The 72,089-nt window shown below is 43.2% G+C and overlaps 1 long non-coding RNA gene across 1 annotated transcript; it reads right to left on the bottom strand.

Moving 5' to 3' along the window:
• Positions 1-41,619: 41,619 nt before the first annotated feature.
• Positions 41,620-44,103, bottom strand: LOC130989103 (uncharacterized). Its single transcript, XR_009090471.1, has 3 exons — positions 43,785-44,103; positions 42,336-42,396; positions 41,620-41,733 (listed from the first exon to the last, which is right to left on the bottom strand). It is a non-coding gene; the product is annotated as an uncharacterized LOC130989103 (long non-coding RNA).
• Positions 44,104-72,089: the final 27,986 nt, after the last annotated feature.

Below are 72,089 nucleotides of genomic sequence, written 5' to 3'. Positions count from 1 at the left end.
GTTCACCGTGTCTTCATAGACTCGGGCAGCGCGGTGAATATCTTGTATTGGGAGTGCCTTCAAAACATGGGAATCGACGTTCATATTGAGCCAACGAATGCCCCTTTGTTCAGGTTCGGGGGAGAAATGGTTATGCCATTAGGTTTCGTAGAGTTGCTGTTAAATCTCGGCACTACAGCCGCTAACAGCAAAACTAGGATGGTACGGTTCTTGGTGGTGGATATGCCAAAACCATCTTACAACGTAATACTCGGTCGGCCTGCCTTGATGGCGTTCAGGGCGGTCATCTCCATGTTCCATCTGAAGATGAAATTCCCCATCGACGGGGGAAGAGTGGGAGAAGTCTATGGTGACCAAACGGCATCAAAAGCGTGCCATGTACAAATGCTTACACATTCCTCGGGGCAAAAAAGGGAAAGAACGACAGAGGGATCAGACATGCGGAAGAAGGGGAAGGTGGGCGAAGTGCATGCCCCGACAGAGGAGCGTCAGGAATTGGCGGACTTATTGAAAGACAGGGACAGTACAGAAAAAACCGCGCTGGTATCCACCAGTGATGTCTGCAACATGATCGAATTATTTCCAGGGAAGGAGGGTTTCCAGACCAAAATCGGGTCTTCTATGAGTGATCAAGTCAGAGAAGAGCTTGTCAGCTGCCTGCGGAGAAATGCGGATGTGTTCGCATTTAGTACCGCCGATCTCAAGGGAATAAAAAACAGAGGGTGGCAGAGCACTGCCTTAATGTGGACCTAGAGTTAAGCCAGTGAAACAGCGAACAAGGAATTTTTGGGCCGAGAAGGACGTTGCAATCAGAGAGCAGGTCCAAGGGCTGTTGGAAGCGGGGCACATAGAGGAAGTACAATACCCGGAATGGATCTCGAATGTTGTGATGGTACCAAAGAAAACAAATACTTGGAGGATGTGTGTCGACTTCAGAGATTTGAACGCTGCTTGCCCAAAGGACCACTATCCTCTGCCGAGGATTGATTAGCTGGTGGATTCCACTTTGGGATGTGATTTATTATCCATGATGGATGCATATCAGGGGTATCACCAGGTCAAAATGAATAAGGGAGACATTGCCAAAACAGCTTTCGTCGTCTGTTGTGGGGTTTATGGCTGGCGGAGTATGCCATTTGGCTAGAAAAATGCGTGGGCCACGTATCAGCGAATGATGAAAAAAATCTTCAAAGAACAGCTTGCTAAGAATATCTCAGTGTATGTGGATGACATGCTCGTTCGGAGTATCAGGGCAGAGGACTATGTCTCTGACCTGGAGGAGATCTTCACTGTTGTTAGAAAACATCGGCTCATGCTAAATCCAACGAAATGCACCTTTGGGGTCACAATAGGGAAATTCTTGGGCTACAAAGTTACTCCCGCAGGGATTGAAGTCAACGCGGAAAAGGTCAAGGCCATTATGGAAATGACACCACCCAGAGGGATCAAGGAAGTGCAGACTCTGAACGGGCGCATCACTGCTCTGAGCAGGTTTATCTCACGGTCGGCAGAGCGCAGCATGCCGTTTTTCAAAATCTTAAGGAAGGGAACTAAATTTTTATGGACAGCGGAATGCCGAGCGGCATTTGATGATCTCAAAGTGTATCTAGCGAAGCTCCCGACTCTGACCAAGCCGGTCCCGGGAGAAACATTATATCTGTACATAGCAGTGGGGGAGGACGCAATCAGCTCTGTGCTTATCAGAGAGGAGGGAAGTCACCAGAAACCCATCTATTTTGTCAGCCGAATCATCCAGGATCCTGAGTTGAATTACACAGAAATCGAGAAGGCTGCTCTGGCGGTCATGGTCACGGCAAGAAAATTGAGACCCTATTTTTTTATCACATCGGGTAGTGGTACGCACTGCTCTACCTTTTAGACAAGTGTTGGGGCGACCGGATTTGTCGGGAAGAATGGTCAAGTGGGCCGTGGAGTTGGGAGAATATGATGTGGAATACGAGCCAAGAACAACAATTAAAGCACAAACGCTGGCAGATTTCATCCAAGAAACAACTCGCCATCCCGCGCCAGAGTTTTGGGTTGCCTTTGTGGACGGGTCAGTGACAAAAGAGGGATGCGGAATTGGGGTGTACATCACCTCACCAGGTTACGGGACATATCAATTTGCTATTAAATTCACCTGCCGGCTGTCCAACAATGAGGCTGAGTATGAGGCTGTGGTCAGAGGGGCGCATATTCTGTCGGAACTCAAGGCCGAATGTGTCATCATCAAGACGGATTCTCAGTTAGTAGCTCAACAATTGTCAGGGGCCTATAATGTCAAGGATCAACGGATGAAGGCGTACCATTACAAAATCAGCGAGATGAAAGAAAAGTTCATGGAATTCAAAATCGAACAGATTTCTTGGGACGAGAACACAAAAGCGGACTTACTGGCGCGCATGGCTAGCGCAGTGGAACAAACCTGGAATGACGAGATCATTTTACTCTGTGATACCAGAGAGATGGGGACTTCGCAGGTTTTTTCAGTGGAAATCAGGGACGATTGGCGGGCTCCGATTATACACTTTCTCAAGACAGGGGAGCGGCTGAGCAAGGAATCTAATCAGAGGGCTCGATACGATAACTATTGCTTGATCAACGACCAGCTATACAAACGATCTTTCACTCCACCCTTGTTAAAATGTTTATCTCCAGAGGAGGCTAACTTTGCTTTGAAAGAAATTCATGCAGGTTGTTGTGGTGGTCACACGGGATTCCGAGATCTCGTACGCAAAATCATTCGGGCAGGGTTCTACTGGCCTAATATCAACAATGACGCCAGGGAGTTCGTACGAAAATGTGAAGCTTGCCAAAGACATGCCGGGAGAATCAACGTCCCGGGGGAAACAATGGGCATAATGTACGCTGCATGCCCCTTCGACAAGTGGGGCATAGATATTGTTGGGAAGCTGCCCACCGCACCAGGGGGCAAATGTTTCCTTATAGTGGCAGTAGATTATTTCTCTAAGTGGCTCGAGGCCGAGGCTGTGGGGAAGATTGATGAGGTGACAGTAGAACGATTTATTTGGCGGAATATATGCTGCAGATTTGGCGTTCCCAGGATCATCATGTCGGACAACGGAACCCAGTTTACTGGGCAGCGAATTGCGGATTTCTGTGACCGGATGGACATCACCCAACGATTCGTCTCGGTGGCTCATCCACAAGCGAACGGACAAGTGGAGTTGGCTAACAGGACAATATGCGACGGGATTAAGAAGAGGTTGAATCAAAGTAGAGGCAAGTGGGTCGAGGAGTTGGACACTGTACTTTGGGCTTACCGCACTAGCCCAAAGACAGCCACTGGCGAAGCACCATTCACTCTGGTGTATGGATCTAACGCGGTGATACCAGCGGAGGCAAGGTTGGAGTCATATTGGATTACAACCTACAACACTGAGCACAATGCCGAACTCCGCCGAGCAGAGCTGGATTTGGTGGAAGCACAGAGGGATGAGGCCCGGGTCAGAGCGGCAAAGTACAAAAGTATCATCAAGGCAAGATATGACAAGAGGGTCAGAGCGAGGAAATTATCCAAGGGCGACCTGGTCCTTAGGCGAGCTGATGCATTAAAGGCAGTGGGCAAGTTCGAAGCCAATTGGGAAGGCCCGTTCATCATCACAGAGGTCTTGGGAGGCGGAGCGTACACATTGTCGGATCCAGACGGCAGAGCTCTCCCCAGGCCATGGAATATTAATACTCTCAAAAAGTTCTATGTATAATTGCTACTCAGCAGGAATGATGAAATTGTAGACCGAATACTCTTTTTCCCCACAGGGGTTTTAACGAGGTTCGGGGCCATGATATCAATAAAATTGGATACGTGGTTCTAGGGAATTCCCTGGTGTTGTCTAGTTCATTTTTTATTATCGTTTTGTCAAATTGCATATTATACTTAACATGTTCATGCAGAGGCATTGCACATGTCATCAGAGGGGTGAGTAGGGTGTATACCCGTAGTCCCCAATTTACAAATTCAAAATTGCTTCTCAGCAAGTCAAGGGAAAAGCAGAGGAATCATTGCTATCGTAAGCCGCGAAAGTTGGTTGCACCCCCAGGGTCTTCCATGCTCCGCGCAGAGAAATGGAACGCGGAATTTCTTCTTAGCAAGCCAAAGGAAAAACAAACAGCCAGGGACAACGTTTGAACAAGGGAAAGAGCAGAGGGATCATGCTCCCACCAGAGCAGAGGGATCATGCTGCCACCAGAGCAGAGGGGTCATGCTCCCACCAGAACAGAGGGATCATGCTGCCACCAGAGCAGAGGGATCATGCTCCCATCAGAGCAGAGGGATCATGCTGCTGGCCACGCAGAGGGTTACTATTTAATCGTAAGCCGCGAAAGTTGGTTGTGCCACTCGGGCCCTCCATGTTCCGCGCAGAGATTACACTTAATCGTAAGCCACGAAAGTTGGTTGCACCCCTCGGGTCCTCCATGCTCCGTGCAGAGGTTGCATTTAACCGTAAGCCACGAAAGTTGGTTGCACCCCCCGGGTCTTCCATGCTCCGTGCAGGGTGTTCTCTTAATCGTAAGCCGTGAAAGTTGGTTGCGCCACCCGGGCCCTCCATGCTCCGCGCAGAGATTGCACTTAATCGTAAGTCACGAAAGTTGGTTGCACCCCCCGGGTCCTCCATGCTCTGTGCAGAGGTTGCATTTAACCGTAAGCCACGAAAGTTGGTTGCACCCCCCGGGTCTTCCATGCTCCGTGCAGGGTGTTCTCTTAATCGTAAGCCGCGAAAGTTGGTTGCGCCATCCGGGCCCTCCATGCTCCGCGCAGAGGTTGCACTTAATCGTAAGCCACGAAAGTTGGTTGCACCCCCCGGGTCCTCCATGCTCCGTGCAGAGGTTACACTTAACCGTAAGCCACGAAAGTTGGTTGCACCCCCCGGGTCTTCCATGCTCCGTGCAAGGTGTTCTTTTAATCGTAAGCCGCGAAAGTTGGTTGCACCCCCCAGGTCCTCCATGCTCCGCGCAGAGGGTTACTATTTAATCGTAAGCCGCGAAAGTTGGTTGCATCCCCCGGTCCTCCATGCTCCGCGCAGAGGTTTACTATTTAATCGTAAGCCGCGAAAGTTGGTTGCACCACCCGGGTCTTCCATGCTCCGCGCAGAGTGCTCAAGCTTGGATGGGAAGCAGCAAAGGAATGCTTGGATGGAAAGCAGCAAAGGAATGCTTGGATGGGAAGCAGCAGCAAAATCCTCGCCAGATGAGCCAGCAAAATCCTCGCCAGATGAGCCAGCAAAATCCTTGCCAGATGAGGCAGCAAAATCCTCGCCAGAGAAGTCAGCAAAATCCTTGCCAGAGGAGTCAGCAAAATCCTCGCCAGAGGAGTCGGCGAAATCCTCGCCAGAGGAGTCGGCGAAATCCTCGCCAGAGGAGTCGGCAAAATCCTCGCCAGAGGAGTCGGCAAAATCTTCGCCAAAGGAGTTAGCCCAAAATCCTCGCCAAAGGAGTCAGCGAAATCTTCGCCAGAGGAGTCAACAAAATCCTCGCCCGAGGGGTCAGTAAAATCCTTGCCAGAGGAGCCAGCGGAATCCTCGAAACAGGAGTCATAAAAAATCCCAGAGAGGAAGATCAGAGAAACGCTTGGAACAAGCACAGCGGGCTAAACCAAGGACGTTCATAGCAGAGGAGTCACTCATTCTTCAACAAAAACAGAAATCATACCCTACTTTACAAAAATATACACCACAGTTGGAGATCTGGGAATGCAAGCTCAACATCAACAAACAACAAAAATAACACAAAGCACGAAGGAAAGCAGAAGCAGCACAAAAATCCAAAGACGAGTCAAACGGAAAAAAAAAAATTCATTCAAAAATGCCAAGGAGACAAAGCTGTACATCAAACGCTAAAGATAAGTATTAAGTTTTTACAGACTAAAGAGGTACAAAAATATTCGTTAAGACAGAAGGGAGATCAAGGCCATCAAGAGGGCGGAATGGAAGAGTCTTTAGCGGGAGTAGAGGAGACCGGAGCAGAGGTGCCAATTGCAGGGACCGGGCCAGAGGAGGCTCCCTCTGTGAACACCGACAGCGTGCTAGTATCCTTCACCCTAGGAAGACGGGCCTCCACATCCAACAGCTTCACAGCTTCTTTCATATATAATGTTTCATCTCTGTACAGGGTAAAAAGCTTATCCACCGCGGCGGAGGAGGAAGCAGAATCCTCGAAGGCTGAAGGTTTGATACCAGAGGGAAGGGGAGGCTCCATGCTGTGCCGAGAAAATTCCCAAGTATTACTAGCCGCTGGATCTCGCAGCCGGTTCACGAAACCCACCAGGGAATCACAGAAGGCGGGCCTGTACACCGGAGCAGCGGGCAGAGAGTCAGAGCCGACCCCAAGACAAAAAAGGGAACAACCTTCTCCAAAACTGGATACCACCATTCCGGCTTCTGCGGGGAATTCTCAGTAATCCCCATCAGCTGGTTCACGTCCTCATCCTTGATGTTCTCCATCAAGGCCTGCATGTTCAGGGCAGCAATTTGTTCCGAGGCCACCCCCGCCATCTCCAACGCCTTTGTGGCAGATTGTTTTATCACATAGGCGAAGAGAGACCCGAAGCCCTCCAAATAGTCTGGAGTTTGCTTGAAGGCCGCCAAGGTGCCCTCCAACATCATCCCCAGAAAGTGCTGGCCTTGTGGAGATAAGAAGTACTCCAGGCGCTGGTCCCGGGCCCCCAGGACGTAACCACGGTTCCGAACCTCCACGCAGTTCTTCCTCCAGCCACGCCTGGCTTCCTTGTAGTCATCTTCATATCTCACCTTGAATCGGGCAAGGCTCTCGTGACTTTCTTTCGTCACCCTCGTCAGTTCAGAAGCCAAGGAGGCTTTCTCCACCTCTGCTTGTGCCAGCTTGGCCTTCAGCTCGGCAACCTCCGCCTCGGCTTTGCTGAGACGCTCCACCACGCCGGCAACATAGTCATCTACGCGGGCGAATCCTCTGACTAGTTGCACCATTCCAGAGCGAACTAGTCAGACCAGAGGGGGGAGTAGCAAAAATTCCAAAGAAAAAGTTTGCAGGGCTTACCTTTGCTTTCTTACAATATTAAGAACTTTTATGTCTTCATGATTTGCAGGGATCAAGGAAAACAGCACAGCGCTGGTTTTAACATTACTTCGCTGGTTGAACACGAAGAATACCCGGTTCAACCAGACTAGAGGGGGGAGTAGTTGATGAGGAGTAATATATGTAGAGCAGAGGAATGCTTTCACCAATGGAATCACGGGAAGCAGCGAGGTAGCTTTCACCAGAAGAATCATCCTCGACCAGAGGAATCGTACCCTTCAGAGGAATCATCCTTGCCAGAGGAAGCATACCCGCCAAAGGAACCGTCCTCGCCAGAGGAATCACGCTCGCTAGAGGAGCTACCTTTGCCAGAGGAACTACCTTCGCCAGAGGAGCCACTTTCGTCAGAGAAGCCATTCTCGCCAGAGAAGCCACTTTCGCCAGAGGAACCACTTTCGCCAGAAAAGCCGCCTTTGCCAGAGGAATCACCAGAAGCGTGGGGAAATCTCCCACGTAAAGACGAATTTACCATCATACCCTCGACCACGCAAGGCGCATGCGTGGGCATTGATTTTACTATTTTGCCCTCCCATGTAATCTATAAATAAGCCCTGAGCTCGTGCATTGTAACTTACGTTATCTCTCATTCTCAATACAGCATTAGTTTTTCTCTTGAGTTCCTGCACTCCGACTGTTTTCTTTGTCTCCTCCGTTCAATCATACTAGGTATAGTCTACGTTTACTGCTCTTTAGTCTAGGTGTTGGTTCCTTGTTTCACCATATTTCATAAAGGTTAATCCAATCATATGATCTATCTATAATCCGGGTATCATCATATGATCTACTTATATAATGAGATAAAGGGACATCCATATGCAATTGTAAACAATTCAGATAGGATAAAAGATAGTGGCATTGGTACCATTGTATAAAGGGAAAGAAGTTATTTCTTTACCCAACAGTTTCCCTCTGATTATGAGCATTTCTCAAATAGTACCAATGCGTGTGAGAGAGTCTTTATAGAAATTCAAGAAATTAACTTGGGTTTCTCGTCGAGGCTATTGTCGATTCTGATCATGCAACTATCTCACCCATTGCACACTTTTCTAGCCACGAGGCATTGGCTTTCATCATCGGTGTCGGAAGAATTTGTGTAAGCATTTCTTAGTTAAGTTATCCGATAAGATTTTATCGTCAACTACCATTGGCTTTTGATCAGCATACTTCTTATCCCGCTTAGCTTTTATTGCTTCCTTATCTTTTCTATGTAGCTTAAGGTATTCTAGCTTATAGTACTATATTTTCCCACATTAAAAGCCTTATTCCTTCTTCTTCAATCATTCTGATCAGTTAGGCTTCTCATTCAGTCCTTAATTTTTCTTTCTTTGTAACCTCGATTGTTGTTGCGGTTTACTTTGTAAAACTTTTTGTACTTGTTTTAATCAGACATCCGTCTTATTGAAATGCCTGGCCATGAGGTTAAATTGTTCATGCAACTCCTCTTTGGAGAGATCATCTTTCTTCGTTCTTGATTTCTTCCCTAATCTCAACTTGGAATTTTCAGCCTTTAGAGTAGTTCTCCTTCCTGAGGTGGTGGGAGCTTCATCGTCTAAGAGATCAATAGTTGATAACCTATCCTTAATGTGCTTGGTGTTGTGCTCATCGGCTTTGTCGACTTGAAGTCGACTCTCTTTTGGTGTCCTACGATATACACCTTCCATTCAACTGTTGGGAGTGCCCAAAGGACTTTGAGATTGTCACACCCCAATTCTTAAATGAATAAATACAATCGAGGTGCAACCAAATCATAGAAATAACACAAGGGAAATCCTTGTTGAAACCCGAATAATAAGATAACAAGTCGGGCTAGGCTCTTTTGGATCACAAGTTTTGTTTCATGCTTCTGATAACCAGTATCCATTAGCATAAGACTAGGAGTTAAGTGTTTAAGCTCGAGTAAAGATGTCATTCTAAATCTAACATGAAAGTCTTAAGTTGAGAAAACAAAAGACAAATGAGAGTTATTGCTACAGCGGAAGTCTTAATAGAATATTGAACCATAGCCTCAACTCAGTCCCGCCAGCACTGACCAGCCAACCTGAAAATATTTGAAAGTATTTTTGAGCTAAGTACTAATATACTCAGTGAGCAAGCATTTTCATAAACATTTTATATTTTCGTAAAGACAGTTTATCCAATTATACTTGACATAACTTAGAAGGTTTTAAATTGAAAGAACTTGTAAGCATGTTAAAATAATGTCTTTCATTTGTGCGCACATGTCACACTCCATTTCCGTTACTCGTTGTGATCCCGGACCTTTTAGCCACCGACGGATTCATTACTCCTGCTTACTTGAACTGAGGGCGTAACCCAACCAAGTTCCCATTTGGGACTCAATGCTCCGGAACACATCCCATCGAGCACTCTTATAACCCTCATACATGATTAGTGCCCGATGGAGATCAACCCACCAAGTCAGCTAATAGGTGTACACAATTCTCAAATAACGTGTTAGGTCAAGAGAGAACATCGATCGATTAACTTATACGAGCCTTAAACAGAGCAGAGTGGGCAAAATATTTTATTGGATAAAGAGTTTGCATTTCATTGAAACATTTAGAGCTTAATAACTCAATCATACATTTGTACATTTGGAAAATAAGCCCATCTAATTAGGCAAAGCCTGAAGATCATACACATATAAACCTGTCTTGGAAAAGCAGCGCTAATTCCCCTGGTCACAAAGCCTACAAGAAATTCTATTCTTAATAGGTCTCGTGAAGCTAACTTAATATTTTAGGGAAAATGCTTAATATTCTGATGATTCATCACGCCGGGTTTTCAAAATTTAATGAATAAATAATTGAAAACTAAAATTCTTGAGTTAAGAACACCAACAATATTCTTAATCGATTTTCTTTAGTAATTGGAATTATAAATAAAACCAATTAAATCGTAAATACTTTTATTGCATGATGCAAATGTAATTTCATGTCATACTTAGCATATGATATAAAATACATGCATCATAAAACTGTAAATTGTCATGCCATCATAAACAGTACAGCAAGGGAGTTTTTGTGAAATAGGCCCAAGCTTACTAAATTCGTTTGTGATTCTTAAAGTTCGTCTGATCAGACTAAGTTCTCTTGTATTCTATCATATCTGGAACTGTGTGTCAGAGAGGTGGCCACCTCTCACGAACACTTGACCGGCCAACCTGCTAGATGACTCACGGTCATTGGTGTACACTAGTCAAGGCAGGATAGTTATCAACTGCTCAAGACCCGAATTCGATTACATCATTGGCAAAGCCAAAGCAGATAGATATCATACTAAAACTGAAACATTTTATGGCAAGACAATACTTGAAATAACTTTAATTCAAAGATTTTGTAACGAAATAACTTGTTCAAAGGTAGCATTAAACTCGTTTGATAGACATATAAAACTGAAATTAACAGTTAAATCATCTCATGCATTTATCTGTATAAGAGGCCTACGACACGCAGGGGATCTCCATATACGTATAGTGAAAGTAATGCCTACCTGATCCTCGGTATGGAAGAGAGGTGATCTTAAGCGGTGGTACCGTCCTGTGAACCAATTCCTACAAGACGAGTTCTTAACTCTTAGCACATATCATGGATAACAAAAACCGTTGTCTACTTGGGATCTCTAGGTCAACCTATTCCCGGACTTACAACGCAAAATCGAACTAGGGATTATGCATTTTACATACGTTAGCTTATCTTGATGCCTTATCTAGGTTAACTCACTCATTTTCATGAAAACTTTGCACAAAACATATCCCAAACTCGTCATGCACATATACATAATATTTCATGAAACATCCTTTAAAACCAACTTTCAAACTTAGAAAATAATTCAACAATTTGAGCTCTTAAGGGGCTGTTTTGCAACAGACACCAATTCTGCCTCGGATCTCTAAATGAGGCTCCAAAGGACATTCTGGAAATTAGACATTTCAAGGATCATTCTCCAATTTGAATCGAATGAATCAGAGTTCAAACGAGCAAGATATGCCCACTCAAAGATGGGTACTTAACAAGCAAAAATCTGGAAATTTCAGATTTCCAAATTAGAACCAAGTCAATGGGCCTTCTTTACAAAATTCATATCTCCCATTACAAAAGGACACTGGAAACTCCAAGGGTCAATCTGAAAACTAGGGAGAGAGTGTGACACTCTCCAGTTGAATTTACCCCAAGAAGATTCATGGTTTAGGAGATATTAACATCCAAAGTTCAGTGCACAAAAAGAGTTCAAGTTCGGCAGATTCAAAGTTTAATTCAGAAAAACCACTTTAGGCTTTACCAAAAATTCTACAAATGAACAAATAAGTTCCCAACATGTCAGTAGATATTCAATATAAAAATGGGCTTGAGAATCAAAGATTTAGGTTGGCCTTTGCCACCTCAAAGTCGTTGGTTTGTAAAACCTACTGGAGGATACATAGAATAAGAACTAGACTTCAAAGAATTATACCGGGCATTTCCCTCATCCCAAAATAGTTAGGCCAGTTTCAAACGAAAGATAAGGGAGTCTAGAGTATCATATTAATGTTTCAAAGGGTTTTACCAATTGAAACGTGACTTATGGCCTCCCAAAGATTATTTACCAGAAATGCATTCCAGACGGGCAGTGATGTTTAACAATTCATAAATAAATCACAAGAGCTCTAAAAATTCTGAAAATATACCATAGTGTAGAAAACATATCAAATATGATACATAATTAATTTGGGAATTTTTGGGCACCGTTTGGACGGATGAAATCGCCTTGCAAAATACTGCTGGAGCAGTGTGCTTGTGGCAGATTCGCAGCTTTACCTCATGCACGATTTTTCACCCAATAAACTCTACCAAAATAAACATCCAAGAAACAATATATCACACATATGTGTAAAAATCCGTGGTCTTAAAGTATTTTCAGTTGAGAAGACAAAAGAAAACTCACCCTCGAAGCACAACCTTCACTCTAACTTTACGCCCTAGTTTTCCCATGCTCTCCCTTGCTTTGATACTCCTCTTGGGGCTTCAAGGGCTTCTATGGAGTGTGATAATGGTGGGAGAAGAGTCTTGGGAGTGGGGGAGATGTGGAGGGACGAAAATGGAGAGGGGATAAGAGAGTGAGAGCACTTTCTTGCCTTAGCACTTTCTTGGAGTGAAAATGAATGGAATGGGAGAAGTTTGCAGCCACTCTTGCTTTTGGGGAGACTATGCATGAAAATTTAGGGTAGGATAGGGTGGGGGTGGCTGCCACCAATGGAAGGTAACTTGTGGCATGCAATTTGGTAGTTCCAATGCCAAGTCATGATGGTTCTTGTCCCCTTTTTAAATTTTCCTTCTTTTCTTTACTTGTAGCGTTGGCAAGCGTTGGGATTGGGTGGCGTGAGTGGTGAAGTGATCTAAGAGAAGATCTAAATAAAATCCTTCAGTGTCGGTCACTCTCAGTATTAAAATACTGGTTTCGTGCTTGCTAACATCGATAAATGCTAAATTAAATCCGTAGATTCAATCCGTTCGTCATTCTAATACTTAAATTAAATCCGTAGATTTAATTAGCTTCAAAGTCGGAAATAATTCACGACTTAAGTAACAATGTGAAATAAACTCCATCTTGATAAATAACCCAACTTAGCTAAGTTGGTTATAACTCGGAAAAATAATAATTCATCGACTCAAGGATTCTCATCGCGGTCTTAAACACGCGAAGATAAATAAATGCATAAACATAGATACGAAATTCATAAACATAGATGAAAACATAAAACACTTCAATCACTGGCAGATAGAAAATTTAACACACAATATTGTAATTAAAATACTGATAAAAGAGCGGGTCACTACATCCTACCCCTCTTAACAAAAATTTCGTCCCGAAATTTGCATATCTCTACTAAAAAAAAGCTTAGGGTTTTTCTTCATAGTTCAAGTCTGGGCTAGGGATCATTTCTTCTTAGTGGATCACATGCTTTGGATCATGAACGTACTTCCTGAGTGGTGATACGTGGAAAAACGTTGTGGACATTTCCAAAACATGGCGGTAACGCCAACTTATCGGCCACTGAACCTATCTTCTCTAGAATCTCATACGATCCTATAAATCGGAATCTAAGCTTTTCCTTTGACCTCAAACGTAGTTTTCCCTTGGTGGGAGATACCTTTAGGAAGACCGTGTCTTCTATTTCAAAACGTAACTCGGTTTGGCGTGAAACGGCGTAAGATCTCTGTCTATCCTGTGCCTTCTTTATTCGTCCTTTGATCTAGCGGACTATCTCAACAATCTCATCGACCATGTCTGGTCCTAAAACTTTTCTCTCACCCACTTCATCCTAGTAAAGTGGCGATCTACACTTCCGTCCATAAAGCGCCTCGTAAGGTGCCATATTAATGGTCGCCTGATGACTATTATTGTAGGTAAACTCGATCAATGGCAGCATTGATTCCCAACTTTTTCTGCAAGCTGATCCAAAATCTAGAAGTAAATTTTGAATCTCTACCCGAAGTAATGGATATTAGTATTCCATGTAGTCGTACAATCTCACGGATGTACAATTGGGCTAGCTTCTCCGATCCATGGGTAATTGGAATCAGTATATATAAAAAGTGCACGCTTCGTGAGACGGTCTACTATTACCCAAATAGCTGTGTTACCCCTATTCGTCTTGGGTAAACTTGTCACGAAATCCATCGCTATGTGCTCCCACTTCCATTCTGGGTGTGTCATGAGCTTCACTCATGATCTCGTTTCTGAGTTCCTCGTTATGGGGAACACACAATCTTCCTTCAAAAGAACGGCGTTATCCGTTGCCTCTTGGTAGCCTCCTGGCGTGCCTGTTTGGATCTTAAGACGAACCCTTTGCAAGCTTTCGTCCGCTCTCTGGGCGCTGATGATCCTTTCTCTGAGGTTTGGGGCGGCTACCAGAGTTGCAATAATTGCTCTTGTCGTTGCCGGTGGTTGAACCACTTCTTTCTTCAATCTGTCAAAATCCCTTACAAGTGTGTCCTTTTGAGCGAGAAGAAGTTCTAACTCGGATTGAGTTTTACGACTTAAAGCATCAGCTACTACGTTAGCTTTCCCTGGGTGGTAATTGATACCGCAATCGTAATCCTTCACGAGTTCGAGCCGTCTCCTCTGTCTCATGTTCAAGTCCTTCAGCTTGAAAAAGTACTTAAGGCTTTTGTGGTTTGTGAACAAATCCATATAGGTGGTGTCTTTACTATAACTAATTCTAGATCATGAGTTGGATAGTGCAACTCATGTGGCTTAAGCTATCGTGATGCATAGCTATCACTCTTTCTTCTTGCATCAAGATGCAACCCAGTCCCCTCTTGGACGCGTACGTATAATTCACATGTTCTTTGTCAGCTATTGGAATGGCTAACACTAGTGTATTGCTAACTTCTCCTTGAGCTCTTGAAAACTTCTCGCATTCTTTTATCCAAGAAAATTAGATTTATTTCCTAAGTCATTGTGTCATTGGCCTTGCTATCTTGGAAAATCATCCTATGAATCTACAATAGTAACCTGGTAATCCCAAGAATTTCTTATCTCATTAGGATTTGTAGGTGGTCTCCACTCATGTACAACTTGTACCCTTTTTGGGGTCCACTTTGATCTCTTCTGATAACATGATATGCCCTAAAAATATGACTTCGTCGAGCCAAAAAAAATTCGCACCTGTTGAACTTAGCATAAAGAGTCTCTGTTCTCAACGTTTCTAAGACTATCCTCAGGTGTTCCTCATGGTCTTTCTCGTTCTTCGAGTAGGTCGAGTCATCATCTATGAAAACTAAGACAAATGGGTGCATTGATCAATCCGAAAGGCACCACTACGAACTCATAACGGCCAATCTGGTTGTGAAGGCTTTCTTAGGTACATCTTCCCTTTTCTTCTTGTCGTTCGCTGGGTGGAGACGACAAGCTTTCTCCTTCCCATGTTAATCCACGGGGACTTATTAGCTTCTTTCTTTCCAGCTTTCCGTGGCTTTCTAACGTGACGGGGTCGTACATGTTGTTGTTGCTGTCTCTGGTGCTGCTAGCGTGGTTACTACTGTTTGGTTGGGGCAAGGCATGGGTCGCTTGCATATACGGAGCTTGAACAAGCAAGTTCAGCATAGGCCCGTCTCTTGTTCCTTATTTAAACAACGGTTTGCAAAATGCCCTTCTGGCTACTGTGTAGCAACCTTCACTTTCACTCTTCCATTATTGCAGCATCTTCTAGGGTTCTTGTTATACTTTGGGCAGGGCAGGATCCTTTGTTGGTTATCTCCTATCTGTTTAGGAGTACCCTGGTTTTTCTTAGCTCTGTTGTTGGAAAGATTGCCATTGCCATAGCTTCCTTTTCGCTTGACAATTGCTACTGTTGTCCCATCTGTTTTCTTTACGACCATCTTAAGGTAGTCTATACTTTGACTGTGCGTGGTTTTTCCTTTACCAATGGATAGTAGTGACTAAATATGAGAGTTTCACTCATTTCTTACTCCTGCGTAAAATCTGTTTGGCTTGTTAGGGAAATTCAATATCTCATGACATAATTCGTTTCCAAACCTCTTTATGCGTTTCTCAATGGTGTCCACCCTCGTGGAACATACTTTGACATTCGATGGAAAACTTCGTCATGCACAGTAACTGTTTCGGCTCTCCGCTCGAGACTCCAGAAGCAGCTTTGTTTCTACCGATCCAAGGTCAAAAGATAGTTTGACGCTTAGTGTATCCTTCTAATTGTGAAAGTATCACTTCCTAGTGGTTGATAACTAGTGACAAACTGAGTCATCCTAGTCGTCACTATGCTCTTCGGGATAAGGCAAGATCTTATGGTGCGAGTCTATCTATTGGGATACCTCTCTTCTTCAAGATTGCAAATCTCGACTGGCAACCACTAAGATCTTAGTTATGTGGAGGTGTTGGCATAGGCATTGTTACTGGTCTTGCTCTCGGCGTCGTTGCCTCCCTGTCCATCGTTCCGCTATGCGATTCCGTGTAAGGTAGTCCCCAATGGCTTGCCAAAGCCATCCGGATCTCGTGCCTTTAACCGGCACAAAATTTTTCAGCCATCTTTTATTCCGTCTCTACTTGCTCTGGCGCATATCTCGACATATCACAGAACATCCTATCGTACTGAGTAATGGTCATTAATCCCTACTTTAGACTAAAAATCCAATTTCCTTCTTCTTGTGATACTTATCATATGTCTCTATTTTAGAATGATCCCGCGTAAAATTTCTAATTGTTCAACTGTCATCGTTTTTCTCTGTGCTTTCCTTCCTGGTCTGTACAATGCAAATGAAATTGAAAATGCACTCAATAGCTCTTACCCAAGTCTCAGCTTTTGCTGGATCTCCTGTCCTACTGAAGGCAGGTGGGTTTTGTTGTGAAATAATTCCTCTATTCTACCTTCTGGTTGTATAGATGGTGGGGCTATATTTTGTTCTGGCCCTGGTATTGGGCCTCTTTAATCATCTCGGGGAATTCTTCTCCCTCTTCTCGGATGCCCTCGTCTTGGTGGCATTCCGATGAGTTGACACTTCAACAAAAACACAACAAACAACTAACATATTGAACTAAACAAATTAACCCGGAAAAATGGTGAATTCTTATTCTAAAAGCATCATAATTTCATCACCTTATCACAACTCATCTCAAAACACACATAGCATCAATATCAAGCCCACAATCACCAAAAATATCCCCCCAAACTTAGGCATTTATCCACACCCAACACAAGCAAATTCTCAAGCAAAAAAACGTCAATTAAGCATAAATTCACCGATTAAATTGCAAATAAATAAAAGACCCATCGTCCTAGACATGTATAGAAGCAATTAAAAGCATAAATTCAACAATGTAGCATGTTTAGCCCTATTTTGTGATGATTTTACGGGTCTTTTTGTTGTGCATTCGAGCATGCTTCGTGTCTTTTTGATCTATCCTTCACTTGCTCGATGTTATTTGGGTGTATTACTGATTGTGTGCAGGAATCGGGAGCAGCCGCGCGTTTTAGCATCGTTTGGAGCAGTTTCGGAGGCAGAGCTCACGGCGGCCGCCGTCCACGGCGCCGCCGTCTCACGGCGGCCGCCGTCATGAAGCCGGCCGCTGCCCCACGGCGCGGGCCGTGCAATATTTGGAGGAAATCTGCGAAAGGCCCTCATGGTGCCGCCGTCTCACGGCGGCCGCCGTCCCTGGGCAGATCCGACAGTTACGAAAATTGCTATAAAATCCGATTTTGAGGGTTTCATTGACAGCTGATTTTTCTCCCAGCCTCCACCTGCGATTTTATGCTTTTGCCCTTAGTTTAGGTAGATAGAAACATTTTAGATACTTGTGGATTCCGCTGGATCGTTGTTTTCATTGAATCGATTGTAAGTTCTTCATTTTGATTAGTTAATCTTTACAAGCTTTCTTGTTATTGCATTGCCTAGATAATCGAGCACTTAGATAATGTTATTTGATTTATGCTTTTGATGTTTTCATCACCTAGATAATTGTTTCTTTACGCGTCTAGATAAATATACGTTTTTAGGTTATTTATCGCTTCTAGATTAATTAGCTTAGAACCTAGTTATTATGCTTGATCTATTGCTTCATATTTATTTCTCGCCTAGATAATTTTACCGCTTTCTTTCTATTACGCGCTAGTTAATCGGAGAGAGTGTCAGACCCAGCTTCTGATTAGAGTGTTTAGGTTTTATTTCTGTTTCTTGTGAGCAACACGATTAGAGCCCTACTAAGTCTTCCTTGTGAGACGACTTGAGTCACCTTACCGCCCTAGGACGACCTCGTATAAATTCGAGTCCATCCACTAGGTGTTTTTGGATGAGTCAAATTTTGGCGCCGTTGCCGGGGAAGGCTTTAGGCATTTGATTGTGTTGCATTGTTTTCCGTGTTTACTTTTGTTTATTTCTTTTGACTCGGTTTTTTCTCCCTCCGGTGCGTTTGATTTGTTTGTTCGTGTTGTGTATGCAAGGACGTAGAAGCTTGAAGAGAAAGCTTGCACCTTACTACGGCAACATTCACCGACCCCGTGAGATCCTTTCAAGCCTGGAGGAGGAGTCCGAGTCCAGTTCGAGAAACCTTGTAGAATCACAGTTTCGAGAGGAAGACTGTGAAGAGAGAATCACTTCCAACCCCATTCTGGAAGACCTTGAGGATTCACGCTCAGTTGACTTAGAAGATCCGTTAGAGAACGGCGAAGGGCGTGAGCAAGAAAAAGAAGAAGTTCATCCCAATACTCACCAAGAAGCCATGGCGGAGCGGAACGTACAGTATATGGGGGATTTTTCCAAGCCTGTTATCGGGAACACTAGCACGTCGGCGATAGTGCTTCCCACGGCAGTCCGGAATTATAATCTGAAGCCGAACGACTCAAGCCTGCTGCCGCTCTTTTATGGGATGCCGAGTGAGGATGCTCTACAATTCATCCGGGACTTCTACACGCAAGTACAGACCTTGCCACTGTTGCAGCTCACCGAGGATCAGTTGAGACTCAAGTGCTTACCCTATGCACTCAAAGACCGGGCGAGGACGTGGTTGCTGTCCCTGCCGCCAAACTCCATAACCACGTGGAGCGAGGCATGTGAGAAGTTCATGCTCAAATTTTACCTTAATCACAAGACACAGGAGATTAGGACTCAAATAATGAACTTCATGCAAGAAGCCGACGAGCCTCTCCACGAAGCTTGGGAGAGATTCCAAGAGCTCCTCCCCCAGTGCCCGCAGCACCAGTTAGCACCCGTCATGTTGATGCAGTTCTTCTATGACGGATTGATTCAGACGGCACAGTTTATGGTGGACAGTACAGCAGGGGGCAACATTGCCCGGAAGACAGCTGATGAGCTCAAGGAGATCTTCGAAACACTTGCCGCGAGTTCTCAACAGAAATCAGTTAGAGGAAGGAGGGTTGAAGCCAATGCAGTAGCTCCAAACAATGAGCTTCAGAAGCAGGTAGCGGACCTGATGAGGCAAGTACAACACCTCACGATGAACCAGGTTGAGGCTCCACCCGTTTGCACACCATCAGCAGAAGGTTGTGGCATATGTGGCGAATTTGGCCATAGAATTAACGCGTGCCATCGAATGGGCGAATTCCCACCTGAAGGACAAGCAGAAGTCTATGCTGCTCAGGGCTATCCGGGGAGGCCTCAATTTGAACAGAGGCCCAGCTTTAATCAAGGGCAACAAGGCTCCAACTCGGGTTGGAGAAATGAGCAGAATTCAGGATGGAGGAACCAAGCTTCTGGCCAAGGGTCGGGATCAAACCAAGGCAATCAGTTCCCCCGACCTTCACAGCAAATGGGGTATCAGAACCAGCAGCAGTCCTACCCATCTCAACAACAGCCCTCATTCCCTCAGCAGCAGCATTACCCTCAACCATATCAGCAACAGCAACCACCGCAGCAACTCTACCCACCTCAGCAGCACCAACCTCCAGGCCCCTTATTTGAAGATCAGATGCAAGCTTTTATGCAAGCTAGCAAACAGGCGATGGAGGCTCAGAGTGCTACCATCAAGCGCCTCGAGACTACAGTTGGGCAACTAACAGGAGCCTTGAATCAGTTGCAGCAAGAACAGCCAACTGGGAAGTTCCCAAACCAGGACCAACAGCCGCATCAAGCTCATGCCGTGGCGGTAATCAAGGAGAATGCCCCAATAACCACGGGGAAATGGAGAAGCAAAGCCGTGCAAGCAATCAAGGCTACCGAATGCCCCAGTGAGCCACGGCCACCTGTCACTGTTGCACCAAAACAACCACCACCCAAGCAAGGAGATCCAGGTAGTTTTATTTTTGATATTAGCTTAGGTGGGGTTGAAAAGGCTTTAGGAATGCTTGATTTGGGCGCGGCAGTCAATTTGATGCCGCTTGATATTTTTGAGGAATTGGGAAATAAAGAGCTGAAATGCACGAACATTAAGATAGAGCTAGCTGACGGCTCCATTAGCAGCCCACGAGGCCTTGTTGAGGATGTTGAGGTGTTTGTGAGGGGGATTAGAGTCTTGGCTAATTTTGTTGTCCTGGATGTGGGAAAAGGGATTAGAGGCGAGAATGGGTATCTCGTGCTACTTGGCCGACCCTTTATGGCTACCACCCATACTCGCATTGATGTGGGTACGGGAACTGTAAGTATGGTAGGGGCAAGTAAAGCGGTAACATTCTCTGTTTTTGATAAAAAACCTACTACCCCCACTCCCTTAATTCAAATCTGCTCTTATGTCGAGACATTTGATGCTTTGGATGAGGATTGTATTGTGCAGGAATTCCTTAATAAGTTACAGGAGGAGGACGAGATTGAGGAGGAATTCCTTGCGAACTTGCAGGATGAGGCTGACATTGAGCAGGAATCTCTGGATAAATTGCACGAGGAAGATGATATAGAGCAAGGCTTCCTGTCTGCCTTGCTACTGGAAGAGAAGCTTGATGAGGTTGTGTCACTCAATTTCGTTGGATGTGCGGATAGAGGGCCATCCCAGGATATGAGCATGGAGGACTCATTTGGAGGACCCGCAGCTGCAATTCAAGAAGATGTGTTTACAAGGGCGCTAAGGCAGCTGGAGCTCCAATCGGATTTTGGTTAAGGGGTTCTCTTAGTCGGGCTGGCGACTTAAAATCTAGCGCTGCATGGGAGGCAACCCATGTTTGCTTGCTTTTTCTTGTTTCGTTTTTCTTTCATTTTGTTTGTGTTGTGTTTTGTTGCTTCTGTTGTTTGGTGCAGGTGGTTGCGTTGGAGACTGCTTGTTCTATGGATGAGAGAGAGGCAGACATCGTGGGACACCACAGACTCACCACTGGATCGGTATTTAGGGAAGTTTCCTCTTTCACCCCTCTTTTGTTTGCACTGAGGACAGTGCCAGATTTTAAGTGTGGGGGGGGGTGTTTGTTGGTAGTTGTAAATCCTGTGGTGTCTTCTTGTTGTGTTCTTGGGCTTTATTGTGTTGGGGCGAATGGTCCCCTTCTCTTGTTTTCTTGCCTGTTTTTAAGTACATCGCATGATTGATGGTAGTTCACTGGCGATTCTGGTTTGTGTCTGAGTGGTTTGTTGTCCTTGTTTTCTTGATTGATTTGTTCCCAATGAAGTGTAATTAGTTTAAGGTTTTGGTGCAACACCCTGATTAGCAACTCTTGACGTGATTTGTCCGGTAGATGCTAAGGGGAGTGTTTTCAGTGCAATTTCCTAATATTTGTCTCTGTTTTGAATCGTTTGGTTGGTTGTTGAGTTTCTGATAGTCTGGGTCTCTGCTCCTCTAATGTTTTCATTATGAGCATGGGAAACCACACGAGAATATTTTGGATCACCTCCAAAAGTGCAATCTCGTGAATTGTGGCCCATCTATTAAGAGCGAAAATAACTTGACCCCAAAAAAAAATGAGAAGTGTATTGTGAAAAAGTGAAAGAATATGAAAAGGAATGAGATATGATTGTAAAGGAAATTGCATTAGGAAATTCACCCTTAGCGGAGAATTGGGTCTGATCGGATTGAGTTGTATCACCTTGTTGTTGCACTTTAAACCTTAGCTTTGAACACTTGATTGGGGGGGCATTGATATCTTGAAGGACTTGGATTGGTTTGTGTTTGCTTGGTGATAAGAATCGCTTGTGGATTTCCTTTCGATGTTGTGATTGTTGCTTGAGGACAAGCAAGGATTTAAGTGTGGGGGGGTTGTTTAGCCCTATTTTGTGATGATTTTACGGGTCTTTTTATTGTGCATTCGAGCATGCTTCGTGTCTTTTTGATCTATCCTTCACTTGCTCGATGTTATTTGGCTGTATTACTGATTGTGTGCAGGAATCGGGAGCAGCCGCGCGTTTTGGCATCGTTTGGAGCAGTTTCGGAGGCAGAGCTCACGGCCGCCGCCGTCCACGGCGTCGCCGTCTCACGGCGGCCGCCGTCATGAAGCCGGCCGCTGCCCCACGGCGCGGGCCGTGCAATATTTGGAGGAAATCTACGAAAGGCCCTCACGGCGCCGCCATCTCACGGCGGCCGCCGTCCACGGCGCCGCCGTCTCACGGCGGCCGCCGTCCACGGCGCCGCCGTCTCACGGCGGCCGCCGTCCCTGGCCCACGCCGTGGACATGCTCGAAACAATGCCAAAATGCTCGGCAACTCACGAATCCTGCACGCGACAATAGTACATCCAAAAAGATCATCGAGCACATGAAATATAGAGCAAAAAGGTACGAAACGAGCTCGAATGCACCGCAGGAAAACTCACAAAATCATCACAAAATAGGGCTAAACAAAAAGATACCTTGTTGGGGTGCCTCCCAACTAGCGCTTAGTTTAACGTCGTGAGCTCGACGTCTTCATGATCGTGTCATGTCTCGGAGATGGTGTCAACGAACACTTCAACTTTTGGTTTCAAGGACAAATACGCCTTGATTCTTTCATTCTCAACCACAAAGGTTCTTCCATCCTTCTTTTTCAATTCAATTTCTCCTTTGTCGAAAACCTTGTTGATTTTGAAAGGACCCGACCATTTTGATCTTGGCTTTTCCGAAGGTAGCAAGTGACGAAAGGTGAGGAGAAGGACTTCATCATCGGGTGCAAACTCCCGTTTTTGTATCATCTCGTCATTAGCACTTGTTGTTCTCTCCTTGTAGAGGCTTGACTCCTCACGTGCGTGATACTCATCTAACTCATTGAGTTGGAGTACACGGTCTTGCCCCGTTGGATGTATCTCATTCTCACCAAAGAATGCATATTTCAAGTGTGTGGGGAGAAGCTTCAACTCCAAGCCTTGGGCTTCCTCCTCTTTCTTTTCTTCCTTCAATTTTTCTTTCATGTTGATGCAAGGTTCAATCACTTGCATCAATTTGCATTCCTCCACTCTCATGCCTTCATCTTCATTTTTGTGCTTGGGAGCTTTGTGGATTGAGAAAGTGACGCTTTCATCATTGACTCTTAATGTAAGCTCGCCCTTTGCAACATCAATTAGGGACCTCCCCGTCGCCAAGAATGGACGTCCAAGGATCAAAGGTACATCCTTGTCTTCAACCATATCTAAGACCACAAAATCCACCGGAAAAATGAATTTGTCAACCCTCACCAAAACATCCTCCACTATCCCTTTTGGATATGAAACGGAACGGTCCGCCATTTGCAAAGCAATCGTGGTTGGCTTAATGGTTCCTATTTCAAGCTTGTTGAAGACTGAGAGGGGCATCAAATTTATGCTTGCTCCCAAATCACACAAGGCCTTTCTAAAACGACCATTACCAATATCACACGGAATAGTAAAGCTCCCGTGAGCCTGACTCCAAAACATGCTCGAAACAATGCCAAAATGCTCGGCAACTCACGAATCCTGCACGTGACAATAGTACATCCAAAATGATCATCGAGCACATGAAATATAGAGCAAAAAGGTACGAAACGAGCTCGAATGCACAACAGGAAAACTCACAAAATCATCACAAAATAGGGCTAAACAACCCCCCCACACTTAAATCCTTGCTTGTCCTCAAGCAACAATCACAACATCGACAGAAAATCCATAAGCGATTCTTCTCACCAAGCAAACACTAACCAATCCAAGTCCTTCAAGATATCAATGTCCCCAATCAGATGTTCAAAGTTAAGGTTTAAAAATGCAACAAGAAGGTGATACAACTCAATCCGATCAGACCCGATTCTCCGCTAGGGGTGAATTTCCTAATGCAATTTCCTTTACAATCATATCTCATTCCTTTTTCACATTCGTTCATTTTTCACATTTCACTTCTCTTTTTTTTTGGGTCAAGTTATTTTCGCTCTTAATAGATGGGCCATAATTCACGAGATTGAACTTTTGGAGGTGATCCAAAATATTCTCGTGTGGTTTCCCATGCTCATAATGAAACCATTAGAGGAGCAGAGACCCAGAACTATCAGAACTCAACAACCAACCAAACAATTCAGCACAGAGAAAGATATTAGGAAATTACACTGAAAACACTCCCCCTAGCATCTACCGGACAAATCACGTCAAGAGTTGCTCAACAGGGTGTTGCACCAAAACCTTAAGCTAATTACACCATGTTGGGAACAAATCAATCATGACAGACAAGGACAACAAACAACACAAACACAATCCAGAATCGCCAATGAATCACTATCAACATGCGATGCACTTAAAAACAAGCAAGAAGACAAGATAAGGGGACCATTCGCCCCAACACAAGAAAGCCCAAGAACACAACAGGAAAACACCCACAGGATTTACAAATACCAACAAACACCCCCCCCCCACACGCTTAAAATCTGGCACTGTCCTCAGTGCAAACAAAAAGAGGGGTGAAAGAGGAAACTTCCCTAAATACCGATCCCGTGGTGAGTCTGTAGTGTCCCACCATATCTGCCTCTCTCTCATCCATAACAAGCAGTCTCCAACGTAACAACCTGCACCAAACAACAGAAACAACAAAACACAACAAAACAAAACGAAAGAACAACGAAACAAGAAAAAGCAAGAAAACATGGGTTGCCTCCCATGCAGCGCTAGTTTTTAAGTCGCCAGCCCGACTAAGAGAACCCTTTAACCAAAATCCGATTAAAGCTCCAGCTGCCTTAACGCCCTTGTAAACACATCTTCTTGAATTGCAGCTGCGGGTCCTCCAAATGAGTCCTCCATGCTCATATCCTGGGATGGCCCTCTATCCACACATCCAACGAAATTGAGTGACTCAATCTTATCAAGCTTCTCTTCCAAAAGCAAAGCACACAGAAGGCCTTGCTCTTTATCATCTTCCTCTTGCAGCTTGTCAAGGAATTCCTGCTCAATGTCTGCCTCATCCTGCAAGTCAGCAAGGAATTCCTCCATGGTCTCGTCCTCCTCCTGCAGCTTATTCAGGAATTCCTGCACAATATAGTTCTCATCCAGAGCATCAAATGTTTCCACATAAGAGCAGATTTGAATTGAGGGAGTGGGGGTAGTAGGTTTTCTATCAAAAACTGAGAATGTGACCGCTCTACCTGCCCCTACCATACTTACAGTTCCCGTACCCACATCGATGCGAGTATGGGTGGTAGCCATAAAGGGTCGGCCAAGTAGCACGAGATGCCCATTCTCGCCCCTAATCCCTTTTCCCACATCAAGGACAACAAAATCAACCAAGACACTAATCCCCCTCACGACCACCTCAACATCCTCAACAAGGCCTCGTGGGCTGCTAATGGAGCCGTCAGCTAGCTCTATCTTAATGTTCGTGCATTTCAGCTCTTTATTTCCCAACCTCTCAAAAATATCAAGCGGCATCAAATTGACTGCCGCGCCCAAATCAAGCATTCCCAAAACCTTTTCAACCCCACCTAAGCTAATATCACAAATAAAACTACCTGGATCTCTTTGCTTGGGTGGTGGCTGTTCTGGTGCAACAGTGACTGGTGGCAGCGGCTCACTGGGGTATTTAGTAGCCTTGATTGCTTGCACGGCTTTGCTTCTCCATTTCCCCGTGGTTATTGGGGCAGTTTCTTTGATTACCGCCACGGCATGCGCTTGATGCGGCTGTTTGTCCTGGTTTAGGAACTTCCCAGTTGGCTGTTCTTGCTGCAGCTGATTCAGGGCTCCTGTAAGTTGCCCAACTGTAGTCTCGAGACGCTTGATGGTAGCACTCTGAGACTCCATGTTCTGTTTGGTCATCTCCATGAAAGACTGCATGGTGTCCTTGAGAGACGGCTTCTGCGGTTGAGCTTGCTTCTGAAACTGTTGGGGAGCATTCTGGTATTGCTGCTGCTGCTGCTGCTGAAAATTCCCTTGTTGCATAGGAAACTGTTGATACTGCTGATACTGCGGGGGCTGCTATTGCTGATAAGCTTGAGTGTAGTTCTGCTGCTGAGCTCTCCAACCCGAGTTGGAATTTTGTTGCCCTTGATTAAACACGGGCCTCTGTTCAAATTGAGGCCTCCCCGGATAGCTCTGAGCAGCATAGACCTCTGCTTCTCCTTCAGGTGTGCATTCCCCCATGCGATGGCACGCGTTGGTTCCATGACCAAAATCGCTACATATGCCACATCCTTCTGCTGGTGGCGCATGAACTGGTGGAGCCTTCACCTGGTTCATCGTGAGGTGTTGTACTTGCCTCATCAGGTCCGCTACTTGCTTCTGAAGCTCATTGTTGGGAGCTACTGCATTGGCTTCAACCCTCCTTTCTCTAACTGATTTCTGTTGAGAACTCGCGGCAAGTGTTTCGAAAATCCCTTTGAGCTCATCAGCTGTCTTCCGGGCAATGTTGCCCCCTGCTGTACTGTCCACCATAAACTGTGCCGTCTGGATCAATCCGTCATAGAAGAACTGCATCAACATGACGGGTGCTAGCTGGTGCTGCGGGCACTGGCGGAGGAGCTCTTGGAATCTCTCCCAAGCCTCGTGGAGAGGCTCGTCAGCTCCTTGCATGAAGTTCATTATTTGGCTCCTAATCTCTTGAGTCTTGTGATTAGGGTAGTACTTGAGCATGAACTTCTCACACGCCTCTCCCCATGTAGTGATGGAGTTCGGCGGCAGGGACAACAACCACGTTCTCGCCCGGTCCTTGAGTGCGTAGGGTAAGCACTTGAGTCTCAACTGATCCTCGGTGAGTTCCAGCAGTGGGAAGGTCTGCACTTGGGTGCAGAAATCACGGATGAACTGCAAGGCGTCCTTACTGGGCATCCCATAAAAGAGCGGCAACAGGTTTGAATCATTGGGCTTCAGATTATAATTTCGGACCGCCGTGGGAAGCACTACCGCAGAAGTGCTAGTGGTCCCAATAACTGGCCTGGAAAAATCTCCCATGTACTGGACATTCTGCTCCGCCATTGCTTCTTGGTCAGGATTAGGCCGAGCTTCTTCTTCTTCTTCTTCAGAATGCACTGAAGGCGTCTCCTCCACGGCTTCCAGGATGGGATCAGAAGCAATTCTCTCTTCACAGTTTTCCTCTTGAAACTGTGATTCCACAGGGTTCCTCGAACTGGACTCGGACTCCTCCTCCAGGCTTGAAAGGACCTCACGAGGTCGGTGAATGTTGTCAAAGTAAGGCACTAGCTTTCTCTTCAAGCTACAGCGACCTTGCATACACAACACTAACAAACCAAATCAAACGCACCGGAGGGAGAAAATAACCGAGTCAAAAGAATTAAACAAAAGAAAACACGGAAAACAATGCAACACAATCAAATGCCTAAAGCCTTCCCCGGCAACGGCGCCAAAATTTGACTCATCCAAAAACACCTAACGGATGGACTCGAATTTATACGAGGTCGTCCTAGGGTGGTAAGGTGACTCAAGTCGTCTCTCAAGGAAGACTTAGCAGGGCTTCAATTGTGCTACTCACAAGTACAGAAATAAAACCTAAACACTCTAATCGGGTAGATTGGGTCTGACACTCTCTCTTTAATTCTAGGAGTAATTAAATAAAGCTTGTAAATTATCTGATGCAGAATCAACAGGAAGCATATAAATCTATCTAGGCGAAAGATGGGAAGCGGATTAAGAACGCAGGAAAGCCAAAAACCTAGGGTTTTAACTAGCAATCTAGAAAGCAATAGTAAATCAACAACCATAAACACTAATTATCTAGGCGATGAAAACATCAAAAGCATAAATCAAATATCATTATATAAGTGCTCGATTATCTAGGCAATGCAATAACAAGAAAGCTTGTAAAGATTAACTAATCAAAATGAAGAACTTACAATCGATTCAATGAAAACAACGATCTAGCGGAATCCACAAGTATCTAGAATGTTTCTATCTAACTAAACTAAGGGAAAAAGCATAAAATTGCAGGTGGAGGCTGCTGGGGTCGAAAGATGCCTTCAAAACCCTAAAAATCGGCTTTTAAAGGTGAAAACGTAACTGCCGGATTTGGCCAGGGACGGCGGCCGCCGTGAGACGGCGGCGCCGTGGACGGCGGCCGCCGTGGGTGGTCTTCGCAGTTTCTTCCAAGGTTGCACGGCCCGCGCCGTGGGGCCACGGCCGCCGTCTGGCGGCGGCCGCCGTGAGCCTGACTCCAAAACATGCTCGAAACAATGCCAAAATGCTCGGCAACTCACGAATCCTGCACGCGACAATAGTACATCCAAAAAGATCATCGAGCACATGAAATATAGAGCAAAAAGGTACGAAACGAGCTCGAATGCACAGCAGGAAAACTCACAAAACCATAACAAAATAGGGCTAAACAAAAAGATACCTTGTTGGGGTGCCTCCCAACTAGCGCTTAGTTTAACGTCGTGAGCTCGACGTCTTCATGATCGTGTCATGTCTCGGAGATGGTGTCAACGAACACTTCAACTTTTGGTTTCAAGGACAAATACGCCTTGATTCTTTCATTCTCAACCACAAAGGTTCTTCCATCCTTCTTTTTCAATTCAATTTCTCCTTTGTCGAAAACCTTGTTGATTTTGAAAGGACCCGACCATTTTGATCTTGGCTTTTCCGAAGGTAGCAAGTGACGAAAGGTGAGGAGAAGGACTTCATCATCGGGTGCAAACTCCCGTTTTTGTATCATCTCGTCATTAGCACTTGTTGTTCTCTTCTTGTAGAGGCTTGACTCCTCACGTGCGTGATACTCATCTAACTCATTGAGTTGGAGTACACGGTCTTTCCCCGTTGGATGTATCTCATTCTCACCAAAGAATGCATATTTCAAGTGTGTGGGGAGAAGCTTCAACTCCAAGCCTTGGGCTTCCTCCTCTTTCTTTTCTTCCTTCAATTTTTCTTTCATGTTGATGCAAGGTTCAATCACTTGCATCAATTTGCATTCCTCCACTCTCATGCCTTCATCTTCATTTTTGTGCTTGGGAGCTTTGTGGATTGAGAAAGTGACGCTTTCATCATTGACTCTTAATGTAAGCTCGCCCTTTGCAACATCAATTAGGGACCTCCCCGTCGCCAAGAATGGACGTCCAAGGATCAAAGGTACATCCTTGTCTTCAACCATATCTAAGACCACAAAATCCACCGGAAAAATGAATTTGTCAACCCTCACCAAAACATCCTCCACTATCCCTTTTGGATATGAAACGGAACGGTCCGCCATTTGCAAAGCAATCGTGGTTGGCTTAATGGTTCCTATTTCAAGCTTGTTGAAGATTGAGAGGGGCATCAAATTTATGCTTGCTCCCAAATCACACAAGGCCTTTCTAAAACGACCATTACCAATATCACACGGAATAGTAAAGCTCCCGGGATCCTTGATCTTGAGGGGTAGCTTCTTTTGAAAAACGGCACAACATTCTTCGGTGAGGTTGATCGTCTCAAATTCTTCCCATTTCTTCTTCTTGGATATGACCTCCTTGAGAAATTTTGCATATTTGGGCATTTGTTGCAATGCTTCAACAAGTGGGATATTGATGTGTACCTTCCGAAAGATCTCAAGGAATTTAGAGAACTCACTCTCCACATTTTTCTTTTGAAGTCTTTGAGGAAATGGAATTGGTGGGCAATAAGGTGGTGGTGCCTTGTACACATCTTTCTTCTCCTCCTTGTCGCCTTGCATTTTTGATGAAATGTTCTCATCATTGTTCTTGACTTCCGGAGGTATCTTGGACTCTTCAAGTATCTTCCCACTTCTTATAGTGATAGCCTTGCAATGTTCTTTTGGATTCACAACGGTGTTACTCGGAAATTGCCCCTTTTGATGTTGGTTGCTTAAGGATTCGGCAATTTGTCCCACTTTCATCTCAAGCATTTTCAATTGGGTTGCTTGAGCCTCTAACCTTTCATCGGTTCTCGTCATGTGGGCTTGAGTGGCCGTCATGAATTTCATTAAGATCTCTTCAAGGTTGAGCTTTTTCTCTTCCTTGATCATGCCATCACTCACCGCAAATCCGGGCGGTGGTTGCAAGAAGTTATTGGGATTACCATAGGAAAGATTCGGGTGGCGATTTGCTTGAAACCCTTGATTGTATTGCCCTTGTCCTTGATAGCCACCTTGTTGTTGGGGCCGGAAGTTCCCATAGCCTCGGTTGTTGTTGTTGTTGATGTAGTTCACATCCTCAAAGCTAGTTTGTTCTTCAACCACGGGCTCTACTCTTGATATTGACATAGCATCAATTTTGCTATTTATGGCGGTCATTTGAGCCGTTAAAAGGGCTATGGGATCCGAGCTTGTTGTAGCCGCCACTTTCTTCAAGATGATCCTCTCCGTCGGGAATTGATGGAAATTAGCGGCCAAGTTCTCTATGATGTGGGTGGCCTCCTCGTGGCTTTTCTCCAACAATGCTCCATTGGCCGATGCATTCATGTCTCTTTGCATCTCACCACTACACCCGGTGTAGAATACACAAATGATTGTGTTTTGATCTAAGCCATGGTTAGGGCACTTCCGTAGCATGTCTTTGAATCTTTCCCAAGCTTCATAGAATGATTCTCCATCAAATTGGTGAAATTAGACTATGTCCTTCTTCATCTTCATGGTTTTACCCGGAGGACAGAACTTGTTGAGAAACTTTTGAGCCATCTTCTCCCATGTAGTGATAGAACCACCCTCTAAAGATTGATACCATGTCTTGGCTACGCCCCTTAGTGAGAAGGGGAAGAATCGAAGTCGAACGGCATCCTCCGAGACTCCATTTATCTTGATGGTGCCGCATATCTCCAAGAAGTTTCCAAGATGTCCATTCGGGTCATCTTGAGAAAGACCGGCGAATTGGTTTTGTTGCACCATATTTATGAGGGCGGGCTTGAGCTCAAAATTATTGGCATTGATCCTTGGAGCATGCACTCCTCCTTGTTGGAACACGGGTTGGAACATATTACTAATGGGTGGTGGTGGAGGCGCATTCCTTTGAGCTTCTTGCTCATTGATTCGCCCTTGCATAGCCTCTAGTTGCCTTTGGAGTTGGAGGATCAATTGTTGATTTTTCGCCATGTTTCCCTCCATTTCTTTCTCTCTTCTTGCTCTTGCTTTGTTGTGTCGGCAAAAAGCTTCAACCTCAAGGTCTATAGGTGTAAGAGATGCACCCTTAGACCTTGTGTTCATACACTACCTATCACCCAACAAGAACAAATAGTCAAGGCACAATCTTAAAATTGAAAACAAAAATAAAGCAAATAAAATGTCTAAAGTAGTTAAGCACAATGAATCAAAATATCACAAGCAATCAAACTAAACTAATCCCCGGCAACGGCGCCAAAAACTTGTTCGCTAATATTTTCACCACGCCGCAAGTATACGGGTAGTTGTAATATATGGAAGCAAGGTCGCATCCCACAAGGATTAGTAGTTCAATCTAGTAATTATCCTAAGTCATTATGCTATAGCTATTTAGACTAAACGATAGAGTGATTGGGTTGATTATCTACTAATTACTTAACAAGTGCAAAGACAAATAAAACCAAATAAGCAAGTGGATTAATAAGATGATTAAGACGATTTAGGGACTAGGCATCGATGGTTAAGCAAAGGACTTCAATTATAGCTCAATACTAATCTTGACGATCCTAATTATCTAGAGTGATCTCCCAACTAGTTCTAGCCCCCTCCCGGACGACTAGAACGGTAGATTACGGGTCATAGTTGCCGTCCCCAGTCAACTTCTAACCTATAACTCCCAAAAGCACACAAAGATCGACATACTCTCACCCAACTCTCAACCTCCCGGTTATCGAATTGATATGTTTCAAACACCTTATCTATTGCAAATATCCTCTCCCGATTCAAATTGCAAATTAGAAATGTATAGAATGCGGCCAACAATCCACACAAGAGATAAATCAAGGGTTTGAAAAGATAATGTGCAAAGGAACAAACAAGATTTATATTGAGCACAAATAATCAATCCATTACAATAATCATCTAGCCTAATCCCCAAATCAAAGAGAAACTAGCCTATCATGTTCAACAATAACATACCCAATAACAAAGGAAGCATAAATGAAAGAGAGAGAAAGAACGAACAAATCCTATTCAATAGCTTGCTTCAATCCTCTCTCCTCTTCAATGCCTTCTTCAAATGGGTGGTTGAATGTAGTTATGGAGCTAGGGTTGTGAATGGAAGATTGGGAGTGAAGGGTTGGTGTGTAATGAATGTTGGAGAAGATGAGTAATGAAGAATGAGAGAAAAAGGGGGAAAAATGGGGTTTTAGAGTCAAAATTCGCATCTGGGCCCACCAAAGGGCGGATCCCCGCCTTATCCCCGCGGTCGCGGCACAAACCGCGGTTGGGAACGTGGCTGGAAAGGGAGGAGGCCGCGGTCGGGGACCGCGACCGCGGCTCGGACCGCGGGCGACGTTCAAAAGCGTTCTGTACTCGGGGCGCAGGAGGCCGCGGTCGGACCCGCGGCCGCGGTCGAGACCGCGGTTCAGGCTTCTTCAGCCACGGCCGGCTGCCGCGGCCGTGGGGTCCTGCGCAGCTGGCTTCCTCCGCTCCGTTCTCCCTCGTCCGAGCTCTGATTCCGGCGCCGTTCGCGCTCACGGATTCCTCTCGAGACGTACTTCGCACTTATGCTCCCACAATTCTCCAATTAACTCTTGATTTGCCCTGAAAACACTTCAAAAGCTACACCAAGCATCAAAACTGAACAAAACTCAAAATTGGGATACAAACACATATTAGCAATCAAAATATGAAGGGAAATGACAACAAATCATGTGGAATTGAGGTACGAAAACCATGTTTGTCAATCATCTCATGCATTTATCTGTATAAGAGGCCTACGACACGCAGGGGATCTCCATATACGTATAGTGAAAGTAATGCCTACCTGATCCTCGGTATGGAAGAGAGGTGATCTTAAGCGATGGTACCGTCCTGTGAACCAATTCCTACAAGACGAGTTCTTAACTCTTAGCACATATCATGGATAACAAAAACCGTTGTCTACTTGGGATCTCTAGGTCAACCAATTCCCGGACTTACAACGCAAAATCGAACTAGGGATTATGCATTTTACATACGTTAGCTTATCTTGATGCCTTATCTAGGTTAACTCACTCATTTTCATGAAAACTTTGCACAAAACATATCCCAAACTCGTCATGCACATATACATAATATTTCATGAAACATCCTTTAAAACCAACTTTCAAACTTAGAAAATAATTCAACAATTTGAGCTCTTAAGGGGCTGTTTTGCAACAGACACCAATTCTGCCTCGGATCTCTAAATGAGGCTCCAAAGGACATTCTGGAAATTAGACATTTCAAGGATCATTCTCCAATTTGAATCGAATGAATCAGAGTTCAAACGAGCAAGATATGCCCACTCAAAGATGGGTACTTAACAAGCAAAAATTTGGAAATTTCAGATTTCCAAATTAGAACCAAGTCAATGGGTCTTCTTTAAAAAATTCATATCTCCCATTACAAAAGGCCACTGAAAACTCCAAGGGTCAATCTGAAAACTAGGGAGAGAGTGTGACACTCTCCAGTTGAATTTACCCCAAGAAGATTCATGGTTTAGGAGATATTAACATCCAAAGTTCAGTGCACAAAAAGAGTTCAAGTTCGGCAGATTCAAAGTTTAATTCAGAAAAACCACTTTAGGCTTTACCAAAAATTCTACAAATGAACAAATAAGTTCCCAACATGTCAGTGGATATTCAATATAAAAATGGGCTTGAGAATCAAAGATTTAGGTTGGCCTTTGCCACCTCAAATTCGTAGGTTTGTAAAACCTACTGGAGGATACACAGAATAAGAACTAGACTTAAAAGCATTATACCGGGCATTTCCCTCATCCAAAAATAGTGAGGCCAGTTTCAAACGAAAGATAAGGGAGTCTAGAGTATCATATTAATGTTTCAAAGGGTTTTACCAATTGAAACGTGACTTATGGCCTCCCAAAGATTGTTTACCAGAAATGCATTCCAGACGGGCAGTGATGTTTAACAATTCATAAATAAATCATAAGAGCTCTAAAAATTCTGCAAATATACCATAGTGTAGAAAACATATAAAATATGATACATAATTAATTTGGGAATTTTTGGGCACCGTTTGGACAGCTGAAATCGCCTTGCAAAATACTGCCGGAGCAGTGTGCTTATGGCAGATTCGCAACTTTACCTCATGCACGATTTTTCACCCAATAAACTCTACCAAAATAAACATCCAAGACCATAAAACATATCCTCACACAATATATCACACATATGTGTAAAAATCCGTGGTCTTAAAGTATTTTCAGTTGAGAAGACAAAAGAAAACTCACCCTCGAAGCACAACCTTCACTCTAACTTTACGCCCTAGTTTTCCCATGCTCTCCCTTGCTTTGATACTCCTCTTGGGGCTTCAAGGGCTTCTATGGAGTGTGATAATGGTGGGAGAAGAGTCTTGGGAGTGGGGGAGATGTGGAGGGACGAAAATGGAGAGGGGAGAAGAGAGTGAGAGCACTTTCTTGCCTTAGCACTTTCTTGGAGTGAAAATGAATGGAATGGGAGAAGTTTGCAGCCACTCTTGCTTTTGGGGCTATGCACGAAAATTTGGGGTAGGATAGGGTGGGGGTGGCTGCCACCAATGGAAGGTAACTTGTGGCATGCAATTTGGTAGTTCCAATGCCAAGTCATGATGGTTCTTATCCCCTTTTTAAATTTTCCTTCTTTTCTTTACTTGTAGCGTTGGCAAGCGTTGGGATTGGGTGGCGTGAGTGGTGAAGTGATCTAAGAGAAGATCTAAATAAAATCCTTCAGTGTCGATCACTCTCAGTATTAAAATACTGGTTTCGTGCTTGCTAACATCGATAAATGCTAAATTAAATCCGTAGATTCAATCCGTTCGTCATTCTAATACTTAAATTAAATCCGTAGATTTAATTAGCTTCAAAGTCGGAAATAATTCACGACTTAAGTAACAATGTGAAATAAACTCCATCTTGATAAATAACCCAACTTAGCTAAGTTGGTTATAACTCGGAAAAATAATAATTCATCGACTCAAGGATTCTCATCGCGGTCTTAAACACGCGAAGATAAATAAATGCATACTTGCTAGTGTAGTGACTCTGTCTCCAAAATACGAAATTCATAAACATAGATGAAAACATAAAACGCTTCAATCACTGGCAGATAGAAAATTTAACACACAATATTGTAATTAAAATACTGATAAAAGAGCGGGTCACTACATCCTACCCCTCTTAACAAAAATTTCGTCCCGAAATTTGCATATCTCTACTAAAAAAAAGCTTAGGGTTTTTCTTCATAGTTCAAGTCTGGGCTAGGGATCATTTCTTCTTAGTGGATCACATGCTTTGGATCATGAACGTACTTCCTGAGTGGTGATACGTGGAAAAACGTTGTAGACGTTTCCAAAACTTGGCGGTAACGCCAACTTATCGGCCACTGGACCTATCTTCTCTAGAATCTCATACGATCCTATAAATCAGAATCTAAGCTTTCCCTTTGACCTCAAACGTAGTTTTCCCTTGGTGGGAGATACCTTTAGGAAGACCTTGTCTTCTATTTCAAAACGTAACTCGGTTTGGCGTGAAACGGCGTAAGATCTCTGTCTATCCTGTGCCTTCTTTATTCGTCCTTTGATCTAGCGGACTATCTCAACCATCTCATCGACCATGTTCGGTCCTAAAACTTTTCTCTCACCCACTTCATCCTAGTAAAGTGGTGATCTACACTTCCGTCCATAAAGCGCCTCGTAAGGTGCCATATTAATGGTCGCCTGATGACTATTATTGTAGGTAAACTCGATCAATGGCAGCATTGATTCCCAACTTTTTCTGCAAGCTGATCCAAAATCTAGAAGTAAATTTTGAATCTCTACCCGAAGTAATGGATATTGGTATTCCATGTAGTCGTACAATCTCACGGATGTACAATTTGGCTAGCTTCTCCGATCCATGGGTAATTGGAATCGGTATATATAAAAAGTGCGCACTTCGTGAGACGGTCTACTATTACCCAAATAGCTGTGTTACCCCTATTCGTCTTGGGTAAACTTGTCACGAAATCCATCGCTATGTGCTCCCACTTCCATTCTGGGTGTGTCATGAGCTTCACTCATGATCTCGTTTCTGAGTTCCTCGTTATGGGGAACACACAATCTTCCTTCAAAAGAACGGCGTTATACGTTGCCTCTTGGTAGCCTCCTGGCGTGCCTGTTTGGATCTTAAGACGAACCCTTTCCAAGCTTTCGTCCGCTCTCTGGGCGCTGATGATCCTTTCTCTAAGGTCTGGGGCGGCTACCAGAGTTGCAATAATTGCTCTTGTCGTTGCCGGTGGTTGAACCACTTCTTTCTTCAATCTGTCAAAATCCCTTACAAGTGTGTCCTTTTGAGCGAGAAGAAGTTCTAATTCGGATTGAGTTTTACGACTTAAAGCATCAGCTACTACGTTAGCTTTCCCTGGGTGGTAATTGATACCGCAATCGTAATCCTTCACGACTTCGAGCTGTCTCCTCTATCTCATGTTCAACTCCTTCAGCTTGAAAAAGTACTTAAGGCTTTTGTGGTTTGTGAACATCTCGCACCTAAATCCATATAGGTGGTGTCTTCGCAAGGCATGGGTCGCTTGCATATACGGAGCTTGGACAAGCAAGTTCAGCATAGGCCCGTCTCTTGTTCCTTATTTAAACAACGGTTTGCAAAATGCCCTTCTGGCTACTGTGTAGCAACCTTCACTTTCACTCTTCCATTATTGCAGCATCTTCTAGGGTTCTTGTTATACTTTGGGCAGGGCAGGATCCTTTGTTGGTTATCTCCTATCTGTTTAGGAGTACCCTGGTTTTTCTTAGCTCTGTTGTTGGGAAGATTGCCATTGTCATAGCTTTCTTTTCGCTTGACAATTGCTACTGTTGTCCCATCTGTTTTCTTTACGACCATCTTAAGGTAGTCTATACTTTGACTGTGCGTGGTTTTTCCTTTACCAATGGATAGTAGTGACTAAATATGAGAGTTTCACTGATTTCTTACTCCTTTGTAAAATCTGTTTGGCTTGTTAGGGAAATTCAATATCTCATGACATAATTCGTTTCCAAACCTCTTTATGCGTTTCTCAATGGTGTCCACCCTCGTGGAACATACTTTGACATTCGATGGAAAACTTCGTCATGCACAGTAACTGTTTCGGCTCTCCGCTCGAGACTCCAGAAGCAGCTTTGTTTCTACCGATCCAAGGTCAAAAGATAGTTTGACGCTTAGTGTATCCTTCTAATTGTGAAAGTATCACTTCCTAGTGGTTGATAACTAGTGACAAACTGAGTCATCCTAGTCGTCACTATGCTCTTCGGGATAAGGCAAGATCTTATGGTGCGAGTCTATCTATTGGGATACCTCTCTTCTTCAAGATTGCAAATCTCGACTGGCAACCACTAAGATCTTAGTTATGTGGAGGTGTTGGCATAGGCATTGCTACTGGTCTTGGTCTCGGCGTTGTTGCCTCCCTGTCCATCGTTCTGCTATGCGATTCCGTGTAAGGTAGTCCCCAATGGCTTGCCAAAGCCATCCGGATCTCGTGCCTTTAACCGGCACAAAAATTTTCAGCCATCTTTTATTCCGTCTCTACTTGCTCTGGCGCATATCTCGACATATCACAGAACATCCTATCGTACTGAGTAATGGTCATTAATCCCTACTTTAGACTAAAAATCCAATTTCCTTCTTCTTGTGATAGCCATGGGGTATATACTTATCATATGTCTCTATTTTAGAATGATCCCGCGTAAAATTTCTAATTATTCAACTGTCATCGTTTTTCTCTGTGCTTTCCTTCCTGGTCTGTACAATGCAAATGAAATTGAAAATGCACTCAATAGCTCTTACCCAAGTCTCAGCTTTTGCTGGATCTCCTGTCCTACTGAAGGCAGGTGGGTTTTGTTGTGAAATAATTCCTCTATTCTACCTTCTGGTTGTATGGATGGTGGGGCTATATTTTGTTCTGGCCCTGGTATTGGGCCTCTTTAATCATCTCGGGGAATTCTTCTCCCTCATCTCGGATGCCCTCGTCTTGGTGGCATTCCGATGAGTTGACATATAGTCGTTACTACATTATGAAAAACGTTCAGACGCATATCATCAAATCTGCAACCTGTTTCTTGGTTCTCAAAACTCGCTCCTACTCTTTCTCATGCTAACATATGAGTAAAACGTGGCGGAAGTGGCTTGCCGCAAAAGATCGGTAAGGTCACTAAATAGTTATGAAAAATTGCCTTGATGAGGACTTTTATATCAACATTCGAATCTGGATCTATTGGTCTATCCAGGTACTACACGTGATGGATGGGCGGTCTAGCAAAAATCATCACAAAAGAACTTAGTCACGTTACGTCCATTGGACCAGTGTTTTAGTACCAGTCAAAACAACTAAGACAACATAGGGGCATACATAAGCATCGGATCAATCATCGTTTCCGAAATACACAAATAACGTCCTACTAAAAACATACGAGGTGGTCTAAATGTATCACGTGCTTGACCCTTGGGTCGAGGCATTCGTGTCGGACTGATTTAATCTAGTGAATACTTGCTTGTCTTTGGGTCACAGAAAATCTACCAACAGTTAGTAGATCGCAATGATTCAAATCACAAATGGCAATTGGGCAAAGTGTTCCAATAATTTGCCAAACAATTGAAATGAATAACCATAGGGTAGAAATGAATTGACTAAAAGGTTGAAACGAAATGACCTAATAGTCTGAACCCGTTTGGCTTTTCAGATGAAGGTTTTACATATATAGGTGTAGAGACCCATATATGACGACTACTGAGATTTTGGTCATGTGGACGGGCCAGGTCCAACACAATTACTTCTCAGTCACATGGAAATACTTTCCGAACTTGGTAGGTCTTGATCATTAACATCTAAAACTTATCCTTGAGAATGTTTGGAAGATTCTCAAGCTTGAAGTCTGGTTTCTAAATCAACATCCTTCTTTAAAATCTTCTATAGCAAAGTAAGACTTCTCAACTGTAATCGAGCTTACTTAACAAACTTCCTCTAAATGATCTTAATGTGGGACTTCTAATACTTAGCATTTATTCACATAGCGCTTGTATGTAATCGTATAATTTGAAGTATACTCGTGCCCTTGCGAGGGACCTTTCGAATCATCAATCTCCCACAAAAATGGATTTTGCTTCTCTAAGCATCTTATAGGATATGGGTCACCTCACATAGTACTAAGGCATGTAATGATCTTGGTCAACACTTTCATTCTTCTTACTAAACTGAACGTCTAATCCAACATGTTCTAACAAGGGCGATGTCTCTGATAGGCTAAAGTATGTATACTTTTCCTGAATATACCCTTAGAGTCTCATTAGGGTCTCAATCCCTTAATGTATGCGTCAAACCGCTATTGATGTCCCTAGCTCTATTTACCTCTGAATCATTTTCGGGAACTTCTCTCATCTTATGCACTTGCGCCGATTTTCTAGTCGATGATAAAGGTTGGTAACTTCTAGTTACCCATGTTACATCTCATCTTTCCGATTCGTAGTAGGTGATCGTAATTAATAGGGGTTCTAAATTATGCTCACGTGTAATGTAATAGGTAACTTTAATCAGAAAGGTTTCGAGTATCTAAAACAATAAGCTAATAGTTCTAATCGCAATATTAAAGAATCATGCACAAAGCGTTATAACCCCTTGTGAGCCTAGCTCTGAAATTCGAACATAAATCATGAAGGTTCTCTTCATGTCGTAACCGGTGATAACTGAGGGGTTTGAAATGAGTATTAGCTCATCACACCACTGCTAGCTAATTGCATAAGTCACTCTCATCGCTATGAGCAATGTCTCAACTAAGTTCTGGTCGGGTAAGGCAATAGTTGGTTCGGTATTCTGTCACGTGTGAACAGCCCGAATAATGAACTATGCCCGTGTCACTTACTCGTGTGTGACACTCTTCCTTTCATCTTATTGCATACCTTCTCATTGGATTCTCGTGTCTCTTCAAGTGACATTTGATTTTCTTCCTCGTTCTTGGCTCTTCACTATGGCTATAGTGAAAGATAACTGAGTTTCTAGTTTCTACTGTTCTTCTCGTAACAGTGATCATGCATTCTTAACGCATCTAAGTTCATTGATATATCAAATCAATTAATAAAGCATAAACCTTGAAAAGTAAGCATCAGCACATTCGTATGAAACGTGAACTTTCAACGTTCGTAAATTATTACCTCTTTCTTTCTTGTTGAGCGTGACGATGCGATGAAGTGCTGAGCTTTTGTCGACTGACTCTTCCAAACTAATATAAAATTTAGGACTAACTGGGTAACTCTTGGATTCAGAGCAAACGAACTGCTCTGATACCACTCTGTCACGACCACTACTCGACTCAATTAAGGATAACTAAGCCGGGAAACCGCGACGAAGGGACACAGTTATCGACGGCGATAGAAAGGGAGTTTCTGTCACGACCGGACTTAATTAAGGATAAATAAGCCAGGAAAATGTAACTAAGGACACAGTTATCGACGGCGAAAAAAAGGGGGTGAACAAATAATAGAGGATCGAACTAAAATTTGTTTAAAGAAGGGAAAATTTATAATACACCTGATGTTTAGTCACAATACTTGAACAGACTTGTAGGTTCAGATAAAACTGGCTTAACTGAAAGAACATACTCCCTCCGTCCCATAATAAGTGGCCACATTTCCTTTTTCGTCTGTCCCACTATAAGTGGCTACTTTCTAAAAATGGAAATAATTTAACTTAATTAAGATCATTAATTAAGTTACTAATTAAACCCTAAATTATATTTAAAATCAACATATACACCTATCGTCTATCACACTATAAGCAGCCGCCCCTCTCTTCTTCTCCGGCGGGATGCCACCCCCATCGCCGCCGCCGCCGCCGCCTCTCGCCTCTCCGGCCGTCGCCGCCTCTCTCCCTCTCTCTCTCTCGTTACAGATCTCGCGAAGCTCGCCGCCTCTCTCTTCTTCTCCAGTCGTGCGCCGATTTGGGGGATTCGAAGCTCGCCGCCTCTCTCTTCTTCTCCGGTCGTGCGCCGATTTGGGGGATTCGAAGCTCGCCGCCTCTCTCTTCTTCTCCGGTCGTGCGCCGATTTGGGGGATTCGAAGCTCGCCGCCTCTCTCTTCTTCTCCGGTCGTGCGCCGATTTGGGGGATTCGAAGCTCGCCGCCTCTCTCTTCTTCTCCGGTCGTGCGCTGATTTGGGGGATTCGAAGCTCGCTGCCTCTCTCTTCTTCTCCGGTCGTGTGCCGATTTGAGGTCGTCGTCCTCCCTCTCTCCCTCTATTCTCTTTCAGATCTGGTTTTTGATTTCTGGTGGTGGTGGTTGTTGTTGGCAGAGGAGAGGGGATTTCTGGTTGTTTCTGGTTGTTGCTGGTGGTGGTGGTGGTGATTTGGTGGTTGTTGCTGGTGGTGGTGGTGGTGATTTCTGGTTGTTGTCGCCAGAGGAGGGGGCGCGGCCGCGGCTTGGCGCGGCGAGGAGAGGCGAGAGATAAGGGAGAGGGAGAGAGGTCGACGGTGAAAGGAGAGAGGGGAGGCAGAGCTGCCGGCCTCCGGCGACGGCTCGGCCGTCCAGTGGCGGCGGCAGGAAGAACTAGGGAGGGAGAGAGTGAAAAGAGGAAGAAATTATTTTAATTAACTCAATAATTTTGATGGGCCCCATTCAATTAAAACATAACACTCCATTTCTTAATCTCCGTGCCGAAAAGAATGTGGCCACTTATTATGGGACGGAGGGAGTAAAACCTAAGAGTACGTAGCGGAATAACATAATCTGATTACATGTATGGAGACATGTATCCAAGAGTTCATTCATTTAACCTATGACAAAAGCTCCGCTCTTCACTTCATCTCCATCAGCCACTGCTCAACCTGCACATTTAGAAATATATGCAGGGCTGAGTACGAGAGTACTCAGTGGGCACGTATGCCTAAATATAAAATACATGCATCATAAAACTGTAAATTGTCATGCCATCATAAACAGTACAGCAAGGGAGTTTTTGTGAAATAGGCCCAAGCTTACTAAATTCGTTTGTGATTCTTAAAGTTCGTCTGATCAGACTAAGTTCTCTTGTATTCTATCATATCTGGAACTGTGTGTCGGAGAGGTAGCCACCTCTCACGAACACTTGACCGGCCAACCTGCTAGATGACTCACGGTCATTGGTGTACACTAGTCAAGGCAGGATAGCTATCAACTGCTCAAGACCCGAATTCGATTACATCATTGGCAAAGCCAAAGCAGATAGATATCATACTAAAACTGAAACATTTTATGGCAAGACAATACTTGAAATAACTTTAATTCAAAGATTTTGTAACGAAATAACTTGTTCAAAGGTAGCATTAAACTCGTTTGATAGACATATAAAACTGAAATTAACAGTTAAATCATCTCATGCATTTATCTGTATAAGAGGCCTACGACACGCAGGGGATCTCCATATACGTATAGTGAAAGTAATGCCTACCTGATCCTCGGTATGGAAGAGAGGTGATCTTAAGCGGTGGTACCGTCCTGTGAACCAATTCCTACAAGACGAGTTCTTAACTCTTAGCACATATCATGGATAACAAAAACTGTTGTCTACTTGGGATCTCTAGGTCAACCTATTCCCGGACTTACAACGCAAAATCGAACTAGGGATTATGCATTTTACATACGTTAGCTTATCTTGATGCCTTATCTAGGTTAACTCACTCATTTTCATGAAAACTTTGCACAAAACATATCCCAAACTCGTCATGCACATATACATAATATTTCATGAAACATCCTTTAAAACCAACTTTCAAACTTAGAAAATAATTCAACAATTTGAGCTCTTAAGGGGCTGTTTTGCAACAGACACCAATTCTGCCTCGGATCTCTAAATGAGGCTCCAAAGGACATTCTGGAAACTAGACATTTCAAGGATCATTCTCCAATTTGAATCGAATGAATCAGAGTTCAAACGAGCAAGATATGCCCACTCAAAGATGGGTACTTAACAAGCAAAAATCTGGAAATTTCAAATTTCCAAATTAGAACCAAGTCAATGGGCCTTCTTTAACAAATTCATATCTCCCATTACAAAAGGCCACTGAAAACTCCAAGGGTCAATCTGAAAACTAGGGAGAGAGTGTGACACTCTCCAGTTGAATTTACCCCAAGAAGATTCATGGTTTAGGAGATATTAACATCCAAAGTTCAGTGCACAAAAAGAGTTCAAGTTCGGCAGATTCAAAGTTTAATTCAGAAAAACCACTTTAGGCTTTACCAAAAATTCTACAAATGAACAAATAAGTTCCCAACATGTCAGTGGATATTCAATATAAAAATGGGCTTGAGAATCAAAGATTTAGGTTAGCCTTTGCCACCTCAAAGTCGTAGGTTTGTAAAACCTACTGGAGGATACACAGAATAAGAACTAGACTTCAAAGAATTATACCGGGCATTTCCCTCATCCAAAAATAGTGAGGCCAGTTTCAAACGAAAGATAAGGGAGTCTAGAGTATCATATTAATGTTTCAAAGGGTTTTACCAATTGAAACGTGACTTATGGCCTCCCAAAAATTGTTTACCAGAAATGCATTCCAGACGGGCAGTGATGTTTAACAATTCATAAATAAATCATAAGAGCTCTAAAAATTCTGAAAATATACCATAGTGTAGAAAACATATAAAATATGATACATAATTAATTTGGGAATGTTTTAGCACCGTTTGGACGGCTGAAATCGCCTTGCAAAATACTGCCGGAGCAGTGTGCTTATGGCAGATTCGCAGCTTTACCTCATGCACGATTTTTCACCCAATAAACTCTACCAAAATAAACATCCAAGACCATAAAACATATCCTCACACAATATATCACACATATGTGTAAAAATCCGTGGTCTTAAAGTATTTTCAGTTGAGAAGACAAAAGAAAACTCACCCTCGAAGCACAACCTTCACTCTAACTTTACGCCCTAGTTTTCCCATGCTCTCCCTTGCTTTGATACTCCTCTTGGGGCTTCAAGGGCTTCTATGGAGTGTGATAATGGTGGAAGAAGAGTCTTGGGAGTGGGGGAGATGTGGAGGGACGAAAATGGAGAGGGGAGAAGAGAGTGAGAGCACTTTCTTGCCTTAGCACTTTCTTGGAGTGAAAATGAATGGAATGGGAGAAGTTTGCAGCCACTCTTGCTTTTGGGGAGGCTATGCACGAAAATTTGGGGTAGGATAGGGTGGGGGTGGCTGCCACCAATGGAAGGTAACTTGTGGCATGCAATTTGGTAGTTCCAATGCCAAGTCATGATGGTTCTTGTCCCCTTTTTAAATTTTCCTTCTTTTCTTTACTTGTAGCATTGGCAAGCGTTGGGATTGGGTGGCGTGAGTGGTGAAGTGATCTAAGAGAAGATCTAAATAAAATCCTTCAGTGTCGGTCACTCTCAGTATTAAAATACTGGTTTCGTGCTTGCTAACATCGATAAATGCTAAATTAAATCCGTAGATTCAATCCGTTCGTCATTCTAATACTTGAATTAAATCCGTAGATTTAATTAGCTTCAAAGTCGGAAATAATTCACGACTTAAGTAACAATGTGAAATGAACTCCATCTTGATAAATAACCCAACTTAGCTAAGTTGGTTATAACTCGGAAAAATAATAATTCATCGATTCAAGGATTCTCATCACGGTCTTAAACACGCGAAGATAAATAAATGCATACTTGCTAGTGTAGTGACTCTGTCTCCAAAATACGAAATTCATAAACATAGATGAAAACATAAAACGCTTCAATCACTGGCAGATAGAAAATTTAACACACAATACTGTAATTAAAATACTGATAAAAGAGCGGGTCACTACATTAGGCCAGTCCAGGGACCAGATACAAGGAATAAAGATGGGCCTCAAATAAATTAATTATCTATGGTCAGCCCAGACCATAATTAATTTATAAATATTAGTTCATTCCACTAGAGAACCAATATTGACTTACCCCTTTATTGCCGGTGATGAGTCGGAGCTTGTATTTAGACTTATTAAATCCTCGTATTTAAAATATCCGACATCCATTAATTAATTAGAGCTCTGACAGCCTAAATTAATTAATCTCTTAGTAATCCTTAAGCAGTACCACTCAAACCTTATTATTGCGCCTGAACTTAATCAACCTGCAGGGTTTAGCGCAATAAACATTATTGACCTCCTTAAGGGGATGTCATTATCCTATACGGATACGAGTACCAATACAGATAATCAGATATCATATATTAACCGCTATCACCCAAGATACAGAGTACACAAGTTACTATATAACTCTTGCTCATAGTAAGTCAAAGTGATAGACGAATCAATATATATATATCTGACATCTTATTAGTATTAAGATCTTATAAGTCACCGAGATCTCTAATTCTTCACTTAAGTCAGATAGAAGAATATATCTCACTGTGGTCCTATCAATACGTATTACGTACCAGTATAGATAAGCAGTCAAGACAAACTACTTTCATCTATACCGCAACATAAACCAATAACTTGTCCTAGAGTTATTTCGGTTGTGATCATATTATATCTCTTAAGGTTAATCCAATTATATGGTCTTCTGTGATCTACAACACACCATATAATCTACTTATATAGAGATAAAGAACATACATATGCAATCATGAATCCAATCAGATAGGAGATTAAATAGTGAAAACAGGAATCATTTTATACAAGCATAAAACGTTCTTGCTTTCAGTATACAAATCCAACACTTATCGCTTTTCTGATGAGAACTGAGTTTGATGCACTAATGAGTTATGTATTATTTTGATGACGAAATTGTTTGAGATGATGAATTCTGATGTGAGGAAGTTGATGTGGAAGATGAGGAGAGACGTTGAGGATAGTATAGCCGATGTCCTACCGTACCAGACGAGGATGAGATGCCGAGTTCTATTGAGACGGCGATGCAGCGATGGTTCAGGGAGTATATCTCGGACGAGGATGATGCCTTGGGCGAACCCAGCCTTTACGGCATTTGGTTACGGATGAAGGCACCGAGACATGGGTTTTTGTTCCTGGAGTCAAGTGAGGATGCACCTACTGATGATGTTGGAGTAGGATATCAGGTGATGACGACGATGATGACGAGATGGGAGATTGTTAGATGACGACCGAGACTACCTAGAGATGTATATGTGTATCTATGTAGTGATGCATGGCCGATGTACATAGCTAGAAGCATGGTATAGAACATATAGGTGCTTAGTACCTATGATGCTTGTATAGTTAGAGCATCATTTTAGAGTTAGAGCTTTGGTACATAAGACCTTATTTTTGTAAAAGACCTCGAGAGAGAGAAGCAATTTTCCTTATATATACTTTTACAGAGAGGTTGATGATTAGTGAGTTTCACTTTCTTTAACAGAGCTTTGAGAACGATGATGATGTAGATGCTTGATGATAGATGAGAAATAGAGACTGACGAGAATTTCGAATAAGGATAAACGAGAACTAGAGTGGACGAGAATTTTGAGAATTTTGAGATCACTTATGAGATATAGAAGCGAAGTAGAGAATTAGTATTTTGTTTTGACGGACGACTAGTTTCGAAATCGATAGTAATATATATTGTTTTTCCTTTGAAGTATACCTCCGAGAAGTAGAGGGAACGGAAGGAATATAAACCAAGAAGAAGATGAAGAAGAGAAGCAGAGAGAGATAGTTGAGATAATGCGATAAGAGTTAGAGACCTCCTCGCGTTTTATAGACACGACCCTAATAGGGCGATTGCATTATGGAGACCTCATGGGATGCATAGATACTTTTGACCAATCGTACTTCGTAATAGAGGTACTTCCACCGGGACCGCGCGTATTATCGCTAGAGTAGTCATGAAGGTAGACTTATTGAGTCCCTATGCCGATTGGTCGTATTTTAATTTTTTTTTTTTTTGCATCCATTTGAACTCCTACATGAGATGAACTATATGCTATTGAGAAATTTTTCTAAGATCCACTGTGTTCGAGCTTAAGCCGTTTGTGTGGGAAATCCTTACCCCTTGCTTTAACAATGGACAATTTATTCATTTTCCACTTAGTGGATTGCTTCTACTTCCAGTATTGATTTGCCCCCATCATATTATATCTCAGTTTTTATCTAAGTTTCTGTTCTAGCTTTTGATCTTCCTTTGATTGTAACTTCTTCATTATCCTTGAGATAGCAGTGGCTATTATGGAATCATTCCATTACATGAGCTCGTCTTGTTCAAGATCAGACATTTTTATTCATTACATCCTAGTCCCTACCACATCCGACAAGAGTTAGGAATGTCTAGGTAGCTAGGATGGTATGACAAGAAGAGTATTTGGAAGAAAACACGAGTTATGGGAGCAGTCGTAGAATATATTATTACGGGACGAGCACAACAGTCCGATTTTGGATTTTCTTATATTAGCCAAGTATGCAGAAAGCTAACCTTTTCGAGGATGAGAAGAAGTGATGCTAAGCCAGAATAGGCAATAGCAGATTCAAGGAGATCGAGATGACAGATTTGAACAAATGACGTTTTCCACGATAGCAGACTGAGATGACAACTAGTATGGAAGTAGAAACGTCATAGTATTGCGGGATGTTTTATTTCCGTTATGCCCCGCTTATGGTACAAATTCTCGAAAGAGAAAATTTTCTTATATGTTTATACGACGATGACCAGAGAGTCCCTATGCTTGAGTAAAAGCTTTGATCTGATGTTACGATGATAGACATGAAATATGTCTTTGACGTTGAGTCATGAGAATTGAGGAAATAATATGATGATTGAGTAAGAGTTTTATGATTTGTGAGTTATGAGGATTTGTTCTAAGGTTGATACATGTTCCCTTAGACTTTTAATGAGAAAGAGAAACCGATGGAAGAAAGAAATAGAGTTGATGATATGAGATAAGGCAATAAAACCGTAAGCTGAATATGAACGTCAGTTTCGCGACTTGGTTCGGTATGCCACATATCGAGAAGAGATGAACGAGAAGATGTCAGGATTGTTTAGAGCAGGTTTGAGATAAGAGGTACGAGACGATTTAACGAGTCAGAGTGCGGATGTGTGTACTGAAGCATTAAAAAGAGCACTTGATATAGATTTGGCTATGTAGCCAGAGAACGCGAGTTAAGCTTCAGCACCCCGAACGGGTTAAGAGCACTCGAACGTGCAATCTATCTTTTTCTGGACGAGGGCAAGAAGGGAAGAGAAAATGAGATGACCGAAGTCAAGGCCCTAAAAAGTCGTGGCAGAATCAGAATGTGGCACCGCCATATAAGAGCAGAGACAAACGGCCTGATGTTGGCCCAACTGCCCTAGCAGCAGTAAACTTTCAAGAATCACGAGGGATGTCGCCTTGTCGAAGAGCAATAAATTACATTTGAGATGATGTAAGATGAGACAGAACAGCTGTTACACCTGCGGAAGGGTCGGGCACCACTCGAACCAGTGTCTGAATCGGCAGCAGAGTGGAAGCGAAGGACAACCAAGTCAGCTCGGCCGCAACTCGAGGGCAATGGAGGGAACTCTACTGTTACCTCCACCACAGCGACAACAGCCAACCTACTGACCACATCAGTCAAAAAGGCAACCACCAGCCCCGCAGGCGAATCAACCGCATCAACAGGGACTGTTCGCGCTTGAGTAGAAAGCACCGAACGAAGAGCCTGTTCCACAACATCTAAAGAGTAATCACACACGTAGGCTGAACCACTATGGTTTCATCCGTATGCCCTAACTTAGAATTCGAGTTGAGATCGATTAAGTTCGAGGCGAGAAACCTGAGATTGATGCCTACGGGCACTTGGATATAAATTTTGGAATGGACTGGTTAGAGGAAAACCATGTGAAGATACAATGCAAGGAGAGACGGATATTTTTTTAGCCACCTGGCAAAAAAAAAACCAAATTCCTTCTTTGGTATTGAGAGAAAATGGAAGAAGATGCCGATTATCTCGGCACTGCAAGCAAGAAAGTTCTTGCAGAGAAATTATACAACCGCGTACGTTGTATATCTGAGCCAGAGAGACGAATCCAAAGCAAATGTTGATGATGTCGGTCGTGCGAGAGTATAAAGATGTTTTTCCCTAAGACTTTATCGGGATTACCCCAGACCGACAATGTGGGTTACGATTGATTTAGAGCCCGACGCGTCACCGACGTCGAAAGCGCCATACAGAATGATCCCCACAGAGTTGCGAGAGTTAAAACTGCAACTACAAGAATTTCTAGAGATGGGTTTCTTGTGACCTAGTGTTTTCCCCATGGGAAGCACCAGTTCTTTTGTTAAAGAGGAGGACGGAAGCTTGAGGTTGTGTATTGATTATCGAGAGATGAATAAAGTAATGATAAAGAATAAGTATCCGTTACCCCAGATCGATAATTTTTTTTTTCGATCAACAACAAAGAGCGAGCACTTTTTCAAATTTTTGATTTGAGAATGAGATACCACCAACTGAAGATACGATCGGAAGACATTTCCGAAGACGGCATTTCATACGAGATATAAACACCATGAGTTATAGTAATGTCTTTCGGTTTGACGAATGCCCCGACAGTATTCATGGATCTCATGAACCGCGTTTTTCGCGAATACCTAGACAAGATCGAGTTAGAGAGAGATTGCGAGTTGAGAAGTTTTATACGAGTTTTGGCTTGAGGAAGTCAAGTTCGTTTGGCCGAACGATTGTGAACGAAGTTTTCAAGAGCTAAAGAAGAGACTTAGTATGCAATTTCCATCGATGCATTGAAGAATGGTCTAGGTTGTGTGCTGATGCAAGAAGGGAAAGATATCTGATCTTTCGATAGTTTTTAGCCGAGCTTTGCTCTGGAAGCAGAGCTGAAGTTGAGCCCTGATCTGCACTGACGACAGAGCTGAAAGCTTTCCTCTGCACTGACGCCGATTTCTCTGCCCTGGTGCGGAATTAATTTTAGAAAGGGAGGAGTCAAAGCAATTGAAGACCACACGAGATGAATTATCTAACGCGTGATTTAGAATTAGCAGCCGTAGTGCATGCTTTCAAGATATGGAGACAACATCTCTATGGAGCACGGTGTGAGTTATACACCGATCATAAAAGTCTCAAATACTCCTTTGAGCAAAAAGTTTTGAACATGCGACAGAGAAAACGATTAGAGTGAGTGAAGGATGATGATTGTGGAATGAATTATCACCCTGAAGAGGCTAACGTTGTAGTTGACGCGTTAGGAAGAGAGAATCAAGGAGAGTTAGGATTTCTCCTTACTCAGGGAGTGAACCTAATCAAGGAATTCGAGAAGATGAAATGGGAGGTAGATACAAACGACAGAAATAGTAATTTCTGCACTGAGCATTACACCAGACTTACGACCGAGAAGCTCCGCTCTGCCACGAGAGCTATGTTTTTGAGCGGCCTTTGCTTTGGACAGAGCGGGCGCCGATTCCTCTGCTCTGACAGAGAAATCACGATTCCTCTGCTCTGGCAGAGAAGGATGAGAAGATGGAAAGGTTGCGAGTGAAGATTCGAACCGAGAGAGTAGAGAATTATCAAGAGGCGGCAGATAATGCCGTTTCGTTTAAGGAAAGAAACTGAGTATGCCTGATAAGAAAGTTGAAGAATCAAATCACGAGCGAACCCGTATTTCTATGAGTATTAGTAGTGTCGAGACACTACAGAGAGTACTACGGTACTGAGATATGAGATTGTAACTAAGATAAGATGGAGTTATGATGATAAATAGAGATATTGAGCATTTGAGTTACGCTTTTGATGAGACGAGAGCGCTGAGGAATAAACATAAGTTGATGACGAGATGAGATAGCTGCACCAGAGCGGAAGTCATTTTCTCTGACAACTCATTCCGCTGCTCTGGAATTCGATTCCTCTGGATCAATGATTTCGCTGCTCTGGTTAGTGATTTCGCTGCTTTGACAAAGAAGGTATGAATATGTGCCAAGACTGAAACGACGTTTTGAATAGAGAGAAAAAGGCGAGAAATGGCACCTTTCATAGACAGATGATTGATGTGTTAACACGTGAAAGCGCCACGTTGGCAACCTCATACAATTACACTTGTTAGAGACTTCCACAATAGAAGTGAGACCACATGCTACGAGTAATGATATCGATTAGCAAAATCGAGATAGGGAAATTCGACAGTTGAGTAATCATTGATAGATTCTTTTGACGTTAGAAACGATGATTATGTAAGTTTTCCCTATCTTGGGGGAGCGTCTTATTTTCGAGTTAAGAAAGACTCAAACCGAGATATATAGGACCTTATGATGTATTAGAAGAAGTAGGCCAAGTAGCCTATAAACTAGCGTTGCCTCCGAGCTTCGCGAACGTCCAAGACGTTTTTCATGTTTCTCAACTGAGAAAGTATGTGTTTGATCCAAAACACGTCATCCATCAAGAAGAAGTGTCCCTGGTACCAGTTTTGAGCTACGAAGAGAGAGACCTGATGCTATACTGGACCAGAAGATCCAACAATTAAGGAACAAGTCGTTTCCTTGGTGAAAATCCAATGGAGACATCACGATCAAAGAGAGCCAACAGGAGAACTTAAAGAGAAGATGGTTGTAAGCAGATGTTTAAAGCAGCAGTTGCAAAATAGCCAATCTCCAATAAACTCTAATAGCTGCAAGGCACAAAAATTCTGGATGGTTAAAAAGCGAAGTTTGGGAAGCGTAGAAGAAATTGATAGTACCCATCGGGAATGTATTTCCCCCAGAGCTTCAAGAGAAGATGAAAGAGAAGTACCCAGAGCTTTTCCCGAAGGTGAATAACTCAAATTTCGGGACGAAATTTCTTTTAAGGGGGGTAGGATGTAACACCCCGTACTTTTCCTTATGATTAGGAGATAGTGTTTTAACACTAATGAGGATACTGAGATGTCGAGATGCGAGATTATGAGTTATGAGTGGACAAACTCATGATGGAGTTAGAGTGATGAGATTTGAGAAACGAGTCAAGTTAGAAATGCTGATTGAATTGAGTTGAGATTTTACTTTCGACTACCGGGAATAGAGTTACCGGATACCGAGTTATCAGAGATTGACTATCCAATTAAGAAAATAGGAATAATGAGTTTGACATAGAGTCGAGGAAGAGAGGGAGAGAACCTTTGAGTTATCGATGGATGGTAATATGAGTAAAATAGAGATGTTGATAGAATTGAGAATGATGTTAGAATTGAGATGGAGACGTTGATTGATTTTTGAGATGAGATGAAAGACGAGAGATAGAGTCGAGGTAGTGACTGACAGTCACTATAAAGAGGATTAAGCTAGAGTGATGATTAGATAAATGACGAGTGATGGTCTATTTTAATGTGAGATTTCCGTGAGCTATTTGATTGACGTTATGTGATTTATCTGATATGTGTGCACTTATATTTGAGTCAGTATGATTTTCGAAATTTAGCACACTTGATTTATATTACCGCCGCACACTACTACACTCACAACCATTATTTTAATCCATTTGAGCATGTGCCAATTCCTTAACTTTTGCTAGAGTGGGACGTGTGGCATAGAAGGAGCTAGAAGGTTTGGGATGTAAGCTTAAGGGGAGACAAAGCACTATTTGAGCATTTAATGCTTTTTAGCTTAGAGAGTAAGTTTGTGTTTAAAACAAAAGACTTTCTCTCTCTATTGCCGTCACTTTCATTTTCGGCCTTCACTTTCCTCTTTCTCTCCCCCACGCCATTCTTTCTCTCCTCCATGGGAGACAAAGCTCGAGCTTCTAAAGATATAACTGATGAAATCCTCCACTAAATCTAGCCCTTAAACACTTTCTGCTCTTGATTCAAGAAGATTAGTGGAGTTTGATGCTTGAAGTATAGAGAGAAGATTTCCTTTTCCTCGAAATTATTTGAGTAAGTGTCCTGATCTTTTGGATCTAGACTTTATTGTGTGATTTATGTGCAAAGAAGGATGATTGAAGCATGAGAGACTCCCCCTTCACCTTTTTCGTCATTTTCGAAAATTAGGGTTCATGCCCTTTAAAAATCTTTCTGGTTCTTTTCTAAAATTTGAGGTGAGAAACATGTTATATGTGATGTTTTGAGGTGATTAATGTGTATTTTGCAAAGCTTAGTCTTGAGATCTGAGTTTTTACAAAATTTATTTTGATGTAAGATTTGGGAAAAATCTGTAAGTTATGTCTTGAATGATGATTTAATGATGAGCATGAATATATGAAAGGATTTACGAGATGTTTGATGAATGAAGAGTTGATGAGTTTTTTAGTTTGCTTTTGCCCGCACGGTTCTGCCTTGAGTCTTGATCTACTCTGCCGAGTTGTGTATTCGCTACTCTGAAATCAGAGAATTTATTTCCCCGCTGCCCTGTCAGCGAGTTCATTTCTCTGCCTTGACCCGAGAGTTCTCCATTCCTCTGGCGACAGAGAGTTCGCCATTCCTCTGGCGACAGAGAGTTCGCCATTCCTCTGGCATAACAGAGAGTTCGTGATCCCTCTGACGATCGATTCCTCTGATGTTTTGATTCCTCTGACGTTTGATTCCTCTGATGTCGATTCCTCTGACGAAATCATCCCTCTGACTGTTGATTTCTTTGGCGAGCATTCCTCTGCTTTGGCGAGTATTTCTTCTCTGCTCTGCCAAGCTAGTCTGCTCTGCTCTGCCGAGTTTTTCCACTCTTACCACCGAGCATTTCTCTGCTCTGGTCTCCGAGTCAAACTTATGATTGCTAATTGTGATATGTTTATGTGAAGTTGTATGCTTGTGATTGTGCATGCCTATGTGCTTGTCTGCTGAGTATATTCAGAGTTGAGAGTTAAATCGAGAATAGGACGTGTGAATCCTTAGAGGTTGAGTATACCTAGAGATTTAGTTTTATTGGGTAAATAGACGCTGAGTGAGGAGTTATTATTGAGACGAGAATGGATTTTAGTATTGAGTTCTAACTAAGGTTTGTTTTATCACATGAACCTTCGTGATGATGTTGATGATCTATGAAGACCCGAGCAAGACGAAGAAGTAAGTCACCTTTTCCTATCCGAGCTTAAGCAAAGGACTACAGGTGGGCAATATTTTGAGTATACAGTTTATGAGCTTTTCTAAACTGTTTTAAATGATGATAAGATTATGAGATGTTTTGATGCTTTGAGTTAAATGATGTTTGAGAACTGTTTGACTTGCCAAAATTTTGATGTTAAGCTTGTATGCTACCCTCTACTGATGAGACGAATTCGGTCCTGCCACAAGCGGGATTTTGTGCACAGAGGTGACTGTGAGCCGTCTTCGGGTCGGCCGGTCACGGTACTTGAGAGGGAGGCCTACTTCTCAGTACCGATAATAATGATGATGTTGTAGACGTGGTACATACTTGATGAATATTTTGACTGCAGTCGTTTACTTATGATGTTATGATTATGAAAACTGCATGCACAGATTCATTTATGCTGACGTATTTCTGTGTATTGCTGGTGATATGGCAAGTTTCAAACATATAGCTCTAAGAGCACCCTTCATGATGTTTCTTCGGCTTTCGCCCACTGAGTATTATACTCACGCCCTGCATATATTTCTAAATGTGCAGGCTAAGCATTGGAGCGAGATTGGACTGGTGCTGGTGGGGATTGTTTCGTTGATGAAGTTTCCTTGCTGCTATCCTTTGATGTTAGAGTCTTAAGGATGATGTACTTTATTTTCTTTCGGATGTTAGTAAAACCTTAGTGAGAAGTTACATTATTCCTTTTTAATCAAGCAATATACTCGCGATTATATGTCTTCATACATATAATTGTTACACCTTTTGCTGTGTTACTCTTGATGTTAGGTTTCCTTATGGAAAATAAGGGGTACCTACTTTGCTTTCCTTCTTGAAATTCCTGATATTCAAGAAGTTATAACGATGTTGACATATATACCTTTGAGCCAGATTATGATACTTTGCCTTGGTATATTCTTGATGTGAGCTTCCGCCGATGTTCAATTTAAGTCTTATGGTTCTTTATTCATTTATTTTAGTCGTATTGATACTCGTACCCTGCTATCACTAGCATTGGGAATCGGGCTGCGACATATGTTGAACAGTGAAGATAAACAAACCTTCCTTCCAAAATCTGCAAAATCCAGAGGTCCCCTTTCACTTCTTAATTTGCGGTAATTAGTCGACGTTGTCAATCAGCGTCATGGCCACCAACCCGCCGCCGACAGGAACACCGCTGTGACATGACTCCCTTTCCCCTATACTCTCCCTTCCCTCTATTCTCTTCTTCTTTCACCCTAAACCCTTTGATGAGCGACTGAAGAATGGCGGCTGAATCTGTCAGAATTGATGAGTGAACGGAGAGCGATGTTACAGGACAGCAAGCCGAGGCCATGGTGGAATCAGAGAAAGATGAGAAAAGGGTTCATGAAAAGGGTTTCTGTTTACCTCATTTCTGAGTGTTCGTTTTGTATGTTTTAGCACTCTTTCGAGCATGCTCTGTGCCTTAAAGTATCTTCTTTTACTTGCTCGTTCGTCTTTTGTGCTCTTGGGTGTTACTTGCAGGTTATCTGGTTCTCGGGCGAGTTTTAGAAGTTTTGGAGGCCGTTTTGCAGAGCATTGGAGCAGCCACCGCCGCCTCACGGCGGCCGCCGCCTCGGCGCCGCCCGCCGCCTGGCGGCGCCCGCCTGTTGCTGATTGGAGAAGAGCTGCGAAGGGGGTAGGCAGCGGCGCCGTAGGGCGGCGGCCGCCGCCCACGTTTTTCGGCAGTTACGTTTCAAGGGGTTTAAAACCCATTTTTAGGGTTTTTTTGGCGGAGATCCTGGTCCCAGCAGCCTCCTGAACATTTTACACCTCTTTTGCTTAGTTTTTGAGAGATTAGAACATCAACAACACTTGTGGAATCTTTGGATCAAAGCTTTAAACCCCTTTTTACATTCCGTTGGATTGGATTTCTAGTTCATGCTTTTTGTAAGAATTCGTTATTCTCCCAATTGAAGATTGTTATGTCATTGGGTTATTTTATTGTTCTCTTATGTTCTTGTTGAATGAAACGGTCTTGGATTAATTCTCTTGGTGTTATTGAGTCTTGATCATTTATTTACTTTGTTGATTCATCGTTGTTGCCTACGGATTTCTCTAGTTGAGTATGATTAGGAAGTTCTCTCTTATAGTGATTAAAGCTTTCTTTGAATTTGAATTGATGCTTGATTTAGTTCATGCCTAGGTAGTGATTAATTGTTGATGATTTATGAGTTTATGATCGTTTGGTTAGAGAGCTTGATTGAAACCCTAGTCAATATGCCTAATGTTCCATCGCTTTGCTCTTAGCTATTTTATCTTTACTGCTTTAGTTGTTGTCATTGCTTACTCTCATTTACGTCTAGGTGATAGAGTGTGAGACTTTGTCAGACCCAATCTTCCGATTAGAGTGTTTAGATTTCATTTCAGTTTCTTGTGAGCAATACGATTAGAGCCCTGCTAAGTCTTCCTTGAGAGACGACTTGAGTCACCTTACCACCCTAGGACGACCTCGTATATATTCGAGTCCATCCGCTAAGTGTTTTAGGATGAGTCAAATTTTGGCGCCGTTGCCGGGGAAGGCTTTAGGCATTTAGTTGTGTTGCATTTGTTTTCGTGTTTATTTTATTTCTTTCTTTTGACTTGGTTATTTTCTCCCTCCGGTGCGTTTGATTTGTTTGTTCGTGTTGTGTATGCAAGGACGTAGAAGCTTGAAGAGAAAGCTTGCACCCTACTACGACAACATTCATCGACCTCGTGAGGTCCTTTCAAGCCTGGAGAATGAGTCCGAGTCCAGTTCGAGAAGCCTTGTGGAATCACAATTTCAAGAGGAAAACTGTGAAGAGAGAATTGCTTCCAATCCCATCCTGGAAGCCGTTGAGGAGACGCTTTCAGAGCACTCTGAAGAAGAAGAAGAGGAAGCTCGGCCCAACCTTGACCAAGAAGCAATGGCGGAGCAGAATGTCCAGTACATGGGAGATTTTTCCAGGCCAGTCATTGGGACCACCAGCACGTCAGCGATAGTGCTCCCCACGGCAGTCCGGAATTACAATCTGAAGCCCAACGATTCAAACCTGTTGCCGCTCTTTTATGGGATGCCGAGTGAGGACGCCTTACAGTTCATCCGTGACTTCTGCACTCAAGTGCAGACCTTCCCACTACTGGAGCTCACCGAGGATCAGTTGAGACTCAAGTGCTTACCTTATGCACTCAAGGACCGGGCTAGAACGTGGTTACTGTCCTTGCCGCCAAACTCCATCACCACATGGGCGGAGGCGAGTGAGAAGTTCATGCTCAAATACTACCCTAATCACAAGACGCAAGAGATTAGGACACAGATAATGAACTTCATGCAAGGAGCTGACGAGCCCCTCCACGAGGCTTGGGAGAGATTCCAAGAGCTTCTCCGCCAGTGCCCGCAGCACCAGTTGGCACCCGTCATGTTGATGCAGTTCTTCTATGACGGATTGATTCAGACGGCACAGTTTATGGTGGATAGTACCGCTGGGGGCAACATTGCCCGAAAGACAGCTGATGAGCTCAAGGAGATCTTCAACACACTTGCCGCGAGTTCTCAACAAAAATCAGTCAGAGGAAGGAGGGTCGAAGCCAATGCTGTAGCCCCAAACAATGAGCTGCAGAAGCAAGTAGCGGACCTGATGAGGCAAGTTCAGCATCTAAGAATGAATCAGGTGGAGCCTCAACCCGTTCAAGCACCGCCAGCTCAAGCACCGCCAGCTCAGGCACCGCCAGCAGAAGGATGTGGCATATGTGGCGATTTTAGCCACGGAACCAACGAGTGCCACCGAATGGGGGAGTTCACACCAGAAGGGGAGGCAGAGGTCTACGCTGCCCAGGGATACCCAGGGAGGCCTCAATTTGAGCAGAGGCCCATGTTTAATCAAGGGCAACAGAGTTCCAACTCTGGTTGGAGAGCTCAGCAGAATTCTGGATGGAGGAACCAAGCTCCTGGCCAAGGATCGGGATCAAATCAGGGAAATCAATTCCGCCGACCTCCTCAGCAATTTGGGTATCCGAACCAGCAGCAGTTTTATCCACCTCAACAGCAGTTCCCCTTTCCTCAGCAACAGAACTACCCGCAAGCTTATCAGCAGCAGCAGCCCCCGCAGTATCAGCAGTGTCAACAGTTCCCTATGCAGCAAGGGAATTTTCAGCAGCAGCAGCAATACCAGAATGCACCCCAGCAGTTCCTGAAGCAAGCCCAACCTCAGAAGCCGTCTCTCGAGGACACCATGCAATCATTTATGGAGATGACCAAACAGAGCATGGAATCCCAATCGGCTACTATCAAGCGTCTAGAGACAACCGTTGGGCAGCTCTCCGGGACATTGAACCAGATGCAACAGCAGCAACAACCGGGGAAGCTACATGGTCAAGGATTGCAGCCTCACCAAGCTCATGCAGTGACTGTTTTACGCAGTGGGAAAGTGGTGAACAACAAGGTGGAAGCCCCCGTGGAAGAACCACCCAAGGAAGCCCGCATGGAAGAACAAGTAAAGGAGCCGCTGCAGCCAAGAGAGGAGGACAAGGAGAAAGAGAAGGAGCCCGAAGTGAAGCTCCACAAGGCTGTCAAGCCATATAAGCCACCGGTCCCCTACCCAAGCCGGTTGAAGAATGAAAAGCTGGACCAACAGTTCACCGATTTCTACAACATGTTGGCAAAGGTCAACGTGAACTTGCCGTTGCTAGACGTGATCAAGAATGTCCCAGCTTACATGAAGTTCTTTAAAGAGTTGGCCTCCAAGAAGAGGAGGTTCGAGGACAACGAGAAGATTTTGGTGTCCGAGGTTGCAAACTCCATAATGCAACAGCCCTTACCGACCAAGCAACGAGATCCAGGTAGCTTTGTGATTAATATTGCTTTGGGGAATGGTAAGGAGGCCTCGGGGATGCTAGATTTGGGGGCTGGAATAAATCTAATGCCTTACTATATTTTCAAGCAATTAGAGTTAGGAAATTTGAAACCCACTCGTATGTGCTTGCAATTAGCCGATAGGTCGGTGAGGTATCCTCATGGGGTAGTTGAGGATATCCTTGTTCGAGTGGGTGGGTTGATTGTACATGTGGATTTTGTTGTCTTGGAAATAGGAGAGGTACACGAAAATGGCAAAGAACATACCCTTTTGCTAGGAAGACCATTCTTGGCAACTACTAACACACTGATAGATGTTAAAAATGGCACAATTAAAATGACTGTGTTAGGAGAGTCAGTGTCTTTCTCTGTTCATCATAATCGTGCTATGCCATCTTCCTCACTCACTAATGAATGTTCTTACATTGATGCTATTGATGGCTTGGCCGAGATGTTCTTTGTGCAGGAGCAAGAGGTTGTTGAGGTTTTTGCAGGGTCTGCGGACATGGAGGAGTTTGCCCGTGAAGACGAAGAAAGAGAGCGGGCCCGCAGAGCTAAGCTCCCCATTGATGAGGCCGTGGTGATGGACTATGCCACGAAGATGAAGTCAACCTTGGAGCTCAAGGAGCTCCCCAAGAACCTCAAGTATGTATACTTGGAAGGAGAGGCGGAAAAGCCCGTGATCATATCTGCCGAGCTTACGCATGAGCAAGAGTTGGCATTGATGGAGGTTTTGCGGAAGAACAAGGCAGCTTTCGGATGGGGCCTTGCTGATATCAAAGGCATTAGCCCTGCTACTTGCATGCACAGGATCCACCTTGAGGAAGGGGCGAGGCCCAAGAGAAATGGCCAAAGGAGATTAAATCCGGTCCTCATGGAGGTGGTTCGCAAGGAAATCCTTAAACTATTGGCGGAAGGGATCATCTACCCGATCGCCGATAGTGAGTGGGTTAGTCCGGTGCATGTGGTGCCGAAGAAAGGAGGGATCACTGTCTCCTTAACGACGATCAAGAGTTGGTGCCAACCCGCCCCGTGACGGGATGGCGCATGTGCATCGACTACAGGAAATTGAATGCAGCCACCAAAAAGGACCACTTTCCCCTCCCCTTTATTGATCAAATGCTTGATCATTTAGCGGGTCATAATTTTTATTGTTTTCTTGATGGACTTTCAGGGTATTACCAAATAGCCATTGCACCAGAGGACCAAGACAAGACGGCGTTTACCACTCCCTTCGGCACCTTTGCGTGAAAGAGGATGCCGTTCGGCTTGTGCAATGCACCGGGAACTTTCCAACGGTGCATGATGTCGATCTTCGCGGAAATGATAGGTGATTTTGTTGAGATCTTTATGGATGATTTTTCCGTGTTTGATTGCTCTTTTAATGATTGCTTGGTGAAAATTGATTTGGTGTTGCAAAGGTGCATAATGAGTGGGTTGACTTTAAGTTGGGAGAAGAGTCACTTCATGGTGACTAGTGGCATTGTTCTTGGCCACGTCGTGTCTAAAAATGGCATAGAGGTCGATAAAGCCAAGGTAGAGGTCATTCAAAAGTTGCCTCCACCTATTGATGTAAAAGGGATTAGAAGTTTCCTAGGTCATGCCGGGTTTTACCGGCGTTTCATTAAGGATTTTTCTAAGATTAGTCAACCTTTATGCCGTTTACTTGCCCAAGATGTGCCTTTTGATTTCAATGATTCTTGTATGCATGCTTTTGAGTTGCTAAAGTCCAAGTTGAGCACGGCTTCAGTCGTGGTTGCACCCGATTGGGCAATGCCTTTTGAAATCATGTGTGATGCTTCTAATTCCGCCGTGGGTGCGGTTCTTGGTCAACGTGTTGATAAGATGTTGCGTGTGATTTACTATGCTAGTTTGACTCTCAATAGTGCACAAGTGAATTACACCACCACTGAAAAAGAGTTGCTTGCTGTGGTTTTTGCTTTAGATAAGTTTCGTGCTTATATTATCGGGTCTAAAGTAATTGTACATAGTGATCATGCCGCTCTTAGATATTTGTTGACTAAGTCCCAAGCTAAGCCATGTCTTATCCGCTGGATTTTATTGTTGCAAGAATTTGATGTTGAGATTAAGGATAGGAAAGGAAGTGAAAACTCTGTGGCCGATCACTTGTCTAGACTTGAACAAAATGAGGTAGAGTCACATGATGCCGCTATTCATGAGTCTTTCCCATTTGAGCATGCATACGCATTGGTTTCGGTCCCGTGGTTTGCAGATATTGTCAATTATCTTGCTTGTGGAGAACTCCGACCTAACCTCACTTCCCAAGAGAGGAAGCGTTTTCTATCTCTTTGCAGGCAATACTATTGGGAAGACCCCTACTTGTTCAAGTTGGGAAAGGATGAAGTGATACGAAGGTGTGTGCCCAATGAAGAGCAACAACGCGTCTTACAGTGGTGTCATGACGCTCATTGTGGAGGCCATTTCGGCGGACAAAAGACAGCCCACAAAGTTCTCCAATCTGGTTTGTATTGGCCAACCCTCTTTAAGGATGCTCATTCATTTTATCTTGCTTGTGACCGTTGTCAACGAGTGGGAAACATTGGTCGTAGGAATGAGATGCCCCTAACTAACATTTTAGTTGTGGAAATTTTCGACGTATGGGGCATCGATTTCATGGGGCCATTTCCCGTTTCTTATGGATTTGAATATATTTTATTGGCGGTTGATTATGTGTCCAAGTGGGTTGAGGCAATCCCCACGAGGACCTGTGATGCTAATGTTGTCCTCAAGTTTGTGCAGGAGAACATTTTGTGCCGTTTTGGTTTCCCCCGTGCTATCATTAGTGATGGGGGAAAACACTTCTGCAACAAATTGTTTGAGAAGCTTATGAGAAAAAATGGCATCACCCATAAGGTTGTAACTCCTTATCATCCGCAGACTTCGGGGCAAGCCGAAACTAGCAACCGGCAAATCAAGGGCATACTTGAAAAGACCGTGCAACCATCGCGCAAAGATTGGTCCATCAAGCTCTCGGATGCCCTATGGGCATATCGGACCGCATTCAAAGGAGTTCTTGGGATGAGTCCCTATCGTCTTGTGTATGGCAAAGCTTGCCATTTGCCGGTCGAGATCGAGCATCGCGCATATTGGGCTATCAAGGCCGTAAACTTGGACCTTCGATCCGCAGGGAAGCACCGAGCCTTACAAATGGAAGAACTTGACGAGTTGCGCAATGAAGCATATGAGAATGCGCGCATCTACAAAGACAAAGTGAAGAAAATACATGACCGTCGTGTCGTGCAAAAGGATTTCCACCCGGGCATGAAAGTACTGTTGTTCAACTCTCGGTTGAAACTCTTTCCCGGAAAACTCAAGTCCCGTTGGACTGGCCCTTTCATCATCAAAGAAGTGCTCAATCACGGAGTTGTGGTGTTAACCAAGGAAGGCACAGATGAGCAATTTACGGTCAATGGACATAGGGTGAAGCCCTACTTGGAGCATGATCATTCTTCCGTTGTGGTAGAAAGACAAGTGCTTCATGATCCGGATTCTTAACCGACCTACCTTTTGTCGAGCTCTCGACCATAACTAGAGCGCTTTTGTGGGAGGCAACCCACTTCTTTCCCTTCCTTTGTTTTCTTTTCTTTTTGTTATCTTTTTAGGAATTGTTTGATTCGCGTTTTATGGGGGCTCTACTGCGTTTGTGACTTGTTTTTATTGTGGTACAGGTTTTTGTTGGGATACTAAGAAGTTGGGCGAAATTCTGAACGCACAGGGGCGGCCACCGCCGCCTGCCGGCGCCCGCCGTATACGGCGCCCGCCCGCTCCCTCCTGCGATCACCCTAGTGGGCGTCACCGCCTACCCGGCCATCGCCGCACACGGCCACCGCCGCCTCGTAGGCGGCCGCCGCCATCTCCCAGCCCAACCAGCCCAACCAGCCCGACTCGGCCCGGCCCGTCAGCCCAGCCCCTTTTAAACCCTAGCCCACTTTTTCCCTCCCCACCCCCCCAGCCGCACCTCTCCTCACTCCCCACCATACCCACTCGCCTCCACCATTCATTCCAGCCACCGTTACCACCACTCCGGCCATCGCCACAACCGCCGCCACCACCACTACAACCATCACTCCCCACCTCAGCCCACCACCAACCACCGCAGCCCACCACCGCCACAACCGCCGCCACCACCACTACAACCCTCACTCCCCACCTCAGCCCACCACCTTCCCACCGTCATTCACCACCACCGACCGCCTTCTAGCGTCAACAGCCACCATCCTCCTCGCACCTCCGCAGCCGCCGCTGCTGAGCCATCCACCGCCGCCCATTCCTCGCCCTCCTACACCACGGGAGGATTGTCGGCATCTCTATGGCGCCCCCTTCGCAATCTTTGAAGCATGGGAAGGTACGAGGTATACGGAACTTAAGAACAAGACAATTACCCAACCCCGCTTCTTGCAGTGGCCCTTGTTGCGAACTTTGAAGGTGGATAAGCAAATTGAGACATATCTTAAGCACCTTGGCCTCCTCACGTATGCCAAAACATCTCATTCCGGTCTCGAGCCGCTGACTTTGGAGTTCCTTTACACTTTGAACCTCACTGCCGACAGATCAGAACTCCATTGCCGCCTTCTCGGTCAGCCCATCGTCCTTTCTTACCGGGTGATGAAGGAGATTTTTGGTTTTCATCATTGTCCCTTGAACAATAAGCCAACAAATTGGATTGCGCAAGAAGCCTGGCGTGAGCTTACTGGGTTTGATAACTGGACCGCGCAGGGCGCTCGAAGTGGTTTTTTGAAGGATGCCGAGCTGGGCATTTTGCATAAGTTCCTTGCTTTTTGCATTTTCGGGAAGGAGCAGGCGAACAAGGTCAACTCCTCGGAAGTGTACTTGTTGTGGTGTGCGTTGTATAAGAGGAAGATTGACGCCACCGCCTTCATTTGGAATCAGATGGACCTCATGGCTCGACGTGAGAGTTTCATGTCTTCTCTTAGTCCAGTTGTCACAGCCGTTGCCCTCCACTTCTCCATTTTCCCTGCGACAGCTGTCCCGGCTTCTCAGACTATCGTCGCACCCCGGTCTATTGATCTTGCCGAACTGAAAGTCTTTGTCGCCGCAGATTCTTCCATCATTCCCCAGTCGCAGCGTCCGCTGGTCCGTGCCTTCTTGCAAACCCGGACCTTGGGGGCGACCTCTTCTAGGTCGCGTGCTGTGCCCGATGCTGACGCTGCAGAGGAGGAGGCAGCTTATGAGGATGATCCAATACCGCCACCTACATTTACATATGACCCTCCTGCTGGTCCTTCTGACGCGTTTGCCCAGTTTCAGGCTCACTTTGATTCATCATTGGGCCAGTTCCGCCAAGACGTTTTCCAGCGCTTTGATGAAGTGCAGGACACAATGACCGGGTTATATGGCCGAATGGATGACTTCTATGGTCATCTGGACACCCTTGAGGGCCATGTTCACCCGATGCAGACACAGATGGGCCATATGTATGGCCAACTTAACTCCTTATCTGGGGAGATGTCGCATCTACGCACCCAGGTGTCCACCTTCGACACCCGCATGGTTTCTTACAACCAGCACCTGGCTACTAATGATGACAGTCTTCAGGCAATCCAAGCACAGTGGGCGGCCTTCTCTTTGCAGCATCGCGACCAGTTCCACCACCCTCCGCCCCCGCCTTCGGGGCCACTGTGAGCTGACCTTCCTCCGTTCCCTTTGTACATATTTTTATTTTCTTTGTCTTTTCTCGTTCTCTTCTTCTTGTTTGGTTTGTTTGCTTTGTTTTGTCTTTGCAGCTCGCCGTTTTGGTCCGCTTTTCTCCTCCACCGCAGACTCCGTAGTTGCACTTCTTTTCAGGGAAGCTCTCTTCCTTTCTTGTCTATATTTTGCCCTGAGGACAGTGCATTTTTTTTCGTGTGGGGGGGGATGTAGGTGTCTCTTCTTTGGGTGCTTGGGACGACTGGTTCCCACGTTGTGTTACTTTGTTTGTTTGTTGTTGGGCAAATGGTCCCCCCTACTATGATTCTTTTACTTGCTTTTGAGTGCACCTTTGTTTCTGGCAAGAGTCCCTTGTGATCTTGGTTTTGTGTTTGTTGGGTTGTTATCCTTGTCCACTTTGATTGATTTATTCCTGCATAGTGTCTTGTTGGATTAACGTTTTCGGTGCAACACCTTGATGAGCAATTTTTGATGTGATTTGTCCGGTAGATGCTAGGAGGAGTGCTTTCATTGTAATTGCCTAATATCTTATCTCTTTTGAAATTTGGTGAATTCGGGTTTGTTATTGAGTTCTTGATAGCTCTTGGTCTCTGCTCCGCTGATGTTTAGTCATGAGCAAGGGAAACCACGCGAGAACACTTTGGATCACCTCCAAATGTTGTAATCTCGTGAATTATGGCTTATCTGTCAAGAACAAAAATAACGAGTTCCAAAAAAAAAAAAAAAAGAGAAGAGAATGAATGTGATTTGATTGTAAAGGCGATTACATTAGGAAGCTCACTCCTAGCGGAGAACTGGGTCTGATCGGATTAAATTGTATTATCTTGTTGTTGCATGTTTAAGCTTTAACCTCGGACACTTTGTGGGAATGTTGAAGTCTTGAGGGACATGGATTGGTTTGAGATTTGCTGGTGAGTAAGATCACAAGTGATTCTCGTTTGATGATTTGGGTGTTGCTTGAGGACAAGCAAATGATTAAGTGTGGGGGGGTTGTTTACCTCATTTCTGAGTGTTCGTTTTGTATGTTTTAGCACTCTTTCGAGCATGCTCTGTGCCTTAAAGTATCTTCTTTTACTTGCTCGTTCGTCTTTTGTGCTCTTGGGTGTTACTTGCAGGTTATCTGGTTCTCGGGCGAGTTTTAGAAGTTTTGGAGGCCGTTTTGAAGAGCATTGGAGCAGCCACCGCCGCCTCACGGCGGCCGCCGCCTCGGCGCCGGCCGCCGCCTGGCGGCGCCCGCCTGTTGCTGATTGGAGAAGAGCTGCGAAGGGGGTAGGCGGCGGCGCCGTAGGGCGGCGGCCGCCGCCCACGTTTTTCGGCAGTTACGTTTCAAGGGGTTTAAAACTCATTTTTAGGGTTTTTTGGCGGAGATCCTGGTCCCAGCAGCCTCCTGAACATTTTACACCTCTTTTGCTTAGTTTTTGAGAGATTAGAACATCAACAACACTTGTGGAATCTTTGGATCAAAGCTTGAAACCCCTTTTTACATTCCGTTGGATTGGATTTCTAGTTCATGCTTTTTGTAAGAATTCGTTATTCTCCCAATTGAAGATTGTTATGTCATTGGGTTATTTTATTGTTCTCTTATGTTCTTGTTGAATGAAACGGTCTTGGATTAATTCTCTTGGTGTTATTGAGTCTTGATCATTTATTTACTTTGTTGATTCATCGTTGTTGCCTACGGATTTCTCTAGTTGAGTATGATTAGGAATTTCTCTCTTATAGTGATTAAAGCTTTCTTTGAATTTGAATTGATGCTTGATTTAGTTCATGCCTAGGTAGTGATTAATTGTTGATGATTTATGAGTTTATGATCGTTTGGTTAGAGAGCTTGATTGAAACCCTAGTCAATATGCCTAATGTTCCATCGCTTTGCTCTTAGCTATTTTATCTTTACTGCTTTAGTTGTTGTCATTGCTTACTCTCATTTACGTCTAGGTGATAGAGTGTGAGACTTTGTCAGACCCAATCTTCCGATTAGAGTGTTTAGATTTCATTTCAGTTTCTTGTGAGCAATACGATTAGAGCCCTGCTAAGTCTTCCTTGAGAGACGACTTGAGTCACCTTACCACCCTAGGACGACCTCGTATAAATTCGAGTCCATCCGCTAAGTGTTTTAGGATGAGTCAGTTTCTATTGGGGAATTTTTCGATTTTGAAATTTGTTAATGTGATTGGGGTAGATAACAGAAATTTATTGATTTGTATACGAAGAGCAACAATTTTATAATGGCCAAATTGAGAGGATCGTAGGAGAGAGATAATATGATTAAATTGAAAGAACGTGGGAGAGAGAAAAAAATAGCGGTAAAAAATTACCGTTGAACTGATCTTTTATATAATATATAGATTTTTCCTATCTAGAGTGAGAAGATCAGCAAGCTAGCCCACTAACAACTTGTTTGCTTATCAATTTGACAAAAAACATGTAGAATGTGGTTTCTTAGGTACTCGCTTTGTACTTAAAAACATTTGAATATAAATTGACCAGCTCATGCAAGTTAAGTTTATTAAGCTGAGTTTAGCTGATTAAGTCAACTGACGAAAAGTATGCTTATAAGTGTGTTGGAGAAATGTGTTGATGATGACAGTTCAATAACACAATAAGTAAATGCAAAATTTAAAGTATAAGAAGTTTAATGTGGTTCAAAGAAACACCTTATATGTCTATAAACCTGATCCAATCAGATGAATACACTTAGCCTTGATATTCCTTATTTTATAGCTGCAAATCAACTATTCAGTTTGTAACCTTAACTGAACCACGAGGTTTTAGCTGTGATCAGGTTTGTAACCTTGCTTTCAAACAACTAAACACTTTGCTGCTTACTTGCTTATACTCCTTACACAGGCATATAACTTTATAGGAGCAATGATGAACAATATATGAGGTTTGCTCGATTCTAAGCTTTGAATTTATAATTAATATGCTTTGAACATAGTTGGAAATATATGTAGAGTGAAGATCTACAACAACACTAGGAGAGATTCGACTGGTGTTTGATTTCTTATTGGATAATTTACTAGCTTTTAGAGAGTTTAGAGTTTGAGCGCTTGGAAGCTTGATAATTTTTCGTAGCTATTCAGGTAATCTTCTATGTTGAAATCCGACAGGTATTTATTGGCGAAGAATTTGATAGAACCATTGGACGAGCTCATTCAAATCTCGTCTTACGTGGTGTGATATCTTCTCGTTAGGATTAGTGTATTGTCGTTTTCAGAGCATCATTTGTCGTAACATGGTACATCAGTCTACAAAATACCAAATCTTCTGCAAAATCTGTCTGAGCATGCCAGCCGTCAGCTTGGTTTGCATCAACTGGCTTTGCTCTTATCTACCTTCTTTTTGACTGATTCTTTGAAATGTGTAGTATGTCTAAGCTGATCTTCTCTAGCAGTTGGCTTGGAATCACTTAGCTTCTTCATCATGCACTTCACCTAGCACTTAACTTTAGGGGTTGCTTCGTTGACGAACTGTAAGTTAATGATCTTCCTTCGATACTAAGCTGACTTACATTGACCTTGGCTCCTAGGTTCTCTCTTAGGTGAATACCTGTGAATAGAACAATAAGCTCCCTAACAAGTGAGATGTAAACAATAAAATAGTTAGGCCATCATCATTTTAAGGGTTTTAGAATCTATTCAAAATACATAATTTTCTCAATAGGCTTGATCTAACTTTATCAGGATTTCGAGCAATTCAGTTACATGTCATTTGGGTTGCAACTTTTTCAAGCTAAAAAAATTATGTAAAAAAGTTAATTAATTTGTCTGTCTTTATAATTTTATATTTGTAACAAACGAATACATACATAAATGAGTATTGTTTTACCATTTGCTTACATAATAACTAATATGTAACTTAAGGATACCCACATTTTTCTTAAATGGTTATTTGTTTTCTAATTTTTACATCTGAATTTTTATGTTAAACATTAAAGTAAATATTACAAAGAAGTGAAATGATAAGTATAACTTTGGAATTCATTCCACAACCATATGTTTATATATATATATATATATATATATATATATATATATATATAGGGGTGGGCTACCGTGAGAGCACATCTTAAAATAATAAATAAGAGCAATTTTTAATGTATGAATTTTATGTAGAACACGTATGAATTTGCTGTATAAATATATGAATTGTAAAAAATAAAATTTTGCTACCTTTGGGATTCGAACTCAAGACCATAAATCCATCCAACAGGATTTCGAATCAACCATAGATTTTGATGATCTAAGGGCTGAAAATGATTCTTATTTTATATCTTAAGAAATGCTCTTATTTTAGCTCTTTCATACATGTACATATATATATATATATATATATATATATATATATATATATATATATATAGGGGTGAGATCATGTAATATCCACTCCTCCCATAGTATATAGGTCCAATTTTGGACCACACAATGGAGGCACGTGGCGAGCTAGGAGCGCGCCACATGGCAGCAGCCTCCCAAAGGCTTCCAAAGCCTTCCAAGGCCAAAAACACGGAGGGGTAAAATGGTAATTTTGATTTTTATTTTTTTAAGTTCGATTTTTTTTAATTTTTTTTATACCAAAAATTCATTTTTTTCCCGCGCCCGTCGTCAAAATTATGCATATGTTTGTACACTAATATGCATAAAGATAAACCCAGATATGCATGACGTTGGATAGAAATATGCATGGGAAAGTATCAGTATGCAAACCATCTGGTGTCTCTCACTGTCGAAAAATGCTATGCATATTTGTGTATAATGTTATGCATATTTATGCTTTTCTTTATGCATATTCGTGTTGAACTATATGCATAATACTATGCGACACCGTTAGGTAGCTCTCATTGTTGGTCACTTGACGAGTCATACACTGATACTTTCCTATGCATATTTCTACCCAGCGTCATGCATATTTGTGTTTACCTTTATGCATATTGGTGTTCAATTATATGCATAATTTTGACGATGTCCCAGGCAAAAAAAATGGATTTTCGGTAAAAAAAAATTAAAAGAAACTCGAAATGATCATTTTACCCCCCTCATTTTTGGCCTGGAAGGCTGCTGGAGCGCGCCACATGGCAGCAGTGTGTGGAGGAGCGCTATATACAATATACTAGGATAAGGGGGTAGATCTACATGATCCATTTTAGATCATTGATCTTCATTAATTGAACGGTACAGATTAAATAGTAAATGGCTTGGATTTTTTGTTTTTTAATTGCTAAAAATCGGTCAACAAGTTAATCTTAATAAGGATTTGATTTTAGCAAATCAAATCTTTCAAATACAAACTAATCCATTCATGTAAATCATTTAATATTAATAGCCATGAGATTTTATATAGGATTCACGTAAATCATTTAATATTCAATACAAACTAATCCATTTGTAATCATATATATCTCGTCCATTATATAAGAGTTGAACATGAATTTAGCATTTCATTTGTTGCTACAAATACTTCCCAAATACAAATACATTCATTTGGTTTGCTAAGTTGATAAAATATATTTTTTGAGGTATACTTCAACTCCGATGGGTCCTAAACGGCAGCGTAAATCTGGAAACATCAATAATGGTAAGCTTAATTCCATTTTTGATTGCAGAATGCAATATGTTTCATCTTGTTCGTGTTTCTACTTTTTTTTTTGCGGTTTTTCTTTTGTTATTGTTTTTTTGCTAATGATTGAAACGTTAATTGCTTTGTAATTTTTTTTTCCTTATTTTCGGTTTTCCTTTTGTTATTGTTTTGCGTTGAATTTTTTGATAATGATTGAAACGTTAATTTCTTTGAAACTAATAATATATAGTGTTGCTTCTGTCGAGAAGCCTCGACACTTTGGAGAAATGAGTAAATACTTTTAAACTAAGTGCTTAGTGCTCGATTGTTTATTGCTAATTTTGTCATGATTCAGTGTTAAATACTTTCTACTTATCTAGCTTTTAATTATTAACATTTGTTAAAACTTAGTGCTTATTACTCGATTGTTTATTGCTAAGTACCTCATGATTCAGTGCTAAATACTTTCTACTTCTCTAGCTTTTAATTATTAACATTTTATAATTATAAGTGCTTATTACTCGATTGTTTATTGCTAACTACGTCATGATTCAGTGCTAAATACATTCTACTTCTATAGCTTTTAATTATTAACATTTTATAATTATAAAGTATTATAGTAATAGTCTAATGTTGTTTTCCGTCATTGCAGCTGAGATTGGGGATAAGAGATCAAGACAAATTAGTGATGATGATGACTTTGTTAGTTATGACCTACGATGCACGGATTCGCGCAAAATCAACACCGTGCAGTATCCGATTCGCACGGGGGGCGGGTGCGGGCGCGATTCGCACGGGATTCGCCACCTGGCGAATCCCCAAAAAAAAAAAAACGGATTCGCGAATCGGGTGCGTCAATCTCACGAATCCGGCTGTGGCGAGGGAGATATAGAGGAAGAAGGGGATGTTTCCGGCGGTAATCTCACCGGAAATATTGGGGGGAAGAGGCGGCGGCGTTTTCTGTTTGTGTGAGTGTGTGTCGTCGTGTTGCTGCTTGAGAGAAAGAGAGATAGAGCAGAGGCGACGGAGAGGAGGATGGGGGCGAGGGAGAGGGCCGACTGTCGGTTCTTCGTCGTCGGAGGAGCCGCGGTGGCGAATTTTGTGTGGATTGCGGGCGGATTCTGGCGTGAAACCGAGAGAGAGAGAGAGAGAGAGAGAGAGAGATCTGTGAGTGTGTGCGTGTGATAGAGAGGGGAAAAGAGAGAGAGAGAGAGAGAGAGATCTGTGAGTGTGTGCGTGTGATAGAGAGGGGAAAAAAGAGAGAGAGAGATCTGTGAGTGACTGAGTGTGTGCGTGTGATAGAGAAAAATAGGGTTTGAGTTAATTAATTGAGCCCAGGATAGAGATTTGGGCTTGGGCCGTTTTAAATTTTGTTTTAGACTGGTTTAGTTATTCAAAGTTGGGCCCTCATTATTTCTTTTTTAAGATGGGCCTCTTTATTACTAATCATATTTGATATATATATATATATATATATATATATATATATATATATAGGGTAGGGATCCATAGAGAATTATATTTTTCGAGAGAATGAAAAATAACGAATAAGCCTATAAATTTTACGAATAGATCAACATAAATAATGAACAGATGTATTCAGTAAATATGGTACAAATAATGAAAATCTCGCCCATATCAGGATTCGAACCATGGCCAAAAATCTTATTCATACGATATATTGATTTATTCATCGAAATTTTAGACTTATTCGAACGCATTCTCTATTCTCAAAATATTTATCATTCTCCATGGATCTTCTCCCTATATATATATATATATATATATATATATATATATATATATATATATACACACACACACAACACATACATATCCTTCACGAATCGCACCCTATAATTTTTAAAAATCCGTATCCCCGCACCCAAATCGTATCGCTCCCGCACCCGCCCCCTCACACCCGTGCAACATAGGTTATGACATGTCAGGCCAAGAACAAGATGCAACAATGAGGTTGAATTTGGTGAAGGAGAAAAGAAGCAACGAAGCTAATGAAGAAGATAGCAACAATGAGGTTGAATTTGGTGTGTTCCCTATGTTGGCCTGCAGAACAAACCCACAAGTTCTGGTAAACACCATTGAGAAGATGAATAACATTCAAAAAAGGGAAATAATAGATATGGGGTTTGGCCA

The sequence above is a fragment of the Salvia miltiorrhiza genome, chromosome 6, assembly GCF_028751815.1.
Source record: "Salvia miltiorrhiza cultivar Shanhuang (shh) chromosome 6, IMPLAD_Smil_shh, whole genome shotgun sequence".
Taxonomy (NCBI): domain Eukaryota; kingdom Viridiplantae; phylum Streptophyta; class Magnoliopsida; order Lamiales; family Lamiaceae; genus Salvia; species Salvia miltiorrhiza.
This window is presented reverse-complemented; position numbering and strand designations above follow the sequence as displayed.